Source organism: Eufriesea mexicana, unplaced genomic scaffold (assembly GCF_001483705.2).
Source record: "Eufriesea mexicana isolate 0111107269 unplaced genomic scaffold, ASM148370v2 scaffold6047, whole genome shotgun sequence".
In the NCBI taxonomy this organism is placed as follows: Eukaryota; Metazoa; Arthropoda; class Insecta; order Hymenoptera; family Apidae; genus Eufriesea; species Eufriesea mexicana.
Window position 1 is genome coordinate 186,162 of NW_016913935.1, and position 72,089 is coordinate 258,250.

Below are 72,089 nucleotides of genomic sequence, written 5' to 3' on the forward strand. Positions count from 1 at the left end.
CTCGATACGCGCAGAATATCCTTGGATCATCTGCAGACTACTCGGGTAATGTCTCTCTCGATCCACGATAGTCGCTGTATCGATGAGACGTCGAATTCGTGGTTTGAGTCGTGCATGGATGTACTATATAAAAGTACTGCGCGTTGCTGAAAAGAAGTCATCCCGTTCAGTTGCGGGCAAGAGGGGTATTCCACTAGGACCGCTTATATTCTCGTTAGTGATACCCACTCTTCTATGACACTCCCAAAACTACTATCTCCAAGTTCGGTAACGCGATGCGTTAACATAGGCGTAAGATCCGCGAAAGAAATGTTATCTCAGAGTTAACTTACAACGAAGTGGAAGCACCCCTACGCCAGGCATTAAACGAAACGACACCGAATGATTGCAAAGAATTTTGTAAACATGTAGAAACACTGGAACACGAATATTGCGCGAAAGATGGAATGGTGGAGGGATTGAAGTCCCTCTGGTGTTGGAAATCTTCTTCAACACTGGAACTACCAAAAGGGTTCCATTTGTTTCGGATATTTTAGTTTTACAATTTCCGAGAACGCGTAAACTGCTTTTGACAAAATTTCTGTCTACTTTCGTTCAGATCGAAATATAATTGTTTATAGTTATTCATGTTCCTCGCACTACTATAATTATCTTCATTATTGTAAAATATATGTAGGTACTTAACCCTTTGCACTCGAGAGGCGTCTCTCAGTCGCCATTTAAACAGATTCTAACGATGGATATTAATTAATAAATCAAATTTACAATTATCCAACGATGCGTGGAATATCGATGTAAAATAATTCTACGTCTCAATTTGCATACGATTTCTTATTTACCGATTTAAAAACATCGTCGTCATTATGGCAGAAAATCTTCAAACTGCTATTTTTCTGGAATGAAAAAATCACCGAGTGCAAAGGGTTAATATATGTCCGTAGTTCTAATGTTAAAGTTAGAGTCTGCTATACCTTGATTTTGAGGACTGCGATACTATCATAACTACTATCATAAGTAAATTGCTATCGAATATGTAAATAATAATAAAATATCGGTACGTCATGCGAATTTAACATACCGTAAGAAATTATTCGTGAAACGAAGAAATACCTTACTTTTCGTAACATCAATATCGCGAGAATGAAACAGATTCCATTCAAGACCACAAATCCTTTCAGGTTGAAACTATTTTCTGCTAACAACGCAGTTTTCAAGATTATCTAGCAAGTGTGTAAGATCTCGAGGCTGGAAACATGTATATACCTTTTACTTTCGTTCCTTAGGATTGTTGGAAATGACCTCTTGCTAAAATGTAGCACGCTTCGAGCAGGAATACCTCAAGTGTACCTGAAAAATGAAATGCTAAATGACTTTTTCGAAGAATCTATCATTTTTACGACATTCAGAAAACTTTCAACTGCGTGATATATCTGTTTAAATGTTCTTTCTACTGTCTCAGTCGTTTAGAGAATTAAGAGCAAGGAAATTGCATTTATCAAACTGATTACAGTTACAAATTGAATTGTTCAATTGTGGAGGAGTGAAATTAATTTCGAAATTACACAACTTTTTAATACGAGTGTGCATTTCGAGAATAGAATCGATTGTATTCGCGTCGCAGTCTTTTATTTATAATATAATAAATAGTTAATGTCTTACCTTGCCATGAGTTTCGATGACCGTGCCATAATCAACAGCAACGTCGGACACGTTGAACCACCACTTCCTGTCAACTCGGCGAAGAATAACACGAAACGGAAACAGAAAGACACTGGTGAAAACAAACCATAATCTTTGATACATAAAATACAATTGTACAAACCACGGTTCTCACCCGTGATATTCGTATTTGGCCCGATATCTTTGCCACGAGTCTCGCTCGTGATATTCGTATTTGGCCCGATATCTTTACCACGAGTCTCGCTCGTGATACTCGTGTTTGACCCGATATCTTTACCACGAGTGTCACACGATATTACAGACGAAGGGGTTAACACGATAATTTTTACCATCGGAAAAGGGATAATAATATAAAAATATGAACGCTAACCTGCTCCATTGATGCAGCATCACCTTTTCCAATTCGAAACAAGAATGTCTAAGAATTTTAGCGAGAAAGCAACGAAAATATATCAAAAATTACTCGAAGAAATAATTCTTAACACGTTGACAGCCCTGTTAAAAGAAATGCTCTTCATTCGTACGTCCATATATTAGATCAATTATCGCGTTATAATTAACCCTCGCGACAAACTCTAATTTGGCATAGAAGAATAGCTGTGCACTTACTGTCTCCTGTCATAACAAATATAACGCTAATATACAGCAAAGTATACCCAAATAAAGGAAAGTCGATTTTGTAATCAAAGGAGGAAATAATTAAAGAACTATTAAATGACAAAGAAGAAATGAATTTACTGTTAACATCAAAATTTAACATCACTTTCTGTCACGGATAGAAGGAGCAACTAAAACAGGCAATGTGAGAAAACGTTGTAGATGTAATACAGATATTAGTGGATCGAAGAGGAGAATTGAAACTAAGATGAAGAAGATAAATACAAAATGCAAAATATGCAACAAAGCAACGTGCATTGACTGTTTTAGAAGAATGCACTCGTGAAAATATATTCTATAATGCTTCTTAAGGGGGCACACCAGTATGATATAACAACCTGAATCAAAACCTTTCTTTAGAAATTCATAGAAAATGATTGAAAGAAGGAAGCCGTGTAAATTTTCCACAGATTTTAATTTTAACCTGAAATTACCTGTAACAAAATTGAAATGAAAAATATCACAACAGAAATATCCAGAGAAAAATGTCGAATTAATTAACCCTTTGCACTCAAGAGGTGACTCTCGGTCACCATTTAATCAGATTCTAAAGATCGACGTTAATTAATATATGAAATCTAAAATTACCTAACGATGTGTGGAATGTCGAAGAAAAATAATTCTACGTCTTAATTTGCATATGATTTTTCATTTATCATTTTAAAAATATCGACTCTATGACAGAAAGTCTTTGAATTACTATTTTTCTGTAACGAAAAAGTGCAAAGGGTTAGAAAGACACTCATAATGCAATTGTCTGTAAAAAATTACTCGTAAGTTTCAAAAGCACCTGATCAATGGTTAGTTCTCGACACCTCGTACGAGTTGGAAGAACGCTGACCCATATATATGGATTATGGGACGTATTCATAATAATTATAGATAAAGAAAATCGTAACACGGGAAGGCGAAAACAATTAAAAATGACGAATTAAAATCAACGAGAATACGAAGTGGGGCGTTTTTAATATACTCTTCTAAAACCAAAATGTCAGAGATTCGCGTGGCAAGTGACAAAAAAAAACCCGACCTTCCTCAAAGCAAACGGCACAATTAAGCTCGAATGTCCCCGTCATCCTACGTGTTCTCGCGACCGACGCCAATATTAGTTTCCATCCGCAGAACTGCCTAATATCCCTTCGCCCGAAGGTGAAAAACAGGGCGAAGAGGGAAGATTGAAAGGTTCGGGGCCGGTGGAGTGTTTGCCGAGTAACGCGAGACCTCAAACGACCACCATCCGTTTGCCGCGGCACCCCTGATTTTTCAAACCCTTATTGATATAATGTAATATTAATGCTCGAAACGCTAGTCCCGGCACGCTTACGCTCGATAAATATTGGAGAGTATCCGCGGCAAGGAAAATAGCGGGTTACCAGCCGGGAAAATTGTATCCCTCGAGCTGGCAAAACAACTCGATGCAACTTTTTCGGGGATCTCATAGACGTGTGACTCGAATAGGTTACTGCGTTATAATCGTCCTGATCTTTCGTGTATTAAATTTATAATTCGCGTGATAATGAAATGCATATCTTTACAGAATATCGAATTTCGAATATTTAAAAGGTTTATTTAATTATTTATTTAATTAGCTAATATCGAATTTGCTAGCTGAGGAATTCTTGAGAAGAAAGCTATCTCTCGAAATAAATCAATCGATGTTTATCCAATTGCCTCAATTTTATGAACTATTCTTTATTATACTCTTATCCTATTTTACCCTATTTAATAGCACCACTTGCAATCTTTTCCTGCATCTGTATACAACTTTGCGAAAAATTGATACTGAAATTTGATTGCACTTGGCAATTCTAGATTCGTAGAACAAGAAAATTTCACACAGCGTTCAAATCAGATGTTATTAGGAATTATTTGCAACTCGCATTTGTTACACTTATCGATAACTTGGCTTACGTGTTTGAAAAAGCTCGAGATATTTCATTGAATTTTATCGACATTCGCGATATCAACTGGACATTAAATGATATACGGTTTTGGCGATCCTCTGGCTTTATTTCGATGATATTTATATCGAGATACGCGAATAAACTTATCTACAGCTGCACAGTGGCCAAGGGTGCATCAAACTTTACGATCGCAGATAAAATCCGAAAATCGACAATTCAACGCGTGATTCGTAGGAAAAATGCTCGAGTAAACCGGTTACGTTTATCTTCGTCTGCATAATCTCAACTGCGAGAAATTAAAATGCGTTTTTGTCAAGTACCTCTACAAACGCAATAAAGATCAAAGTCACCGGACATCAACACGCAGAAACAAATTCTGCCTCGCGAACTAACATAAAACGTTACAAAATAGCTCTTACACCGTGTCGCGAAGGAAAACAGCGAGCCGAGCATCGTGGCATAAAAATAATAGCGCAGAAAATAGTGGCGCAAAACGATTGACGAAAAGTGAAAGCGATAAAAGAGGTATGAAATTTTATAGCAGAAGAAAGGCTAGCATCCATAAAAGAAAATTACAGCCAATGTACAAAACCTGCCATGAAACGAATGCAAGGACGAGCAATCGAACGTTCTTATTTATTCAGAAAGTTCACTGCCGTTCGATTTCATTTTCCTTCGTGAAAATTCAGAAGGGTGCCTCTGCTGCCCCTATCGGGAAAGATTGTTAAGTTTCTTATGCAAAAGCGGATCGCGTTCACCCCCTATGACTTAATGGGCTGGAAAATTATTACGATGAAATCTCAGCTGGCCCAACCCTCTCGTGTAACCGAGCCGAGTTAACCCCCAACCCACGACCACGTTCCAAAGGGGTTGTCCTCGATCGGCCTGCTTCCACTCTTACGCAACTTCTTACGACGCGTATTAAGCTCCTCCGAGGTAAGGGTACAACGAAATTATGGCGATTTTATTTGCATCGTAACGCTGGAATATAGGAAATTGCGCAAGTTTTCTCCTGGCCTGGTACACGGAAGAATGAAATAATTTCCCTTTCTTTCCTTTTACGTTTTCTTTCCCAATTTGACTTATTTCATTTTATCACCGATAATTTATCACCAATTTCTGCGTCCTTTCCAACTGAATTAATCGCGAGAAAAATGAAAATTTAGTTATGCAATATAATCCAGAAGAAATGGCTAATAAGTATGATTTTCTGAGAGTAATAAAATATTTGGAAATGCTACGAATATTCTAATACGAGGTGATGACGAATTATGGATTAAATAGGAATCACATTTTCAAAAAGCCAATCAGCGTCGTATTTCACTGTCGCAAAAGTGTCACATAAAAGTCGCATCTATCTCTCCAAACAGAATACATTTCCACACTGACAGACTTCCCCTAAAGAAAAGCACGATTTCTTGCCATACATAGTGATTCTCAACCACGGCATATCAAATCTCGAAACGGTAAGAAAAGATTCCATCCGTTCGCGTTGTACAGTGTGCAACATTAAGAAAAATATCACCAAAGAATTCCTTTATTGATGATCTGGGTGTTACAATTCCTCTTAGTCTCTCATGGAGACTAAAATTTATCATAATTCATCAGGAAGAGTTACGTTCACCACATATTTACTAACCTAGCCAAAAACAATAACGTAAAAATATGATTTATCCAAACTAGGATAATGTTTGCAAAATAGCAATTTTGGAAAACATCGGATTTGAGAAAGTCATTTACAGGATACGTATAAAGAAATAAGAGACTGATACCAAAGATTCATGAAAAAGTCGATATTCATCCAACAAACTTGCTGCATCATTATGCAAATTATCGTATCAATATGACAATTAAAGCAAACCATAGTCTCGACTTTTAAAATAACTAATTATCGACCATTGATTCTCTAAAATACACATATCACCTGTGAAAATGAATTATTTCCACTTTTCATCGTCGATAAGCAACGCTAACCACCTTCCTCTATGGATACTTAAATCACCGTAATCGAACAGCCATTGAACAGCCACCTAACCCCATATCCAACAAACCCGTGACACTTTTCACGAGCAACTTACATCGCGTTCAGTGGAACACTCGGAACGACGCTTTACGGGAACGTCTGCGAAGCTGTAACCTCGGGAACTCGCCTATTTCCGACATTCGTCCTTCGCTGGTCGAACGAGCCCAGGCGAGAGGCAAGAGACGTAATCGTCAGGAGACATCCATGAAAGCGTTAGGAGACGTGAATGCGGGGCGACGCGATCGAAAATGCGGCTGCCGTGAAAGCCGCGCGATTTCTGGCGGCGCTGCTAGGCTAGGCGCGGTGCGCCGCGACGCGCGTATATTTCCGTGTGCGGCGGTGTGTATAGAGACGCGTGTGTGGCGGCTACAGACAGGGTGAGCCGGGTTGCGCGATGAATTACGACCGCTGGGCCGCCGAGCTAGCTGCACCACTAAAATCCCGACTGATATATTATTACGTATTATTGCTCCTGTTCGGTTATTTATACCCATATAACATAATGCCACGCGAGATTCCGGGAAGTCGGCGATACGTTACCGCTCGCGGTTCCCTCGGGATCGGGACCTCATTTTCCGCATCGGTCATAACTTAGAATCGAGCGGCCTGCCACTGTCGAATATCATCCGCGAGCCTCCTCCTAACCCTTCTCCTCAGCAACCAGGATCAAGCCAAAGGTCTCTATGCTTATTTATCGCTACCAGTGATAACAGGTGATACAAGTCTATGCTTTTCTGCGTCTTTCTATGTCTTTCTATGTCTCCCTACGTCTTTCGATCAGTCAAATCGTAAAAATGAGTTTGAAATGAAAATGATTCAAGCATAGTTCTATAGATTAGTTTCCTCATGCAGGAGCTGTTCACACGTGACCATGGACCGTGTTATTTTTACATTCCCGATGTGATACGAGCAATTCCAGAATATCGACTCAATTTTAATTTTGCAGATATCTAAAAATAAAGGACGTTCGCCAAAATGGCGAACTCGGTAGATCGCGTCGGGAGATTTGATTCTAACAAAGTCCATGGACAGACGATTCGTTAAGCACCTATAAATGCACTCCGTCATTCGACTGTCGATTGTCAAATGAAATGCGATCGAGAGATTCGTAGCTTGTAAATGAAACTCTCCTCGAATGAAGTATTAAAATGAGACCAATGGAATATTATCGAAACTCTTTGCTAAATGATATATCTCGAGCTCCTAGCTCCGTAATAACTTTAATATCAACTCGAGAATAACCTTTATATCAACTTTATAACATATACATTCGATCCTCTGCCGAATCATGCAGTTTTCATAGCGCGGTTATGAATTCATTCGGAAATTGCAACGAATAAGTCCCAACTCGATTAAACGCAGATCTAAATGAGAAGATCCTAATCTCGGCATGATAAGATCGATAAAATCGATGCCCCTAAAAGCGTCGGACCAGAGAACGTTGATTATCTGCCAGGGAGAGGAAAAGAAAGAAGAAGAAAATGGAAGGAACGTCTAATTTACAAGATGAATCCTCCGGGCACGGAATCCTCTACTGGGCAACTTTATTACACAAATCGTGTGCACGCGTGTGAAGAAAGGAATGGTGGTTTACGCGGGCCACGCTTATACACCGTGTAAAAACAAACGCGCATCCGTGAATAACTCTAACCACTTCATAGGCAATTTTTCGGATCCGTATCGTCGCTACTTCAGGTATGCAGAGCTAAACAAAACACCATCGAAAGAAACTTCATTTGCTCCAGGAATAGACGTAAGCGATGATAAAACATCAAACATCGCCCTACCATCTCGAAATTCGATCGCGACCCGATCGTACGAACCCTACCGACCCGGTGCCTTTATCCATTAGCAGAGAATCAGCAGAGTGCGAGAGCAAAGAGCGAAAAGAGCGCGAGTAGAGAGCGCCACCGTCTACACCGATGAGCACGAGTTAACAATGGCCGATCGCGTTCGTTGGAAGTCGGTCGCGAAATATAATCACGAGACGTGGAAAGATCTCGTGTGCCATCCAAGGAAGGGAGAAGAGCCAATGGATTCAAATGGAACGCCGAGGGATTTCGTAGGAGGCCGGGAGAACGCACACGTCGATCCCGCGGTTTTTATGAGGAGAGGATCTCCGGCGTTACGACTCGAGATCTTCAAATATTTACTCGAAACGCGGACGTCCTTCCGTCGTCGAGTAGAGGCCCGATAAACGTCGAGGTCTGGCCGCCTCCAGACGACTTCTGGGTTTGTTTTGTGACTTCGTTTTAACCGCACGTGCTATGGAATTTCGTCATCTGGCAACGGGCTGCCAGGCCTTTTTCCACAAGAATGGCCGGTTTCTTGCCGGCTGCTGCCACGGTGTCTTTATCGTCCACATCCAGCGAGAACTTGAATTCTCCGTGGAACGGATTTTTATCGATACAGATTTTCTTTCTTGCCTCTTGTCTTTCTTTCTTCTCTACCTTTTTCTCTCTTTCTTTTCCCTCCGTTTCTTTTTCCTCCGCCGTTCGCGCTCAGATCGGTCGATGATTTGCGCGATTTATCGAAATACCGATACTCGGAGGTCCTCGTACAGTGAAATACGATTACGTATATTACACGTGAGCCTTAACACTTTGATTGTCACGGTGGTCATTGGGCACCCGAGCGTTTGAATTGCTTATAATTGTAAAAATCGAATGAAAATTGACAGTCAGCGAATTGTCAGCCGTTACCAAAGCGCCACAGTGGTTATCCAATGAGTAAGAATGTTGTCTTATATCTTCAATTTATTATTATTTTGCCATTATATGCTTCGAATAATAAAAATGGCGTCCTGTCGTGGCGTCCTGAGCGAAACATGTGATTTCAGCGTGGCAGTCGAAGAGTTAAGAAGTAGAACTCGGGAAAGAAATGATCGAGAAATGAATTTCTCGTTTCGGGATACTGGAATACATGCCCGATGTATCTGTTGATACCAATGCACGTGATCGGTTCGATTCGGTGATTACTAATTAATCGCACTGACGCAGTCGTGTTTTTCGTTTTGCGCCGCTCGATAACGAGACTTGGAAAGGCAAGTGAAACGCCATTAGATAAGATAAAAACATTCCTGATGAAAAGAACATGCAGTTCATAGATAAGGATAGCTAGTAAAAGGAACGAGTTAAACTCGACGAAAAAATGTCAGATTCAGAATTCTTTGTTTCAGGAACTAGAGCAATTAAGAGATATTACTTGTCAGTGAGATGATAACGCGTTTCTTGACCAATCGTATAGCTGAAACAAAGTATCACGCTTGTATGGCTGTTCAAAATTGCTCTAGTTTTTCTCGCATTAACACTAGAACTACCGATCTTTAATGGGTACCAAACTATAACGTGCACAGGTTACAGTAATTTCAGCGGTACGATGAATACGAGTTCTTTCTTAATACGAGTTGATACCAATTTTATTCTTAAAGCAGGTGTATGTGTTCGGTGATTGCAAAAAGGACAATTCTGGGACCAGTCATTTTGATTAGGTTGGTAGTTCTAATGTTAATTCTGCTTCGTATTCGACTCGATGGAACTATGATATAAAACAGAAATAACCGAATTGTCTTTCCTCGAAACAGCCTGATTCAGACGCCCGATACGAAATGAAAGATCCGTTTCACAAACACCGGAATCGTGGATAGAAATAGACAATATCTGGTAAAAGATCAATATCGTCTACGTTAACAATTAACATGTTAGTACATTTAGATAAAAATATTTAAATAACGAAAACAACTGGGAATAAACTATTTTAAATTAAAAATTGACTGACACTTTCTACAAAATTCTTCTCTGTCTCTCGTTCACTTTTATTAATCGTTACATACCGATGTTTCCTCTTTAACGATTCTCACGTAAGTGTTTCATTCTGGCTTTTATTCTTCTAAACACTTTTTCAATCATTCAAACTAGACTGCACTCGCACGTATAATATTATATTTATCACTTATTCAACCTCACTCGCATTCACACGTATAAAATCAACACTCACAGGAATAAATAATCGAATGATACTAATATAAACTAATGTAATCCAAATATTCCACGATTCCATGGATAAATCAATTTTTACCGTATCGTTTCTTCCGAAATATTCGCTGAATAATAGAAATCCTTCGATACGGAGATCGTAATTGACGTTCCGAGCAAGGAGAATCTGAAACGCAGCGAAAATGGCGGACGAATTGTTGGAAGGAAATTTCGGCCGCCGATCGGGCGGATCGGGTCTTGGTTCGAACTTTCGAAGGGAAATCCGTGCTGGAAAGGGATTAAGTCGCGGCCGAATTCGCGATGGAGCGAGGGGGAAAAAAGGAGAAGGATCGGTGGAATCTCGCGCATAATCGTTTTCTGCAATTCAAAGACGCGCCGCGATGAATAATGATAATCCCCGGTCGGTGCTTCGCGAACTATTTAAGCGTCCCGAAGTAGAATCTAATTCTACCCGGCCACAATTTGCATTAACTACGCCCGGCCGTAACATTGTTCTCATTTCCCCGGGAACGCATAATTTATACATCGGCTATTTTTGAGCGGCCGTGTCGCGGACCGTGTCGATGAACTTGTTCCAAGTCCAACCGGGGAGAATCGGCCACGAGAAATTCATTGCGTGACGAGTTTCCTCTTTTTCCACGCGCCTAGACCGTGCTCTATCCTCGTAACTAGCCGTTACACGCGCTTTTATAATATCATTGACCGCCATTAATCGCATCTTCGACTTTTTCGCGCGACCAGAGTGCCGAGCGTGACGATTTATCGCGACAGCCGAGTTATTTTCGCGCCATTATTTCCCGACGTTTCCACGATAAAATTGCCCACACTTTCAAACAGATTTTGGTATCCGATGTTATCCACTAATTGCTTAATACACCAGCGTTGGATCACTGGGTTATACCTCCGAGGAGGCACACTGTGTTCGCGTGGTATCACGCAGATTTCTTACAGTGCTCGACCAGACAAGCTTCGGAAAGTGTGAAAATCGATGGAATGTAGAATAATAAAAGGTTTCTTACCTGCAAAAACCTTTTTGCACAATTACATGCGAACGACAAATTTCACGGTTTAATGAATAAACGAGTCATTTGAGATACTTAACGTTACGTTAATCGAAATGAACTTGGATTTTGCTCCATCCTCGAAATGAGCATGGAGAAATGAGAATAATTAGACGTCGAATTTCAAAACCAGAATAAACTTTGCAAACGCGTGTTTCTTCTTCGTGGATTCTAACGATCCAAGTAGATTATCATATGAAATGGTGTTTTTGCATATCTGTTTGGTATATCGATCTAAGGTTACTTAATTATTACTGGATTTGTAATATTTATATAATAAATTGTCTATAACGGAAGGAAAAATTATATCCTTCTTTCTATAATTAACTGTAAATCGAACTGGGAGCAGTTTCGAAGATTTAGTATTCTTGGAAGAAAATAACGAATACGTGGATTTGATATATGTGATATTTTAAGAGCAGACGCTCTTGTCACCAATTTCTAGTACAAGGCAAGCTCCTCACGTGTCTGTGCGTAATTAAAATTAGCAGATATACCGCATTCTGCATCCATCTTCTTCATTGAAAATGGAAAAACACAAACGGACATTTGGAGAAAGCAAAAGCTGACCAAGTACCTCTAAATCGTTTGGCTTCAAAACTAATTGAAAAATACAAAATATAAACAAGAAAGGTATAACTATTAGCCAAATTAAATTTGATTCGTCTCTAACTGTACATTGAAAACTAGATATTATTCTAATTATTCTACTACGTTACGTGCACGTACTATTATTACAGGTACCCTGGTAATTATTTTACCATTACGAACATAACTGTCTCACTACTAAAAAAAAGCACTCACGTGCATTTATTGTAATCAAAATTTGTCTATCTCGTACGATATCACGTACGATATACTTTAAAAATTGAAATCTATGCGATAAATAAAAGAAACTACATTTTTGTAGAAAAATTCGTTCCACTAATTTCCCTATCTTTACCATCGAAGAAAGACAAAGAAGAAAGAGGAAAGGCGCCTAAAAATAGGTAATTGTAATTTTTCCGAAAAAACAGGCAGACATACACCGAATGCAAAGTTTCGTCGATCACGAAGGATGTTTTTCCAGGGTAAAATGAACGTCCTCGACTGTGGAAAAAAATACTGCCACGATTCCGGGCGTATTGTGCGATCTTTATGGTCGATTTTCGTCAAAACTTTCGGCCGGTAATCCATCCGATCGTAAAATCCTGCGACGCATGTCACAACAGAACTGTAATCGCAGGTAGTTCCATTTTCAGTTTACTTTCCCCGCGACATCCGTGAATTACAGTCATACTTTCGTTTCGGGCATGTTTCTTACAACGACACACTCACAATTTCGCGTTACAATTAATTACACTTTCATTCCGCTATTATTGCAAGAAAACACCCCCAATTCCGATCGAATATCGTTCAAAGGACAACGGAACCATGCTACCACCTAAATTTATAATAAATCACGAACAGAAATTTAATATCTCGTAAATATTTCAACAATGAATTACCACTTATGCGTACCTTTATCTTTCGTTTCCGTTTATTATAAAATTATTAGAAATTTTAGAGACAAGAAATCCGTGTTAACGAAACCAAGGATTAATTTCGAATTTTTATAGAATCGGAATTAAAAATTACACGATTCGATGAAAACGTCGAAACCGAGGAAAATTTACGAATAGAAATAGGCGTGGAAAAATTACAAGTGCAATAACAGATTCGATGAGCAGTTAAACTAGAGAGTCATCAAGCGTGAGGACTTTGCACGGAGAATAGTTACGAAAAAGCATTCTAACTTTCGGTAAGCGAATGTTTTTTATTCCAACAAATGGGACCGTCAATTCTTGTCGCAATTAACGCCACACTCTTTACGAGTTGGTAAAAAAGCAGAAAAAGCCCGCCACCGGCTTGGAGCATTTTTTCTTCGCGGTCAACCCCCTTCGAGCTCGCCAGTCTGGGATATTTACATCGGTATATTTAGTCCGACGCCCACGTTCATAACAGTTTATGTCCGCTATCGCCACGCTTTTGTCGCGAGGAAAAAAGTGCGCGCGCGTAAAAAGGGCGACGCTGACAAGGGGACCGATTTTCCGCGATTTTCAGCCGATTCCAGAAATTTAACGCTAAACGTATCGGTCTTTACACACACCTAGCCTTACCATGAAGGCTCAAATGACCCCTTGTGAAATAAACGTTGATTTTTAGACAAAAAATTCGTAATTTATTAAGGAAAGTAATTCGCAACGTAACTATTGATTTGTAATAAAATAATCAAACACGTATTATTATCTTTGCAAATAAAATATTTCATTCATTGCTCCGCGACTCCGTTTGTCTAAATAATAATGGGAATTAAATGAAAATTTGTCATATGACGGATCCGATAAGTCTCTTGAAAATGAATTAATTCCTGCATCTGAATTTTGTAAATTTTCGTGACCCCTTCCCTCTTCTCGTGTTTCGTTCAGTCTTCCAGAGTATTTCAGAACTTTAAATTCAATAATGCAGCAATATTCTACGATATATCCACGGAAAATCCTTGAATGAATCATTTTAGTCTGAGAAACTGCAAATTTTCTATGCATACGTCTGGAAGAATATATTTTTCACTAGCTTTCTGCAACTCTCGGCAGAAATTATTCCTAAAATAAAAATATCCATGTTTCAATGAACATAATATAGCTGCAGAGAGAATCGAGTACTACTTTAACCCATATTACGTAAGCTAATGTTACCTAATAACCTTATGACCTTACAACCTTATAACTAAACAGATTTTTATTTATACACGAAAGGCATAAAATCATGTTATTATACGATTCCTTAGTTCCATTCCCATTTAATGGAAATCCGAGTACTATTAGTTGCCTTCCTATCTAATGTTACGACCCACCAAAAAACGTAATGAAACCTAACAGCGAATTGATAAGCAAATAAAATGGAAAACGAAAAAATATATAACGCATATATATAACACATGTGTACACGTAACAATAAAATCACACAGCGTTACAGGTTGCTGACAATAAAGAACATGATATGAACTTATGAATTTAATTCCGTGAGAGAGACAAATTTGCAGATCCTTTCTGATATTTAAACAATTTCGAAAAATATCGCCGATGGCTTCATTTGGATGTCCGATATCTTACCCAGCGCGATTCGTATGTGATCAACTTGGAAAATTATTTGAAAATCATCCAACACTCGAGTGGTCAGCTTTTTCGATGAAGGAAATTCGAGGCATAAAGGTATTAATATAATACTAAGAAGAAGTAACTGTCTCAAACAAATAAGCATAATTCCAGTGCAGCTCGCGACGTACAACACCTGTCCGTGACCGGCATACGTACACCCGCAATTATCAGCCTCGGCTCAACCGTTTTATATCATGGGAAATCGCGTCACGTACATCCGCATCGTGTTACGTATTGCCGTCGGCCCAACGAGAAAGCGTCATTAGAGGCGATCATAAGCCCATAAGAATCATTAGGATGCATCTGCGACGAAATAATTATAAAAAAGAGAAAGAATTATTTATTCACTTGGGCCGAGGAGCAATGGCAGTGTGCGACAATGAAACTCCATCCGGCAGAGATTCTACGAGCAGCTGCGAGGAAAAATTTATTCATTCGTCGAAGAATTATTAAGAAATTCTTCTTAGACGTCCGTAACGTTTCCTTTTGTCGTTTGCGACCAAAAAAAGGATAATCACTCTTGGAAAAGTAATTACAAGCTACGTGTGAGGGAAATTTCTCGAATCATGGCGAAAGTATGGAAGCAATTTTAATTTTTACCATTCGTGAAAAGAAATAACAAAGTTATTTAACGAATTACGAAAGTTTCTTGCTTCGAGAAAAATTTCAATAAAGAAGACTACTACGATAGAGGGGATGAGTTTAAATTTTGTTTTATTACTTTTCAACGCGTTTATAATAATTTATCGAATATTTAATAAATTAAATATCAATTGGCATTTTTTAAAATAAAGAATCCGACACTTTTCAAAGTGGAATAAATGATTCGAAACTTTCGAACTTTCAAACTTTGGATGCGTAGGTTCCAATCTGATCAGTTCCCATGAATTAATCGAATTTCGACCGATATTCTCGCTGATTTTAAACCCCGATTTCTTAAATTCTTAAATTACTAATTATATTTCCTCTTCGATTGATCACTCGTCTGGAAAAAATTTTGTAAAATCAATGATGTCTTTATGCGATTAATTAATGCAATTATCGAAGCCTATATTGCTAATAACTGCAATTGATCATTTAATATATGCAAAATAATTGATTATACGAAGTGAGACTATGAAACTAACACGGAATATGTAACACCGAGATGCGATAACGCTGAAACGAGCGACTTTGCGCATAGTCGAACGAAGAACCATTGTTTCGGTTGTTCTCCTTTGTAAGCGTGTCTTACAACACTGTCGATGAGATTATCGACTTCCGCGAGACTTCCGGCGGACACCGATAACGCAATTATACCACGGTTGCACGGTGATTTTTCCGCGAACCGAATCTTTACACGATCTTCCCATTCAATGAAAATCTCCGACAGATTTATCTCGGGAAAAGCACGCCGCACTCTCTTCGCTTCCCTTTTCCGACACGCTTCCACTAATTTTAGCCGCGCTACGCTGGATAAGTGGACAAGGGTGGCAAGTGGTTCGGTACAAATGCACCAACACCGACCAATTTTTCAGTATTCCGAACAGCTTAAGCTGACAAGTAAATAAACCAAAGATTCTGCATTACATCGCGCGCTCTGCTTTTAGATGACAGATATTTGTTACAAGACTCGACAAAATTCTGCAACTTAACCCTTTGCGCTCGATGATTTTTTCGTTACAGGAAAATAATGATTCGAAGACTTTCTGCCATAAAGTCGACGATAATTTTAAAACGGTAGATAAGAAATGGTATAGAAATTAAGACGTAGAATTATTTTACTTCGATATTCCATGGATCATTGTAAATTTGATTTATTAATTAATATCCATCGTTAGAATCTGATTAAATGGCAACTGAGAGGCACCTCTCGAGTGCAAAGGGTGAACAGGCTCCATTCGAAACCTGGAATTTTGCAACTATGAAACTTTCTTCAAACAAACTTCTCACCTTCGAGTTAAATTTGATGTATTAATTAATATCCATCGTTAGAATCTGATTAAATGGCGACTGAGAGGCACCTCTCGAGTGCAAAGGGTGAATAGGCTTCATTCGAAACCTGGAATTTTGCAACTATGAAACTTTCTTCAAACAAACTTCTCACCTTCGAGTTGCGATGAAAGAATTATTCGAGGAAAAAAGAATTTTTGAGAAACGGGAGGTATTCCGATATAATGATATTCTTCTTTCGAATATACGAATAGTTAATCGTTTTTAAATATGAAAGTTGTAGAAAATTAAACGACTTTTGTCTAGTTCGTGAGATTAAAATTATAAATTTCAGAAAGGAGACCGAAGATAATGGTCTATAATTCTGTCTTAATAATATTCGAAGTAAAAGTAATAATATTCATGAGGGGATTTTATATAAAATCTCTGAATTAAAATTTAGACCATTGAGACATTTTATACCGAGGAATATGTCAAAGCTTCCAGTGTAATGGAAGTTAAATTCAATAATAATTTACACTTTACGATTTTATTTTCATTTTTTATTTCATTTTTTAGTACCGAGACATATTTCCGAAATTTTAAAAAGTTTATGATCAAATATATAACTCGTCAACACCTTTCCTTCGAATATTAGAAAATGACTAACGCGATTAGAATTTTGATCTCTTACCTAGTCACACGCTATTTTAAGGAATGAAAAAATGAGAAAAAAGGAGGAAATTGAAGAAAACGAGACAGTTCCCTTAAACCGCATATTCTTGGTCATTTAACACGAAGCGAACTGACTATTCCCGAGAACTGAAACATTTTGCTGCATTATCTCAAATTATTTTACCTCCGACTGTATATAAATTGCACATTAAATTTAAATCGAGCAATGGAAATCGGCTTTTTTCAAAACGATTGGACAATTTCCAATCTTAAACCAGTTGAACGATCATTATAAAAACTGCGTGTCCTTATACGAACCAGCGTTTGATCCTTGATATCCGTTCAGCTCCTAAAGGCGGATTAAGCATTCGCTGTTTTTGTACGCGCCATAAGTGGGCATCTGTTTTGTTTCCCTAAACGATTTATCCTCCTTCTTTCTTCCTTTTTTAAATTATAGACAAACTGCCAGTCGAAATTATGTACTCATTCGTGATTAATCACTGCGTAAATTCTGCGTGTGTGAAGCTTTCTAGAATTCAGACCGATTACCAAGGGAATGTTTGTTTCTTCTACGGGTCTACGAAAGCTAAATTATTCCAATATTACTAACATTGTCCATTAACGAGTTGAAAAATTTCCTACGATCAAACTAGGAAGTAACCCTTCATATTTTAGACACTGGTATGTTAAACACTTGGAGAATCAATGGATTTGCTCATGCTTGAATTGTAATTATTGATTAAAGAACTCTTATTTCTGAGAAAAAATTAATTCCGTAGAAGAATTAATTAATGTACCTTCCGAAACGAATTTTGTGGTCAACAAAAACCTTTTTCCGTTCGATTAATTTTTTGATCTATAAAAATTGGCGAAGAAAGAAAATTAGTATTTTATTTCCTGTTAATTTGTTCCGCGTTACGAGACCCTAACGTTAGACTAAAGCAACGCTGTACAGGTATCATTTTGCCACGAGAAACACAGAAAATATGGCAATTTATTATAATAGCGAATGATAGTATAATAGCATATCAGCAAGGTTAAAATGACAAATGACTGGCAGTGGAACGAGCGAACGCGGCGAAAAATAATTGCCCTGAGAACGATGAAAATTCAAACGAAGCCGCGTAATAATAGCTAAGACCCGTTGTTTCAACGACACGATTAAAAGCCAATTCACCATGTTTTATTACAAACGGTGGACCTCGGTGTAACAAGTTCCTAGAAATACCAGGAAAGGGAGTAGGGAATATTTTTCGTTCATCGAGACGCTGGGAAGGAAAAAGGAGGCAAAGCCCGTGTAAATGAGCCCGAGGCGCGTTACTCAAAAACCCATCAATTAAAGCTCCATAAAGTCTCGCGAGGCTTGGCGAGGCGGCGGTAAAACCGTGCAGCGGGGTCGCTGGAAAAATAAGTCAGCCCGTGAAAGCAATTCCACGAGCGACGAATCCTCTCGCTATTGATAGAACCCCATAGACAACGGGCGCGGCTGGTTTTTCCTGAAACATGTAAAAGTTCCACGCACCATCGACCGTCCAGAAATAGGCGCGCGCCACGGCCGAAAACGAGAGGCCCCGATTTTATTTATGGTCTCGTTACACCCCTGAAACCGAAGCGGCCACGCGCCACCCCCGATATCCGTCCCTCTTCTTTTTCGTGACCTCTGCCTCGCGGCAGTTTATGGAGCACCGTCCGCAGCCCCGCCACGAAAGGGCGAGCATTGGCGAATTTGATCCGTCCATAGGCTTTTGCTTCCAGACCGGCTTCCGTTGGGTCAATTGGCCCAACTCATTCTACCGGTGTTGCACTAATACCGGCGAGTATCCTTCGCGTCGTTCACTTACTATCGTTAAGGGGGTATTTCTTGTAATCCCGCTTGAAAAGCTCAATTCTAATTTCCAGAGGTGAAACGAGTTTTATCTTATCTGTAACGATTTATCACATTACTCCAACTTTCACCAACTGCTCTAAAAATTTCAGAGCTATCGGAGAAGAAACTACCCCTTATCAAATCGATGTACAAAACGCAAGAAAAATTCGAGATAAGGGCAAAAATAAGTTGGTATCTAGCGAAGGAGTAAGCCAGACATTTTTCAACATATTTTTCTGATACAACGCAGAAATAAACTTCTGCTAATATTTACAAACATGCTTACGCTTCAACGTATAATTATGCAATACTAACCTATACCTATTATCAGTGTAACTTAAGTTATCATAATGACAAGATACCGCTCAAGTAAAAGGAAAAATGGTAACGATATTCGAGCAATCTAAAACTGACCGAACGTTAACAGGAACTGACAATTGGAATTTATGAACGTGTAATTAGACTAGTAGAACTATATCTGTGGTTGCGAGCAAAAATTTTGCATGTCACGATTGAACAAAATTCTAATTTGGTCATTAATTGCATCGCGAAACGTACGGTTTATGCAAGGAAATAATTCAAACGATATTTAAATATGAAGACAAATTTTATCCACTGAAAAAGAATAACGCAATTCAGGGGGCTAGTAAGAAGTATGGATGTTCAAAATTGAACGACGATATCTCGAAAATTAAAATACGAGACGTAATATATCCGTGAGTAGGGTGAATAAAAAGAAGAGAATATTAAATGCATAAAAATTCATTGAATTATCCAAGAAACAAACGCGTTATTTCTTAACATGATGTGTCTACGCAAAACAGGATTAATTTAGCCACTCGGTTACAAGCGTAAACTGCAAGTACCCTGTATTATGGATTTTTCGACCGAACGCGAGCATCGAATTACAGGTGAATAACCAAACGTCTGAGGTTAGAACGTGCAAGGCAGAGTACCTATTCCTTCACTTTGCGCTTCTACCTGAGTGGCCATCCATCATACAGTCGACAAGCACAGGCAGAGAGCGTACTTGGTTTAAAATCGGACAAGTGAAACCATACAGAGTGAAATTTCAATATTATTTTCCTAGAAAATCCAATTTCGTACCAAGAATCTTCTAAAATTATAGCACGCTATTAAGAACATAAAATAAATTTCCCCCGAAAATTGTCTACGTTTGAAAATAGTAAAAGCTCAAAAGAAGGGGAAGTGAAATTCGTGTAAGAATAGTCGTAGCTCAAAAACATGTATCCAACTGTACAGCTTCTATAATAGCAGTCAGCTATAGACAGAATCTCGAATCTTATTATTAACAATAAAATAAATTACCACACTTCGTTTAACTTTCTTACTCTGAATTTCGTCGCGATCAAATCGTAAATCACGAATTTATCTACTTTTACACGCAAATCCCACGTTTTGTACGTAATTAATTTTTTAATGAAATTTATTAAAAAGATAATTGCAGTGATCGTATAAATAATTATAGATCGTGCAAACAAATATACCAACGAAACAGCAATAAAATCTCACTGTCGAGATGCTGTAACGTGTTCTTCGCGTGAGTGATTTAAATTTTGACGAACAGCGAGAAACTTGTGACACACAGCCCTTCGCGTTACGAAGCTAAGAGGGCATCTTAGCCCTCGCTTCGTAACGTAAACAGGGAAGAATCGGAGAAACGCAAACCCGCCAAGGGTCACTCATCAGCCGGGTTTATAAATAACTTTTCCCCGTGAAAACATTTAAAAATAATCGAGCGTAATCGAAAGCAAAACGCGGCTAAGGGGATCCCGGCCTGGGTGGCTGGAGGAAGTCGCGTGGCTGAATTTCGGGAACAGGAAAAACAGAGACGAGATGGCAGCTGCTACCCTTCTCACCCTCTTCGCTCACTTTCGGGGATAAACGCGCGGAAATGACGAGAAATCCTGCATGGCCTGTCTATTAGACCCGCTTGTGTTCTTCGACGTGGCGTGTTCGCGTCGATTCTTCTAACTGGGAAAGTGTGAGAGGAAGAATTTCGAAGCGTGGAAAATCCTTCTCAACTTCTAACACGGCTAAAAGAATTTGAGAAAAGAAACGTTTAATACCAACTGCACGGTTAACAGTTATTTCCCAACCTTTAATTTTTCCCTTCTGAAAACACGCTTGTTTGAAATCCACTCTAACTTATTCCATATATTTTTCAATAAGTAGAAACCTTTTATTTTTTCGGAAATGGAAAGAGATTCTAAGTGGATAGTAATAGTGTCCTGTTTTGAAAAACTTGAAAGTCTTGCAAGGAAAATTACATGAAACCGAAAACTTGAATCACTCAATGAATTCCCCAATGTGATAAAACGATTATACAAACATCACGATTCTCCTATTCATTCATATTTCTGCTGTCTTCGTTTCCTTAAACAATAACAATTAGAAAATTAATTACAATTTTTATATTTTATTTAAAAATATCAATCAAGAAATAAACTGAATATTTTGGAATATTTTCTTCTCCGTAGACATGACTATTATTCGACGAAATCACCGTACCTAATCGTATTTAACGATTAAAACGCACCTAAATAAACCACAAATTATTTCCTCGATATCTGTTATAAGAGTATACCTATAACAAAAATGTACATTTCTCAAGAGCCCTTCAAACATCTCACGGAACACGCGTATTCGCAAATACGGAAGCGTTAACGAATCTAATTCAAGCTCTAACGAAACTCGAAGGTCGCCGAACGTGTACAAAGCAGATAAGAATACGCGTTAAAGCTTTGTTAATCATCCCTCTGCGCCCTCCCTCTCTGTAGAAGTATTTACAATCGTCGCTAGCATTAAACCTCGAAACATGTTCGAAACAATGGCGTATTGTCACGAACGAGATGCTCCCTGACCGCGGACAAATTTCATCCATCATCCCTTTGCTCTCAAAGAACGAGTCGATGTACCCCCCGCGTAGAGTCCTTAGAATTTCCGTCCTCCTTGCATTTCGATTTCCAAAATGCAATCTGTCAAGCACGCGCTTTCCTTCGATGGTCATACAAGTAGAATAAACGAGGATAAATCGGCTTCGGCGATCAGGCAACGATTCCGAAGACTGTCGCGCCTATTTGGGACGCAGAATCGGTTGGACGCAGGATTGGTTCGATGCAGGATCGGCTGTATGCAGCCGCGGTTCATCACAATGCTGGAACCGGAGCACAGCTTGCGTGGGCGTTGATTAGCCCCGCAAAAGGGGACAGAGTCGTCCCGCTTCTCTCGGCCGATTATAAAATATTCCGCAGGTAGAGAGCAGGCAGCTAGCCGGGAATAATGGGGGATAATGGTGAAAGGAACGGAGGACTTTATCAATGGGAATTGGCGTGCTTCTAATGGGCACGAGTCTGGACAATGGTCCGGCCAGGGCGGATGGTCAACGTTGGCCTCGTGTCGCCCCCACTTTTTGTTTCTCATCCTGTCGATGGTCAGCTGCGAACACCCCCGCAGCTGCTCCGTTGTTCGACAATTTTCGGTGCCTGACCGGTTCTACTTTTACTCACGGCTACTCTTCTCCACAATTGCTCTCCAACGATACGTGCTCTCGAGCCATTAGCCACGGACCTGGGTTAAGAAAATTCTGCCCCGTGAAACGGTTATTGACGACGCGCCGTTCGCAGTACGGAAAGGTGACACGCGTTTCGGAATTAGGCGAAGGCATTAGGAAGGGCGAAAATAAGCTTGTCAGGGTACGGGCAGTAATACCATTTTCGTACACCATGGGTCACGAGGTTTAATAGGATGCTATATTGCAATGATAAATTATACGGTGTCTTAAAATGAATTTTCTGTAATTCTCTGAAATTAGAGTGTCACGAAAATCCGACGAATCGAGTTAATTATTCGAAGCTACTACTCGTACAGCTGGAATATAAGAAATTTTTGAACTGCGGAGTTAATTAATTTAGATTTTCAGAGATGGAAGGCAGCAGTAGGGCCATATTTCTCATTTTTAATTATTCCGCATTTTCGTGCCAATTTTATGCACGCGCAATTCTTCTGAAAGGATAAGAAATAATTTATATCAAATGTACCGGATTTAGAACCAATAATAGAACCGTCGATTGAAATGAGATAACAAGTCGTGATTGAAATCACCAGGTAAAGTACATTACAACGCTGAATAATTTAATCATTCGAAGAACGAAATTATTATGAACTAGTAATACCGAACTCCATGAGAAAATGTATCAGAATATACGATAAGAAATAATGTTCATGTGAAGATTTAATTACTATAGAAGAATTAATTAAAAAGAAGAATTAATTGTCACGATAGCGAGTGCTCTTATTGACTATTGGAAAAATTGCAAAATCTTGGAGAAATACAAGATTAGTATTATTATTGATAAATCATTAAATCGAAGAAGGGAGTACGTATTTTCAGCACCGCGAGTGGTTTTGCCCGAGGTATCGCATGAACGATGGAAAATTTGACGCAGACGACTCAATCGAATATTTCAAGCATCACGATTCTCGTGTCTAACAGCTTTTCAAGCGTAGTCCGTGCATTCGGAGAATTAATCACACCCTGGAGGAAGGGCTGGTCATCAAGGGGTGCGGGGACGAGGGAGTTGTACGGAGACAGATAGCCCTGGAGTTCCTCTTAGACCGCATCAACCCTTTGCATAATATCTGACTTGAATATCAGTTGGCTCAAAGTTAATTTTTAGAACCTTCCTTTGGTTTCGCGTGCAGGTTAGAAAACGACGTGAATTTCTAACTCGCTGCGATTTACCTATTTACCTATTAAGCATTCAGTCTAGGTTATCGCGATACCTAATTTCCCTCTAACTAAATATTTGGCCTCTGATAATACCGTTACCCTCTTCTTATTAATACCCCTAAAATTTTGGAAAATACCACCAATTATTAAATATACAAATATTTGCGATGAACTAAATTTTGATAAATTAAATTTCCAAGAAATTCAAAATCGAATTTTATACAGGTACCATCTTCGTTGAAACGTGTAACTAAGAAACTTGAACTTTTATAACGAGAAAATGAAACAATTGCACGAAAATTATAATTGCGAGTTTTTATACTAAATAAATTAATAATTAACCTTCTTGAAGCAAAATTATTAAAGTCAGAACGTTGGCTTTTACTCTTCTGAGAAAGATATGTAGACACACACGGTCATTAGGAATTAAAATTAAACAGCAGTAAAAATACTTTTAGAATCGTGCTCGAATTAAGAAGAAGCTGAACAAGAAGCTGAGACAATTTACTATCGACCTTTCCGATTAATCTCGTAGAACATTAATTCGCGTATTCTAAAATATGTATAAAAATAACCTGGTTTCGCTAAATCTGGATTCACCAAAATCTGGTTTCACTAAAGTTTGAAACGTACCAGATGCATTAGTTCAAAGACACAGATGTACTGCATAGACCCGAACACAATAGTAAGATGAATGAAAACCATGTTTCTGGTAAATGTTCAAAGCGATACCAAAACACGTCGAGAAAAATAACTATACAAAGTCTCAAAACGAACAAACAGTGCTCTCGAAATTACAAATATCCATTTCAAACAATAAATACGTACAAGAGTAATAAATGAACGTTAGACAACTTTCGTTATACCTTCAACGACGTATAAAAACGAGACTATTAACACCTGGAATTAAATTATTAGTAGGTTTAATTTATTACAACAAATTATTTTATTTTATTTTATAGTAGATTCGTGAAATATATGTTTGAAAAGTGGACAAATTAATCGTGGAATTTATAATACCACACCTGAGATATTTCTATGATAATTCAGCTGATGATCCTCGAGTTAAATAATCAAGAATTTACAAGTAACATCAGCGAAACAGTAATAACGCTGTTTCAAAAATGAAATATTTCAGCAATTAAGAAACGAGAGATGAACAACACTGACGAATATAATGGTCGAATCATTAACCGTCATTTTAGCCCGCGGAAACAATTTAATTGCCGTTCTTCAACCATCATAAAACGTACCCGAGGCTTCGGATGCAAATATGTACAAGGTGATTCAAAAATAGGTCCCACGACTTTTCGAACACGAGCTGCAAATTTCCAAGATTAGCGCTCGTAATTATCAAATTCTCCTGCTTTCGAGTTAATCACGCGATAAAATTACGCGACAAATACACGGTAATTTCGAATTGGTTGATATCGTTGCCATTTCCTGATCGAATGCCATCGTCGATTTACGGAAGAAGTTAGTAACGAATTCGGTGGATTTTACCTGCCGTTGCCAAATCTTAATGTCAGCGATTTTCATCTAACATTTATCTGTCATAGAGGTAATCGTGTACCATCTTGTCTAATCCAAATTTAACTTGCGCCTAGCGGTTCAAACCTGTAGCATTTGCATACGCGTTAAGCAAACATCGGTATATCTTCTTGTTTAGCGAGCTCTTCGTTTTCGACTGTATTTAACGAAAATGATTCAAAGTATAATCAGTTTATTACATATATTATATCTATTGTTACGAGTTTCCCATATCCACCCTGTACTCGGTCTAGCAACAAGAGCGAACTGTAACTTCCGGAAAATAGTAATCCGGCATCTTCTAGAATATTCGGACGGGAATTTGCAACTTCCGGAATAGTAATTCAGAACCTACTAAAATCTTTGAGCAAAGAACAATCGCGGCTGATCACTATAAAAAGGAGCTTCTTCCTCCCAAGTTCAGGGAGTTGAGCTGACAGCGTTTAGGGTTAATTTAATTCTACGTCGTGTACGTTTGGAATCTTTCGGCAATCTAGTGATCGAACTCATAGAAGAGAAGTTCCAAGTGCGATTTGTAAATATAATATTATAAATATTATACCCCGAGAACTTATTTAACATCGAGGAAATATTTCAAAACTTTCTTTTCGTTTCGAGCCATATTAACCCTTTGCACTCGAGAGGTGCCTGTAGGTCATGATTTGATAAAATTTCGAAGCTCGATATTAATTAATATATCAAATTTAAAATAACGTAACAGTGTGCGAGGTATCGAAATTGAATAATTCTACGTGTTAATTATTATACGATTTCTTATTTACTACTCAAAAAATATCATCGGCCTTACGGAAGAAAATTTTTCAACTCGTACCCCTCTTTAGCCAAAAAATCATCGAGCGCAAAGGGTTAAGAAGAACACGAACAGGGAGTATTTAAGGAACCATTTATAACTCGTACTTCGTTCTGTTCACGAATTATTTCACACGAATCTTTCTAGAAAAATTATAGCGAGCATTTAAACCAGGCTGTAAATAGAAGATAGCGATCCAACGACTTGGAAATAAGCACTTTCCTGTGACAATCATCGAGAAAGCAGTTCTATAGTCTTTCACGAGGCATTTTTTCCTCGATCTCGAGTTCGTGTGGGATATTTCAGAATCACCATGTATATCGTAGCACGTAAAGTAATGGCTTTCTGTTCCGATGGCTGTGCGTCGATAACAGTAAATCTCTTAGTGCAGCTGGTAGTGAGACATCGTCGTGAAATTCGCTTTGCATTGCATCGTGAAATTAATATCATTCCGTCTCCTCCACTTTTCCTTTATTCTCGGCGAGGAAATGGCGAGCTATGGAAATATCGAACCTGAATTCCTAAAATCCTGACACATCGGCTGGGACCGTGTTGCCGATTTAAGGTTAAAAAGCACAGCGCAATTTCTATGCAACGTGGGTCTATTTTATTATTCGAAATCCTGTACCGCAAAGAGTTACGACAAAAGCGACAATGTATAACGTTGTCTTTCAACAAACCATTTCGTTTCCTCCGTTTTCGATCAACCTGCTATCGTTCCGTGTTGTCGTCGTTTAGAACGACGCGAATGAAACTGAACAAAGCAAACGGGACGTTCAACGACGAAAAAAGAATGGAATTACGGGAATTTTCGCGATTCGAAATCGGTTGCGCGAATATGAATCATCGAGGGGGTCCGATCCCAATGACGTCCGAGAATTCTGTTCACGAGCATAATTCAGTTTTCAAACGGTGAGTTAAAGCCAATGGCAATTATCGCGAACCTACTAAACGAGTGGCATTAATCGTTGCTCATTGGACATTGCCAATCGAGCGGATAAAACTTGGCCTGGTCAAAGCGTAAATCTTACTAATGGCGCGGATGCACGCGCCTCTATGAAAGAGCCCCGGAAAACCTACCGTTAATTCGTCCTTTATTTAATGGAACAGTGATTCGAATATTTACGAAGAGTCGCGAGTGTTCATTGATATTCGCAGACCAGACTCCCGTGTACCAGAAATTCTGCACTTGCTGCATTTGCTTCGATGTTAGGCTCATTTCACCGAGGTCAGTGTCTCTCGATGATTTTTATCTGCCTATAAATTTCCTTATTATTTGCCTTCTTTAAATTTCCAGTCATATACGCGATAAATAATTGCACTTTTGTAATTCCCTAGATTGCAATTTTAGGTGATCAAAAATTTTCCAACGTTTTCCACGTTTTTCCGTGAAAGACATAAACTGACGAATAAGGACGAGGAGAAATATTTGCCAATGTCTTCTGCATTTCTATATATGCAACATTTCCTGGAGAATAAAATTCTTTCCCTCGGGAACGGAAAACACAGTGACCTTTCTCATATGATATGAAACCTTTGTCGAAATAGATTTGTAACGTGATTCTAGAGACACCTTGTAATATATATGGTTAATAAACGTCAACTCCATTTTGTAATTACGAAATTAATTTACGCTAATTCTAGAAGTACGGTAGAAATAAACTGAGGGGTAATAAATTTTCTTAATCAACTAAATCTGAAATCTTACACTTGGTGCAAGCATTAATTACGCACATACGTGTAACATGCCTCCAGTCATATACCTAATAATAAAACAGTCCACTTATTGTCTCACTGTGACATTCGACTCGTATTTTATGGCTTATCATAATGCTCGATGATTAAAGCGAGAAATAATAGCACTTAGATGCAGCGAAACAAAACGTCGAGCTAACAAGGAGAACTAACAAGTCCTTCGAGTCATTGATTTCATCGAAGCTTCGCAAATGAACGAGATTAAAAGAAAAGAGATGACTAATTTTAATTTTTCTAAGAAAAATAATAGAAGCACATAATATATTGGAATATTTTATGCACGACGATGATTGCCGAATTAAAAAAGAACTAAAAGTACACGAGTACCAAGATACTCGCTGTTTCCTCAGTCACTTAACTGAAGATTTATTTGAAAAATCCCGCGCTAACGAGTCATTAGCAGAGCGAAGGAAGATATCAAAATATCTCGCGCATACTGGAGATACTTAAATCGTACACCACACGGGGATAATAATCTGAAACATTCTCGACTGGCGAAAATTTTTTCTTCCACTTGGTAAACGACAACTCAAACCGTAGGTACATCCTCTCTATGTGCTCATTTCCGTCCGGCAAATGGCTACTATTGAAAAAGAAAGGGGAAAAAAGGACATCTCGTTTGGCTGTTACACGGTCTCAAAATGGAGGAACGACGGAATAACTTGGGTTCGTTAATACACGAGCTGCTCATCGGGCATTGAATTAATACGGGCCGTATGATATTCTGGAAATATCGAATAACCTGCCGATCGGCTGGTTCGGACAAGTGCTCCGATTTTTCAACGAAAGCGTTTAGACCGGTTTTCCATGGAACAGCGCCCGGTCCGTTTTCTCGCCTCTCGCGTCGTTTAGCAGGACGCGAGTCGGAGAGACGAGGAAGGAGGGGGATACTTAATTACCGTGTATCGTTGTAAAATCGCGAACCGTCTACATGATCGTTCAGTGAAGCCGGAATCGGAGCCGTAGCCGGGTCCATAGCTGAAAGGAGCGAAGGGCGAGACGTTCGCGTGGACGTGCGAGTCACAATCTTATCCGTACACCTCGTAAATACCGGCCAATAGGAAAAGGAAACGATCCTCCGGCGTTCTGCTATAACTTTGCCCGGTCTGTTACAGAGGTATGAGTGCATTAGTGCACCGGTAAATTGCGCTCGGAACAATGTTCACATGCGCTGCCACGCAATCATCCACTCACGAGCGTCCGTCACCCCGCGCACAGCTTCGACCCGACGCCTCCTTAGGGGGTTATACCACCCTGGACGAAGATTAGGTTAACTAAATGGTTCAGTTATAGGTTTGTAAGCTGCGTGACCGATCGGTACGTTGCAAATCTTAACTCTCTGCTCAAGTTCGTTTCCACGGTTAAGCCGCTGTCACGACTTCTTGGCCTTTCACGACACCCCGCTGGGCTCCATTTCTCGGACATCCGATTTTTCTCTCTCGTTAGCTCACTCTTGTTAGCTAGCAACGAGATTGCCTACAGTCGATTTATTTCTAACCAGTTTCTAATTTAACGCGTTTTCCTCTCTTCCGTTCGATCGTTCGACGAATGGAGATTAACTTGGCCGATCCTAGGGAATATCGAACTGCTGCGATAAATTTCTTTCCGGTTTACGTTACAACCGTGAAAATGTTCCAATATACGAAGATATACATCGTTTACGAAGATGTCTTATGGTATTGTAATCTCGAAATACATTCGCGTATACTAAAATACCCTGAGATACTAAAATAATACATAAAAATAACGGAAAATCGATTCTTCGTTACTCTGCACAATGCTATGCACGATAAGAACAGCGAGGCGAACAGGATTGAAAGTAACGATATTATTAATGTCATACTTTGTTATTCGATGAGCACGATTTTTCAGACATTTACAAATTCGTCTAAATTCTGTTGGCGAAATTTCTTCGAAACGATTCGAGACTCTACACGTTCCACGATATCTCGACAACACGCGGGTCCCAAAACTTTCATTCAAAATCCACTCGGTTCGTAAAAAAGTTGTGCCAAAAAGTGGCCAACACTTTGCATGTGAGCAAAAAGGGTTAGCTCTCTTCTTCCACAGTCCATATCGTTCGACCGGGCCCCTGAGAGCATTTAAATAATAATCCGTCGTAAAAGGGACCCGTCTTGATCCTAACGCGAGCACGCACGCTAGCAGTTTAGCACGCACGCCCCCTTTCTTCGTGTTCCTCACGTGCCACGCCTTTTGCTCGTTATTGCCGCGATGATTATTACGATTATTACGCCTTCGTTTGCGGTTGCCGTCGGAACAGCTCCAAACCAAGCACGATGACAACGGGGTGCCCTCGGAGATAGTTGTGTTCTAAACTTGGCGTATAAGAAATATCGAAATACGAAAATACAAAGTGTACATCGCGTTTGGAATTTTCTACTTTGAACGTTTCGTATGCAATCGAAAATTTATAATTCTAGAATTATCAACCCTTGTTAAATCAGACTTAAAAAAATGTCCAAATGTATTAAGAACGTAAATATTCCTTATTCGAGTTACATATCGAGAATGTAACTTGTCATGAGAATGTTGACTGTCGTTATTCGTTAACGTAACGCGAATAGAAGCGCATGTATCCTCCGTTTAATTCGACACGAACTGAAATATCGAAAGCTTAGCATCTCGTGGAATTCGCGACGCTAGTTTACTCCGAATCGTAAAATACCAAAGATTCCTCTCGACTTGGTTCGTAACCAAAATATCGAACTCGACCGAAGCAGAAGATGTTCCTCTAACTCGTTTACCCGTTTACTACTCGCTACACGAGCAGACTTGGAAAGGAAATTCGACAGGAAGGATCGTTTAATTCGAAACAAGTCTTCTCCTGCTCGCGAGGCACAACGCTCCAAGTCGCGCCACGGTGATCGAAGAGCAAAGTACCCTCGTGGTTAGGATTAGATCAGAATTGATTCCTCCTCTTGGCAGATAAACCGAGCGTTAACCAGCGATCCGTGGCGCGTGTACGTCGATATCTAGGGATTTTTCGCGCGGTTCTTCCGGCGAGCACACGGGTCCACGGGCCGCGTTCTGTTCGACAGGGGAAAGAGAGAAGTCCCGATCGCGAGGAATACAAAGGGAGTACGCCCCGAAGGGCGCGGAGGGCCGCCGAAAGGCGAACCGCCAAGAAACTCGACCGGCCGCGATTACAAATAACGATAAATTCCCGGTCCGAGCAGCGGTAACATTAAAACCCTCTCACACTCCGTGTTGCGGCCGTGAATTGGTGTAGCTGGCTGTCCCACGGGGAAGTTGGCGCGAGGAACGATCATGATTTCGCCCGGACGAGATAAGGGTTTCGCGTATGACATGCCCAGACCTGGCCTCATCCCCCCTGCGCGCAGCCCTGCCGACTTCTACTTCTAGATTGGAATCCATAGCGACTTGTAGCGTTGCGGCTCCGGTCCGCGAGCATCGATCGGCCTTCTTTATTCATTTGCAAACGAATAAATAAGCGCGCACACCGAGGGACGGTGTACGCGGCTGGTCGATAAGATAGAGCCCTGTAAATCTGCTGGTTACTTAACAGGTCGCCGAACGATCTTCGCCCCCTCTCCTCCAACCCCGTGCTTCCCACCCCTTCGCGACCGCCGCCACCTTCTACTCCACCCCCACCATCACCACCACCTCCTCCTCCACCTCCTTTTCCTCCTCCTCCTCCCCCTCCTCCTACTCGCGTCTGTGTTTCTCTGCACTCGGCAGACGGTGTTTTTGTTTCTGAGCTGCCTTCGTTCAAAGATAACAAAGCCTGGACACGGTTAACGCGTTACTGATCGCCTAACAAACACGCGGATTGCAATAACTCCTGCAACGACTCGCACGATGAAAATGTTCGAGATTTGAGTTGGGGCAGAGGGGACGGCCAGTTCTTCAGCAGATCGTGGAGCAAGTGTCGGAATACCAAACAAGTCCAACACGAACGTTGCTCCGCCAACAGCTTCGCGGAGAGATACTCGAATCGAAAGACGGGATTCGTCATTCTTGGAGCATCGACGTGTCATGGGATTCTAAGCGTTTTCTATACTGCGCTACTTTTATCGTTCACAGTTATACCGATAAATAGGGATTGGTTAGGGTTGATCGCGATGTTGGACGATAGTTAGCAACTCGGCTTTATCCAATTTCAGCGTCCTTGGAGGAAACGTAATTCGAGTAATCGCGGTAATTGCAAAAATATTTTCGCGCTAAATATTTTTAAACGAGGATTAACGCGTAAACGTATTCGAGAATATCGCAGGTTATATCTCTAGTAGGGATGATTTCGAAAGCTAATTTTTGCGCGACGTTACATTTATGGTAATTCTATATGAAAGTCTAATAGGAACGTAAATAACGTTTCTTTTCCTCTTTTTGTTTCCGTTTTCGAATAATTTATTTCCCGAATTCGAAAAATTGAATAACAATAATAGCTACGACAAGATGTTAGATATCTTCTGGGGCTACATCCACGAATTCGTAGCCGTTACTTTCTATCGTGATGTTTTTGGGACCCACGTGTTACATGATTTACGATGACCCAAGAGTTCCGTGAATGGCCTTCGTCTTTTAAAGCTCGGAGAGGCCTGCAACCCGGGTCTCTTTATTCCAACGACCAGATTTCTTTATGAACTCTGCAAAACTCTGCCTAATCGATGAAACGACTGTTACGTTTTTAAGAATATTTACGACTGCTTTCGACGATAAATAATCACTTCGAAAAAGTAACGCGAGGCGTGATAAACGTGAGAAAAATTTCGTGAAAATTTTTCTCGGAAAACAGTCTGATCTCACAGAGTCGAGTAAGCTCTCTGCTTTGCATATCACGAGACGACCTTGTAGAATTTTAAACACTGCTATTGGTACCTGTTAGCAACGACAATTTCTCGTTTTATTAAGCAAAATAGAATTTCACTTGTAACGTAATAACGCTAAAGATCTCACGTGCACTGAAATATTCAAATTCCCAATCCTGGTCACGAATTCAGGGCAGTATGGAGTAACTAGCAACTATCCAACGCTTTTTCCTCTCTAATTACAAGCTACTTTCGGAGCAATAGTGAACAGATGGCAGCAGCAGTCGATACAATAACGATGCTACGCGAATGAAACTGGTATTAAATACTTTCCATGGACCACATTTGATATTTCGATGCATCTATTGCCAGCTTTCTCTTAAATCGCGAGAAATATTTTCAGATTAAAAGGAAACGATATTTATATTATTGGTTATGCGAATGTATAACGATTTAAACGTCAGCACGTTTCGAATCTCGCAGCCATTACTCGAACTCGAGCACTTGCTACCCTTCTACGACATTTATTGTCCAAGAAGGGAGAAATATTTCCGTAACGAATAAAGATTATTCGAAGAAAATTTCCTCTTGACAGATTAGCACGGATCATTTTGCGAGACAACGCGAGTTATCTCGAAAGAAGAGCGTAGAAGAATTTCAACGATTAATCGAAGCGTGACGTGGTCGAAGAATCCGTGCGACGACCTGTAATATCGCTATTACCCCGAAACGTACGTACCCCCATTGGACGACACCCCTCGGTACACCACGGAAGCACGTCGAAAAAGTAGGAAAAACGCGTAGCGCGAGTGGAGCGAGGATTGGAAAAGGAAACGATTGCCATTTAACAGTGAAACGATCGACGGAATCGGCACTCGTGGTCACGGTAAAATACGCCTTCTCCCCACGCCTCGTCGCATCGTATCCCATTCCAGAGAGCGAGCCCCCAGCGAAGAAGAAAAACGATCCGCCCGTAACTCATCGAGCCGACAGCAGTCACTCGCGAACAAAGGGAACCCGGTCGCGAAGATCGCGAGCGGGGTGTTGAACGGGGGCCTCGGAGTTGCAAATATGGCAATCGTAATGGAAGGAGACTTCCATCTTGCGCTTTAGTGTCTACCCGGAGATAGATTAACCGTGTGCAACCGCGGCTATGCCTGGCAGCCGCCCCCACCGTCCCCGCGCGGCCCGTACAAAAGTATAATATGTACTATCGTCTGTCCTTTCCTCGCCGAGAGAACCTTCCGTACCCCTCCACTTTGTTCCGGTACCCCACTCCCGCCGGGCGACTGCGACGGATCAGTGGCGGAGTGGGAGGCGGAGGAGGCAAGCCGGGCGGTGGTGGTTCATTACACGGCACGAACACCTTGGCCCGGTGAGAAAGTGTGCATCCACATGCACGCGGTGCAAGCAGCCGCGTATGCAACGAGTAAGAAAGCGTATTAGGTACGCAGGCATGCGATCCCGGCTAAAGGAGGGCGGTCCGAGGAGACAGGTGCGAGCCAATCGCGGCCCGCCACGTGCAATTTCCCTCGGCGTCTCTCTTTCCCCGTTCATTTCTCATTCCTCCTCTATCTCTCCCTGCCTCCCTCTGTCTTGCCTCCGCGCTCGTCGCCGCGCCACACCGCGCCACACCGCGCCGAACCGCGCTGCTAACTTATTTAAACGAGACTCGACCCCGTCACTACGAGTACGAATCCCTTTCGTATTCGGCACCGATGCGCCGTGACTCGAGAGAGCAACGACCCCCGCAACGATTCTTCGGCCGCTGCTTTTATCGATCGGCCTCCTTTGTCCCGCGACCTTGTACTCCACGGGATGCACCAACCCCTCTGCCTCCTGGAAAAACCTCCTCTCTTTGCTAATCGCCAATCCCTCCCGATCATCTCTGTCGTCGTCGTCGTCGTCGTCGTCGTCGTCGTCGTCGGTGCTGCCTGCTTTTCTTCCACGGTGGCTACCACCGTCTCCGTCTCCGCGTATACAGCCAGGGATCCTCTCCATCCGATTACCTTTCGATCGCTCTCCGGTTCGATCGGTTTCCAAGATTTTGCGGAAACTCGGGGAACACCGTGGCTGGATATCCATCTAACGTCGAGCGTTTCGTGTATTGGGAAAATTAGCCACGCGACGACGACTCGTGCAGCAGGGCGTGTGTACCGGTGCCCGTAAATTTCGAGCAAGCTCGTCAGCCAAGATCGAAGATTCCCCGACAGGAAGCGTGTCCTTCCAAGCTGCGAGGCGTTAGCTCTCCAGGCCCGTGAAAGTCCAAGAGGAACACGGTCTATCGGCGTGTTCCTCCTGGCAAATTCGTAGTTTCTTCCAAGTGAAATGTTTATACTCCTCGGAGCAGGAAGCAGGCTAGCTCTGCTGCTGCTGCTGCTCCTCGGACGTGAATTATGACTTCCGACCCATTTTCGCATTGTCGCGGAGCTCGAGGGCTCGTTAACCTCCGCTGGAGCGCGGCTTTCCTTCGGTTTATGATTTACTGCCGGATATAAATCATCCACGGGAGCCCAAGGCTCTGCCTTGGACAAAAGTCGCTCGGTTGCTTGTGCCACGGGCCGGGACAGTTGGCCAGAACGTTGCGCAACCGACCACCCGATGCCTGCACGAGCTTCTGACCTGCAGGAAGTTGAAGGGACCACGCCGGATTATTGCCCCGTGCCTAAACCCCTGCTGCAACCACCTGCGAGCTGCTTTCCGTCTTATTCCCTATTTATACGAATAAATTCTACCATTTCTTTCTGCTATTGTCCACGCTTCTGGCTCGTGACGAAAGAGTTCCAGTCGATATCCTCTCACGATTTTGCTCCTAGCGACGATCATAGCGACGAAAATCGATTTTCCCGGCAAATCCTGTCATCGACTATGGTAATCACAGTTGCGACAGTTTTTTCATTAAGAGGACAGACATTTGCAAAGCGCGTTAATTTCCGAGGTGATGAAATATTCATTTTAACGAGTTTCATAATTCGGGGAAGAGTTGGTCGCTGGTTGAAGGGAAATTCTTTTCAAGATGCCAAAGTTTTACGCGTCTGTCCTAAGGCAAGCTGGGTAGTCTTGAAGAGGTCGAAAGCTGATCACGAAGCCATACGAAATACCCATGTTCGCGCCCGATAACACGTAATCGAATTAAAGCTATTTTATGCCCAGTATAGATAATCCGGTAAGGTTCTATTCAGCTGCTAGGATCGACACGCCCAGCTGTTTCTTTGTTCGAAAAGCTAGCGTTCTAGCCAGTGCTGTATTCGTCACTTGCGAAACCTGTTACCTGCCTATTAATTAACGTCCAATTAAAAAGTTCCCTTACTCCCCGAAGCAAACGTCCGTACTTCATTTATCGCGATTGCGTAATAAATTTTGAATCGTTACTCTTCGCCAATTTTTACATGATGAAACATTTTTATTTTATACGATGAAACAAATGAATCTAAAACCACGATAAAACAAAATGTTGGAAACAGGAAATGGAAACATTGGTTAGTTTCAAAATCTGAGACAGATGTTCAGCTATATTCGTATAGACCCTGCTTTTTCGAAGAATGCCGTGCCGACTTAAAGTGAAAGCACGCAAGCCTAATGGCAGTTATCTTTCCATAATGTTTCCGCTTCAAGGACAGAGCGTTGGTGAAAGCTTCTATTCTAAATTTCATGCAAGGGTGTAGGGAAAATAAATGCGTAATTCTCAAGTTCGTTAAAAGGTTACGCGCCATTAATTTTTTAGATAATCTCGTTTGCGATATTAACGAAATAACAACATACATCGTGTTCCACAAACGCACAGATCCACGTAATATCCTGGCAAAGTCATCCTTATCGAAGAAAATTTAACAAAACAACGTCAAACTGATATATTAATATCGGGTTAGAATTCAGCTGAATACAGATATTGTTTTCAAAAATGAAAATCAATAAGGTACACCAATGTTAGATGAACGTAGAAATCGTTTCATAATAATAAACTTCATCGAATAACAGAACTGTAATATCCTCTATCGCGTTACTATCGCATTACTCACCTAAACAAAAAGTGGGAAATATTTGGTCGTCCTGCTGCATTCTAAGGGAGACATATAATACCAAACCGTTTGATAAAAGCGCTAATAAATTGTTTCAAAGATCTGTAAAACGATTGTATCGAAAATTGACAAAATTCGACGAGGAATTACCCTAAAGATGGTAAATAATACAGAAACGACGAACGCGACGAAGAAAGTTATCTCTTCGTTATTTTAAACGTTTCTGTCTGACGGCACTTGCACTGGCAAAGTATACGTAGCAGCTCCTCTTATACGTCGTCAGATTCTTAAATCTTCATTCTCGTTTACGAATCGAGGATTCCCGGTAAAAAAAGAAAAAAGAAAAAAGAAAAAAGAAAAAAGAAAAAAGAAAAAAGAAAAAAGGAGAAGAAAAAGAAAAGGAAAAAGAAAAAGGAGAGAGAGAGAGAGAGAGACGTCTAGACACATTCCAGAAGACCAAAGGGACTCTCTATCGGGCGCCTCGAATTCACACTTTGCTGCCGCCCCCCAAGGCAAGAAGCCCGAGCAAGGAAGAAAATCGAAAGCGGGTCGCGTGGAGCGTATCGCTCGGTGGCCGGTTCGCACGCAGCGCCGTGGATCCGGAAGTTGCGCGGCGTAGGTGGAACCAAGGAGAGGGGTTCCCTCTGTATAATAATTAATAACCGGCCGCTGAGTGGTTCGCGCAAGCCCCGCCCCTTACCCCCTGATTTATGAACCGCGCCGCCTTCCTTGTCATAACCGTGTGTACAGGCTTGCGCGCGGGAGAGGGAGGTTGTTTGGTGGGGGGCGGCGGGGCGGTGTGGTGGGGGAAAGGGTGACGCGTGACGTTGCGCGACGGTACCTACGCCCAGGCCGGCTCTTTACCAAGCGATCAGTCGGTTCTCGTCCTTGCCGGATGACACCGGTCGACACGCGGACGTCCGGCAGAAACGCAGCGCAGCTTTCACGCGCCTCCGCAAGTCGGCGCCACGCACGAGCCTCGTCCGCGGACCCGTGGAGACATGCAGCTCATGAGATGGAGCATCACGCGTCGCCTCGAGTGCCGGGGGATCAAACAGGGCACCTGCAGGTCCTCCAGACTCTCGTGCCCCCGATTTTCCGGTACGCAACGCTGACCTTGAACGCATCGCCACGCGTCACACTTCCCGCGAATTCTCTCCCTCTCTCTCTCCCCCTCTCTCTCTCACTCTCTCTCTCTCTCGCTCTTTCTCTCTCTGTCGCACGCGTTTCCCCGTTCGAGAGAAAACGTCTTACTACGGTACCAGCAGCGATGGAAGAAGCTCTTTGGAGGTTGACTCGAATTTTCTAGTGGATCAGTGGCGAGGTCACCACGGGTGACGAGTGAAACGTTAACTGGTGCGGTTCGAACGGGTCTGACTGGCCCGCCGGGAATAGTAATTGCGCGATTTCCATTTTTCATTGGCCCCGGTGCGCGTATTAAAAGTTTCCAGCGGTACGGGTTTCACGCGCCGTGTCGCGGAATACTAATCGCCGCGCGCCGCCGCTTCTTATCATTGACACGAATGTGCGCACAGTCCTCTCGGGGGCCTTTGTCAACGCCTGCTCTGACACGCTTTTTTACCACCAGTTTGTTATATTTTTGTGTCGTCGTGCATAGTCGCGAGTGTCGACGGTCGCCGTTTACCAAGGAATTATCGGCACGTACGTTTCGTGATCGGTGTCGACGGTGCCTGGGTGGTAAATAAAATCGGACCGATTCCGATTAGCAATTCTGCCTCGGTTTCACCGCGACACTGTACATTTTAACTATTACGCGCCGACCTGCCAAGCGTCCGCCCCGTTCCAGCCTTGGCGACTGCTTTAATCGTGAAGCGAAACCTTATGAGCTTTCATCTTCGCGCGTTAAACTGTTCACCGGAATCACCTTCTCTTCCAACCTTTTTGCTCTCCACCGTCTTACTCTTCTTCCATCTCTTATCAGACATCTTGCAAATCTGTACTCTCTCCTTCTCTTTTTTCCTCTGTGAAATATTAAATTAGAGCTACGTCAAGAGCACGCGACGGTTTCATCCGTTGGAAGGTCGATGTACCTATCGAAATATACAAAGGATTCATCGTTTCCAGCGAATATATTCCACTGCTTTTGCCACTACGAGTTTCCAATTGGGAATTCAAGAAATACGAACAGTATGAAACTACTAGAGAGTATAGATGGGGTTAGACGTTGTTTATATAATTTCCCATAATTTCCTCGGATTAATTACTATCCTAATTGCTTGCTGTAATTCTTCTTCGAAATAAACTCGTAATTCAACGTTAGGTTCGAGTATCGATAGTATCGGCATCTTCGAATGTATTTTCATTGGCCACGGATCATAACAAAGTCGACTGAATTTCTTGTTCGATTCTAGACGATCAATTCGCGAGTCGTTCGTCATATTCGTCACGTACGAATAATAGAACGCCTTGCTTGGTCTAACGCGTTCTCACATTCCAACTGCAATGTATCAAGAACCAGGTCTTGGACATGGTCTCCGGCAACGATTTTTCATCTCTTGGATCTACTCGATGAAAATACTGCCTGTCTCGTTTCACGAAAACGAATGTCCTTGGATTCGCAGTAATTCAGAAGTGCACCAACGCCGTTATTCGATAATAATCTGTCGTCGATTTATCACAAGTTATACGTGATTAATTTCGTAATCTTGGTATCTTTGAAAGTATAATAGGAATTAATTTTACGCGAAATAGTATTTCCAGTTTGCGGAACGTCTTTGGAAATTTGGTATCTCTGGTACGTGGTGAGATCTTTCGAACCTGCGATTCGATTTAGGATAACGAAGGAGAATAGCGAATATCCGCACGGTGTGTCCAAGCGTGCCATTTACACCTCTTAATATGTAAAGTTTGTTCGCCAAATGCTTCTTGTTGCATCGACAACATGATCAACTGTTTGAAATTCATAGAACATACGGTATCTCAAACGAGCGACGTTTTTTATAGATTTTTTTTTTTTCGTCATTAGTGTGATACATACAAATGATTTAAACGTTGAATACAGATGAAACTGGCATGGCTTCCTCGCATAGATGTTGTCCTCGCCATACAGGAAGCAGCGCATAGCTCGAACAGGCTTCTATATCTCTCTCACTCGCGATTACAGATAGAAAAAAAAAAATTGAATAATTTAATAAGATTCAAATTTGTCAGTCTTCACTCGGCGAACACGATCGTGTACCCTCCTATAAACGAATACTATAAAATGCTCGCAGAAGCGATGGAATTTCGAAATTGTATTCCGGTATAATTTGAATCTAAATTTTGTGAAATCGTCGGAATAAGTCGTAACGTAAAGTAGCGATGATAATATAATCCAGCAATCGATCCTTTGCTTCGGAAAATTCGAACAATCGAAACGGTATTCGCGAAATACGCAAAACCCTCGACGCGTTGACTGTGACGGTGGGCACCGGTGTCCGGCGATACTAATTTTTTCAATTTATATTCGTTTTATTCCAACCATTTTCCGAAAATTTGAACAACGCGAATAAATAGACAACTCTGAATGAAAAACATTAATAATTTCGACCGTTTTCTTTTTCCTAAGAATAGTGGAAGCTATATCGTGGCCCACCGAGCGTACCGCGTAAAAAGGTGCATGGCAGTCGAAGCGTTTCGAGAGGAGACAAAGAATTGCGCAAGAGAGGGGGCGAAAATAGGAAAAAGGGAAATTAATTTTAAAGATAGAAAGCTCGAAACTAGAGTGGAGGATGGAAACTGTGGTTAATCGCGACAATAATTGAATGTTGCAGGAGAGGAAAATGACTTTACGTCGGATGGGGAAGAGAGCGGTGGTGGAGGAGCCGGTGGAGACGAAGCCGTGGACCTCACAGCGTCCAGGTCTCATCATGGCGACGAAGACGACAAGGATCAGGAAGACGCTTTGGAGGAGGACGAAGAGGAAGGCGTGGACGAGCAGGACGATCAAGAAGACGACGAGGAAGGATCGCGCAAGCAAATGCATCACAGACAGGATGCGGAAAATAACAACAACTTTGTGGAAGGTGGCACGCCTGCCAGTCTATTCCCGCCAGCTGGAACTAGTCACGTCACTCTGGAAGCCCTTCAGAACACGAAAGTGGCAGTCGCTCAGTTCGCAGCGACAGCCTTGGCCGGTGGCGCGGACAGCGAGGCGGCTCTGCAGGACTTGGCAATGTTGCAGAGTACTCTGTACACGCTGCAACATCAACAAGTGTTCCAGCTTCAGTTGATCAGTCAACTTCAACAACAACTGTCGATCACGCACAGCCAAACGGTACAACAGCAAGGCCCCGGCGAGCCGTCGGATAACAAGGAAATATCACCGTCTCCGATCATCCAGCCTAAACCTCTGTTGAGCTTAACGTCGCCTCCGTCGTCGCGTCCACCGAGTCACCAGCAAACCTCGCCAGCTCCTATCACGCCTAACCTGGCTCAAGAACGACCGACGCCGAGCAGCAGCGCGTCTCCGTTGAATCTTCCGTTAGCTTCGTCGAACACGACCGGGACGACCGCGACGACGAGCAGCAGCGGTAGTCAGGTGCCGATGTCTCATCAAATACCACCTCTCTGCTCGATCAGTTCTTCCCTAGCTTCGTCGATAATAACCAACCCCGATCCGCCACCGTTGCACGAGCCGAACACTCTGGAGATGCTGCAGAAGAGAGCCCAGGAGGTGTTGGACAACGCTAGCCAGGGTCTGCTGGCGAACAACCTGGCCGACGAGCTGGCGTTCAGAGGCGGAAAAGGCTCCCGCCTCTCACCGTACGATTCAAAGTCCGGTAGCGGTCGCGGAGAGCCTTTCTTCAAGCATCGATGCCGCTATTGCGGCAAGGTGTTTGGCAGCGACTCGGCGCTTCAGATCCACATACGATCGCACACAGGTGAGCGACCCTTTAAATGCAACGTCTGCGGCAGCCGCTTCACCACGAAAGGGAACCTCAAGGTCCACTTCCAGAGGCATACGGCCAAGTTTCCACATGTTAAGATGAACCCGAATCCCGTTCCGGAACACCTGGACAAGTACCATCCACCCTTGCTACAGCAAATCGCCTCTGGTCAGAGACCGATGCCGTCCCCGCCGCCGCCACCGCCTTCTCACCATTCCTCTTATCACCCGGTGGCGGCGCACGGTTTTTTACCTCCTCAACCGCCCCTGCCACTCGGTTTAGCCCTTCCCGGTATGCAACCCCTGTACAGATCGCCGGTTGTCGCTCATCGAGACGATCAGGACGTGCCGGAGAACCTGAGTAAACCCGTTACCACTGCCCCGACCACGTCCCCACATTCCCCCGCGATTGTGTCCACCAACTCTCGTCATTCCTTTCACGACAATCACCAACAACAAAAGCAGCAGCTCGAGCAGAGAGACGAGATCAAGCTCGAACAGCGGTCGCCTATGCAGGAGCAGTATCATCATCATCATCATCATCAACATCAACATCAACACCAACGGCCTACGAGCCGAGAAGCAACCGAGAGGATAACGCCTAAGAAAGAGCCGGAGGAGGCGGAGGAACCGACCGAGGAAGAGAGCGAAGATTTCGAGGAAACCACTAGACGGTATTTGAATTCACCCCAATCCTCTGTCAATCCACCCTCTCAACCGCAAACTTACGAAGACTGTAGCATGGACAGTAAGATGAGCGGACGACTGGAAGGAGACGGCGACATGGAAGTGGACGAGGAGATGGAGGAACAACCCGAGAACTTGTCCGGTCGGGGAACCATGAATCGTCTGCCACAGCACATCGTAGCGTACCCTGGTGCCTCCCCAGCCAGCAGTAGCGCCAGCAGCGGAAGCCTTCAAACCTCGTTCGCGGGAATTCTCTTTCCTGGACCACCCGCGCATCATCAAATACCCCATCACGCCCCTCCTGCCGCTGTAAACCCGCCTGCCGTCTCGGCCAACGAGATGATCGACCCTGCCAAGGATCCGGCTATCTATTCCAGCCTGCTACCGCGACCAGGTAGCAACGATAACTCCTGGGAAAGTTTGATCGAGATAACCAAGACCTCGGAAACGTCCAAGTTGCAGCAATTAGTCGACAACATCGAGCACAAACTCACCGATCCTAACCAGTGCGTCATCTGCCACAGAGTGTTGTCTTGCAAGAGCGCGTTGCAGATGCATTACAGGACCCACACGGGCGAACGCCCGTTCAAGTGCAAGATCTGTGGTCGAGCGTTCACCACGAAGGGTAACTTGAAGACTCACATGGGCGTTCACAGGGCGAAACCGCCGCTCAGAGCGGTGCACCAGTGCCCCGTCTGCCACAAGAAATTCACCAACGCGCTGGTGCTGCAGCAACACATACGACTGCACACCGGGGAACCGACGGAGCTGAGTCCGGAGCAGATTCAAGCCGGCGAGGTGAACGAGTTCCCACCGGGTTATCCGCATCACCCATTGGCATCGTTCCTCCCGCAAGGCTTTCCACCGCTTCACCCCGCTGGAGCCGGCTTTCCGTTGAGCTTCCCTCCGACTCGGCAGCAGATACTGGAAAGGCAAGCTCATGAAAACGACCTGGACGTGGACGTGAAGGACGTACATCACCAACAACAACAACAACAGCAGCAACAGCAGCAGCAGCAACAACAAAGGTATACCGAGGAGCACAGCGAGGAAGCGGAGGATCAGGACGACGATGAGGAGGATCGTAGAGAAGAGGACGAGAGATGCAACGTGAATCGCGATGGTCGCGCGGACGTGGAGGACGAACAGGATCGCGAGAGCGAGGAAAACGAGCACAAAGACATGGCCTTACCGAGCTTTTCTACTTCCCTCGCCGCTCTGGAGAATCAAGTGCGAACGATCACTACGACGGCCACGTCGACGGTAGGGAACATTGCCAGGTCGCCGCCGTTTCATCGTTACAACGGCAGCGAAAAGAGCAACAGTCCGCCAAACTCTGGCGCTCCGTTAGACTTGACGCCTCGGGCATCTTCCACTCCGGCCTCAGTGGCGTCTGTACCAACGCCACCTCCGCAAACCGCGACCCACCATCCGCATCCGTTCGGCATGTTCGCAGGCCTGCTGCAAGCGGTCTCTTCGTCGCCGTCTACCAGCAGCATCGGTTCGTCGAGCATAAACAGCGTGAGCTCGATGAACGCCGTGACTCCTGGAAGCGGCGCCGCCGGACCCTTGGCTTCCCTGACCACGTCAGCCGTGTTGGCTGCGACTTCGACCTACAACCCGCTCGGCCTGGCTGTCGGAGGGCCAGCAGGTAGGCGCTGCTAGCATCGGGGCGAGCTGCAGTTCCTGCTACACCTCCCGATCGATCTGACACGATTCACTGATCCTCACCGCCAGTCTGACTGATTCGTCCACCTTATCCAAGCTGTATATCGACGTATCCTGTTTGTGGTGTAGCCGGACCTAGCACTCCTACCCTCCCGCTTGACTCTTTTTATTATCTGTTTGAACACCTTTGTTTCGGTATTTCTCTGTCTTTGTCTCTCTCTCTCTCTCTCTCTATCTCTCTGTCTCTCTGTCTCTCTCTCTCTCTCTCTTTGTATCTTTATCTCTCTTTCTCTCTGTTTCTTTCTCTCTCTCTCTTTCTCTCTATGCCTCTGTCATTCTTGACTTTTTCTATCTCAGTTCGAGTCACTGTTCGACGTAGAAAAGAAAAGAAATGAAATGAAAGGAAAAGAAAAAAAAAAAGAAAAAGAACAAAAGTACGGATAGACACAGAGTTTGCGTGCACAGATATTAGTTTTGTATTCCTTTTTTGCGCAAGGAGGAAGGAAAGAACGAAACTATGGATATTTGATAAATAAATAAATTTCTTTGCAAAACGGATTGTTGCCTGTACGATTCATTTCACACCTTCCGTTAAAACTACCAAAACAGACCAAGTGACTCTCTGACACGTTGTTCTCGAGCCAGGCCACCGCGGATAACGATCGGCTTCGGGTTCCGGAGGTTCGCGTTGCCAACGTCGTCTAGCCGGCGTCCGTGCGTTTGACGATTAGATTAGACCGTTTTCTCGCATTCGTGACGGATAGTTTACCGGTCGAATCGCGGTTACAAATTGCTTTCACGGACGGTAGAAGCGTGTGAAAGTGTCGGGAAGCAATTGTAAAGAAGTACGATCTGTTACAGTGCGTGGAAACACCACATGTAATATCTGCTACAAGACATTTGCGTGCAACTCCGCGCTGGAGATACATTACCGGAGCCACACGAAGGAGCGACCTTTCAAATGCAGCATATGCGACAGAGGCTTTTCCACTAAGGTAACGTAACTTTCATGCATTAGACGGATCGGAAGGATCGAATTGGACGCGTTCATTCTGAGAATTGTTTGCTGCTCACCAAACGAATTCGAGAGAAATCGTGCAGCGACTGGATTGATAGCGGTTTGCGATATTTACGAGGCTGGTGGAAACGTTCACGCGGATTTCCATGTAATTAAACCGACTGATTCGCAAAGATATATTTCGGAATATTCCACAGCTTACAAACGCAATTAGCCTTTCACGATGTCGTTCACCGTTTCCTGATTTAAAAACCGATCGCTTTACTCTCGGAAACGCGTAAACCCTCGAGTTTCTCGTTCAAATTTTTATTCCTCTCTATCATTGCCATACTCTCGAAATCGTCTCAGCGATTATTTTTACTACGTTCGCGTAATTGCTCCGCGAAACGAACATTAAACATTACGGACGTTTACAATACGATTCTCGCTTTTAAAACGAACCAAGTTTCACCCGGTGACGATCGTTTCCAGCACTCGGATTCAAGTCTCGAGAAAATTGAGAAATTTCTGACAAATTCTACTTTTTACTTTCCCACTTGTCTCACTTGTCCTCGGAAAAATCGCGAAAAGCTATCGTCTATAGGTGGAAATGGAGTTAATAAATTGCCACGATCGAAACGAATCTACCAAAGTTTCGTTGGAACTCGCGTGTCGAACGACTCGTTATACTTGACAAATTCAATGCTAACGCTGTATTTCACGTTTAATAACACGGTATTTCTGAAAATACATATATCAATCCAGTCATTACAGGATTCCTTTCGTGCAACCTTCAAGATGAACATTTATGCTCCGTTGCTTTTAGAAAGGGGAACTTATTCAACTAGAACAGTATACCAATGCAAAGTAGCAATTCATAAGTTTGGAAAATTGATCGGGAAAGATTCTATTCGCTTAACTCGCAATCGATCCCCAAGTTCGACACGCGTTGCTCGTTTATCGGTTAAGGAGAAAATGAAAATGAAAATGAAAATGAAAATGAAAATGAAAATGAAAATGAAAATGAAAATGAAAGAGAGAAAGTAAAGAATCAATGATCACGATCCAATGCCTGGTTCGGTTTAGGTTTGTTCAGTTCTGTACCTTTGTTTTTTCTACGATACTTTCAGAACGATGGTTCCGGGCAGCAAGCATGCGTCTGTGCGTCTCAACCGTTGCCCGCTAACAGTTCGATCACTTCACCCGATCCTCAATTCGGATCAGCGTGCGCCAGTAGTCGAGAAAAAGCGAAACGCAGGCGGCGGCGGCGACCTGAGGAACGGAAGAACCGGGGGCGGAAAGGAGCCGGAGGGGGGCGGGGGCTAACGCCTGTCTATCCTGCCATCCGCCTACCCCCGCTGATGTCGCCCGCCCTCGGACTTCTACCCTCGGCGCACGGCCTCCTGGTAAGAGCCTGCTGCATTTTGACAATGAAACAAAAACTATGATAACACCACTATGTATTCTTGTTCGAGTTTACGCCATTTTCGGTACCATTCGATCGGCATATATTCGATCGGCACTGTTCCATCTATCAGACGATCGAAAGCACTCCGTTGCAGTAGCACGAGCTACTTTTCCTTTCATTCTTTCTACATTTTGCACGCGTAGTAGTTAACAGGTCGTGTTAGTCCGAGCATCTATAGCGAAAAATCTATAGACGGGAAAACACTGACAGATTCGTACACGTTTAAATCAGTAATTGTGCAGAGTGGTGTAATCGACGAAGTGGTTGAACTCGAGGCTGTAGGATGATGATTGTAATGTAATCAAGGCATATTTTCTATCTCGTAGGGGAACATGAAGCAGCATATGCTAACCCACAAGATTCGCGACATGCCGCCGCATTTGTTCGGTGACTCGAAACAACACCAACAGCAATCTCAGGAGCACGAAACCTCGAGAAGTCCAATGTGCGCAGAAGATTCCAGCTTACCGCCACCTCCACCGCCTCCGCCGCCTCCTCCACCGATGCCACCGACCTCGATGGAGCAAAATCTCGCGGTGAAGAGATCCCCGTCAGAGGGGGAGCTGCCAGCGCCAAAGAGACCAGCCAGTAAGTAGCGGAATACCAGTTGAAAAGCGTCTGTTCAGTCTGCTTCTTCATCGAGCACAATTCGAACGGTCCAAGGCTTGGCTTGGCGCAGCAGGTTGAACTGTTTCGCTAAACAGAGATCGCATCCGAGCTTCAGTCGGAGCGCGAGTTCGGCAGCGAGTGTTGTTTACATCTAGCTTCGCTTACTTGTGCACGCCTGTGCTTTTCTATGCAACCACGCTCTTTCTTTTCACGCGCTCTCTCCTTGGTGGCAGGTTTGCTCCTTCTTTCACCTTTCTCTCACGTTTCTCTCGTCTTTCGTCCGACGATCGCGCGGACTCTCTCTCTCTCTTTCTCTCTTTCTCTCTCTCTCTCTCTCTCTCTCTCTGTCTCGAGGTCTTCGTAACGAGCTACCCTTGGTCCACCCCGGCCACGGAAGCCGACCACACTTTCCCTCCCTCGAAGAAAAGAGACAAGCTTGAGAACCTTCGCTAAACTTGCGTGTCAGGGTCTGTTCAGCGAAACTGTGTGTGTGTATTTGCAGGCGTGCCGAGCAAACACTTGTGCCAGATTTGCAATAAGAATTTCTCCTCGTCTTCGGCGCTCCAGATCCATATGAGAACTCACACAGGCGACAAACCGTTCCGATGCACCGTCTGCCAGAAGGCCTTCACCACCAAGGGCAATCTCAAGGTATACACATCATTTTTCCCCACTCTCTTTCTCTCTCTTTCTCTCTCTCTCTCTCACTCTCACTCTTTCTTTATCTATGTATTTATCTCTTTTTCTCTATCTCTATCACCCTCGTTCTGTTTCTCTCAGTCTTTCCCCATTTGTCTGTCTGTTTCTCTCTCTCTCTCTCTCTCTCTCTCTCTCTCTCTCTTCGTCCATCCCGCTGTCCCCGTGTCTCTGGATTCTTCGAGTTTATTCACTAACACCAGCTAGCTGCTACCGCTTGTACTAACGCTATAACGCGTAACGTACAAAACGTAATGGAAAGAACCAAAATGCAAGCTCGATGAAAGATCAGCGACACATTGCAACATCCCCCGCAGACAGACGCGTTTTGACCAGGCGCACCGATCTTTCTGACCGCAGGTGCACATGGGCACTCATATGTGGACCAACGGAGCCTCTCGACGAGGTCGTCGAATGTCCCTGGATCTGCCTCCCCTACCCATCACCCCCAAGGACTCGGAGTTCCTCCAGCGACGGCCGGATCTTTTCTACCCGTATCTACCCGCGCCATTCCTTAACGGCGTGCAGCAAAAAGTAAGCGATTATCCAAATTTCCCTCCTCTCTCCTTACCCAAGCTCTCCCATCGCCGATTAATTATTCCACTCGAGTAATTTGTTTATTACCGGATGTCACGGTCGGTATGACGAGACGTTGGACAAATTTCGCGTTTAATGGGGCATTCTGGTGAGAATATCGCGTGTTTTGTTTCGGTATAAAGGTAAACGTTGTTTATAGCGGTCTCCAAGCATACGGGTAGACGATTTGCAAAGATACAGCATAAGCGAGTCGATGTACTGGGTGTTCCGAAATTCAAGCAAGATTTTCATTTCTTTTTTGGGAAAACCAAGTTCGAAATTGAGGAAGAAACTGTTTAGAACATCGAGGGAACCAAGTTCCTTCCTGCCAGGACATGTGAAATATAACCTCGTTATAGAATCGAATATCGATAGAGAAACTTATAATTACATAGTAACGCGATAAGAATGTAAGATAGAAATTCCCCTAATTCGAAGATTATAAATATTTGTAAAATGTAAATAAATTTGACAGGAAGAGTACGATTACAAGCCTAGCTAGTTACACCGAAATTGTCTGAAAGATGAAAAACAATTCCATTTACCTAACTCAGTTCCGAATTATTTTCTAAATCGTTCAATGTGACTACAAATCTGATGTATAAATCCTAAAGAAACGAATAAATCGATCACCGAGGAATCGAAAAGATCGCAACGACATCGACAACATCGACGAGCAGCGTACGAAAGATGAATATTCCTTGTAACCCCTGAGTCATTAACGATCATTATTTTCTTCGTGATCGCGTTCGAGTAAAGCTAACCAGTGGCCGTGCCTTACTTACAGCTGAACGAGATCTCGGTGATCCAAAGTAACAACGGGTTACCGAGTCACTCGGTGGCCGCTGGGAAATACGCGGGATTATTCGGCTCGGTGTACGCGGCCGGGGCCGGATTCCCTCTGGACAAGCAAGCGATGGCAGCGACCAGCAACGGGCCACTGCTCGACGGGAAGTCCTCGATTCCGTCTGGGTCCATGCTCTTCCAGACACCGTCACCCACCCACTCACCCGGCACGCCGGGCTCGAATGGCAGCAATCAGAACAGCGCGACCGTGTCCTCGTGGACAGGGGACGCTCTTACGGCCAGGTCGGAGAGCAACTCCACTCCACCCACGGCTCGACTTCCACCGCCACCGGCTGCCAGGGGCGAAGGATTGGCCACGTGAACCTCGATCGACGACACGTATCCATCCTCTTCGAGGCTTCACGTTTTCGGTGACTGAACTCCGTCCTGGCTGTTACACAGGCATAGGCAGACAGAGAATGAAAGAGAGAAGAAGAAAAGACGTTGAAAGAGAGAGGCAACGGTAGTAGTGTTTCAGTGCATTTCGCGAGCCGAATGACTCGGGAGCCGAACGTCCGACGACATATCCTTCTTGATTCCCAGAGCCAGAGCAGATACCATGTTCCTATTGTCACACTAGTCTTAAACGCGTTCGAGAGGACTCGCGGGGTACGGCGGCTGGTCTGTCCCGTGTGAGTCAGTCGTCGGCCACGTAACCCGGTCTCTCGTCAGAACTCTCTCCCCGCGACACGTGCTTTCGCACGAGGGACCGACGGACGTGGCGCCTAGACTGAGCCGTTCGGCCGCAAGACACGTGGCGCCGCGACGTCCTGGCCCTCCATACTCTGACCGTCCATGCGCGACAGTGATGGTCACCTCACTTTAGGGTTATCGTACGTTATTATTAGAAATGAATCCTTACGGGGTATACCGCGTGATCGGTGTCCGATATGATCCCGAACGCGAGATCGACTCTCTGCTCCTCGTATTTCGAAATTTTAACCTCGACCACGGAGAAACCGTGTGCTTCGACCACGCGCGGCATTATTCGCCAATTCGTCTCACAGCGTTTGTACCTCGCGTTCCACGGCGGAAAGGAGAATACTCGAGAGGTACGTCGCTTTCTTTTTTTCCAAGAGACGTCGTTTTTAGAAGTTTCGAAGCGGGCCCGGCAGCGCCCTCGCTGTGATATGAGAGGAGCAGCCTGCAATCATATAAACCAATGTACTTATACTTTGTATCATAGTATTATTATTTACACTCGATGTACAGCACGCACCGCAACGTGTCCCGTCGTTCTTTTATACGGAAAGACAGCCGACGTCGATTTGTGTTCCCCGGTACCCATCGATCTCGAGTCTTTTCCTAGGTGGAGCCTCGTTAAACTGCCCTTTAGTCGAATTTCGATTCCTTTCTAACCAGCATCGCATCGCGATACGTTATCCGATGCTGCGTTATCGAAAACGCTGAATCAAGCGTGTCTCTATACGACAGCCGAAGAAATTTTTCCCAATCTTTCCCAAGTTTTCCCAATTTTTATTCCTTTCCTGACCATCTTCTCTTCCACTGCACGGTGAAATAGCGAGATCGTGACAACCCCCGTTTTTTCGTTTTACTCCGAACCCTACGACCAGTTTATCGAGCAACGATTGATCGGTAATCGCTTTTTCAACGCAAAAAACGATCGCGAAATTTGAAGAACACGACGAACGTGTAGCACACGATTCAAATTTTCATCTCGAAATTTTCGGATAATTTTACGCATACGAGTTATCGTCGACGAGTATTATTCGTTTCTCGCTAATCGTAATAATGAAAAATAGATTCTGCGATTCATCGATGACCAAAGGGAGGAATTATTTAGTCATATCAGAACTTACGTTGGATCGTAATACGTGCAAATTTTCGAAAATTATAATTCCCATCTATTTCGATTAATATCGAAGCTAAGAAGTACGAAGTACCTCGTATCGAGAATTTCTCATGCGACACGGAAAAAATATCTCAACGAAAACTAAATCGGGGGTGTCGTTCCACTCGTGCCGTTATGCGAAATTCAACTCGCTAACGAATTATTTCGCATAAATAACGTCCATTCGCTTAAAGGTTGATTTACCGCGAATCGTCGAGATCCAAATCAAAATTACACGTTATCGCGAATGCTATCCGAGCTGATTCGTAGCAGACGAACACGTAACCCCGTCGAACAAACGCGTAACCCCGTTTACATAATAAAAGAAGAAAAAAAAAAAGAGTCTGAAAGGAATGATTTGAATCGTATTATCGCTGTCGCGCGAATCTCTCGAGTCTGAGAACATGATCGAAGGTGCGCGTGCAATCGATCACGATTCGTTCGTACTCGAAAAGTAATACTCGTGTATAATGGCTTTCCTGTATGTTCTCACGTTTAACCATGAAATGCGATGAAAGGATAAATAAATAAATAAAAACTACTAATAATAGACGAGATACGATACGCATGTAAAAACGTGTAAAAAGTAACGATAGCAGCATACGTGTTGTCCAGTAAGCACTTTACGTAATTTATCTGATTTTTAACTAGCTTAGGGGTAACTTGTTAAGAGCTCCGTCGATTCGAACACTCTCGCGCGAAACGCGAGATCAACAGGAGCCACGGTGTTTCCTGTCTCGACGGTGGCTATACGTCAATCAAAAATTACCGAACACCACTTGTCACGGTCCAAGACGTCGGATACGAGACCTGTTCTCTCAAACGGAAGCTTCGAAAGCATCGAGTAACAGTTTCCATCGCGTTTAACCGATAATTTAACCCTTTGCACTCGAGAGTTCACTCTCAGTCATCGTTTAACCTCAAAATGATGACCTACTGTAGACACTGTAATGACTCCGTATTGAAACAATAACAGTGACTTGACACGAAATTGACTCCGTATCGCTACTAGAGCAGTGTTAAGTTGAGTTAAATTCACTCCTAATATCAATGATGATGTACGTCGGATAGACTCGGTATCGTTACAATGGCAGCGACTCGATGTCAAACTGACTCGGTATCGATACTGTAGCAGTGATTCGACGTCGCGTTGACTACGTATCAATTGAGGTGACTCGTGAAATTGACTCGGTATCTAGATCCGAGTATCTGGAAGTATACTTACGAGATCTATAGTCCTTTCAACGACTGCACGTAGCGAGTGCGTGATCAGACTAGGTGGACTTCGCAATACCCAATGACTGGATCCCTGAAGGAGTTCTGGAATTGTGGAATGAAGAGAGTTATGGAATTAGGCCCTAGTTGGGTCTGAAGAAAATAGACTAATAGCTACAGACCACTTGACTGATCACGCAGGTGTTAATGTAAACAGTGAAATCTCGTCTCTTTGGATGGACTATAGGTATCCCTCACTATACGTCAAATTGACGTCATGTCACCACTAACGATACCAAGTCAATTTGACCTAGAGTCACCACTGTCGTTACCACTAGTACTAGAAAAACAGCGGTCACCGCTAGAAAATTAACCCTTCGACTACGGCAGACTTTGAAACGCACCGGTCGTACCACACAGGTAGGAATTCGTTTACAATGTCCACCGAGAACGGTAAAATTTTGGATATAGATGCGCCCTCCGTGTCAGAAAAGCAAACTGTGTTGAGCGCTTATATGCGCCTTCCGTGTCGCAGAAGCAAAAGCACGGTAGCCAAGGGGTTAATAGAATTTCGAAAACCGATATTAATAAATTAAATGTGAGACAACGTAACGATATGCGAGGCACTGAAATGAAATAATTATCATCCACGTATTAATTATAGCACAATTTTTCATTTACTATTCGAAACGATATCGTCGCCTTCGTTGTAGAGAAAACGTCATCGAGTGCAAATGCTTAAATAATCCGAAAGCTTTTACTTACCACGGAGAAAATATTACAATAATATTAGCGATGCAAAAATAAATATTAATTTGAAATTAATCGGAAGAAATTTATCTTTGGCGATCTTTCGATACCGATTCGTAAATTCGATAGAATTTCGATCCACCCTTATTTCGTAGCCAGTTGCACAAAAGAACACGAGAAAGGTACGCGCGAACGGATAAAGAGGATACAAAATGGCGGAAGCTTCTCGAGCTTGCGGGAGCGGCGTCTTTGATCGCGACAAATAAAATAAACAGTTTTGTACGCGGAGAGTGTAGAACTGGATGATATACTCACGAATAGACGATGTTTTTAAACGTTCTTACGAAATACCTTGAAAATACGAGAATAAAGTTCACAGCCGATCGCGATGGCGATCCGAGTGATCCTGAATCTACTCCTCTCGCGGTATTTTGCTTTCTCGATTCTTTTCTCTTCTTTTCTACGATCCAATTCGTTCGAAGGCATATCGATAAACATATATCTGTACGGTGGTTATGCGTTCATTTTGTAAAAGCAATCATTAGGTAAGATTTGCCCAGGAATAATAATAATAATAAAAGGATATATATACATACACATATATATATAGTCGCGACAATTACGAATCTTTTCGAAGACGAAACACTCTGTTCGATATAATTTTTGATTGGAAATCTAGAGAAAGGGAAATAAAGGAAACGAAAGAGCGACGAATCGAAACGGTGTATAAACGAAAGGTGGAATAGAGGAGAGAAACACGACAGAGTTAGGTGGAAATGAATAGAACGGCGAGAGAGCGTTGGAGAGTCTGAAAGGTAGTTTTAGGAAGAAAATCAAAAGTCTCCTTCGAGAGCGACGGTCGTATACATATATATATATAAATATTGTTGTAAATAACAAACACGCGATGAGTATAAAGGAGGAAGGTTAGAGAAGTGGATGTAAATCGTGAGTGTGCTATTCAAAATGTCTGGTAAGTTAAGTGGGGAACGTTTACACGTTCGGAGATGTGCAGATGTCTCGCGTGCTTGCACAACGTGGTCGTTTTTAACCGAGGAACAGACGAGGAACAGAGGAGAAAGATACGAAAAAGATGGGGAAAAGGGGGCACGGAAAGGCTGGCAGAGTTATTCCCCGATTGCAAGTCCTGTGAAGTTGTCCAAAACAAAGTATTGCTTGTACGATCTTAGGTTTTCTGTACATATTGTATAATCCATGTATAAACACGATTCTTGCTAGTTGCGAAACCTGTCTCATTGTAGTTAAATTACGTTACGGATCATTATATCTATATCACTTCAACAATAAACAATTATTATGAGGATGAGTTGCATTCGCTCCTTTTATCATTTGTTTCGACGGGAAATTCGTGCAGAAATCGGGCGTGTCCACGCGTTCAGCTTGCACTCCAATGCGAATTCCAAATGTTCTTACCCGTAATGACTACCGATGATGACTTATGGTACTTATAATGATTCGCGTCGTGAGCCGAGAGGGGATTTTGAATGGATTGCAAATTTATAATTAAAAGAATGAAGTCTTCCATTGTCTATGTGTACATTCCTGATCCCTCAAAGTGATATCGTGCTTACCAAACGAATCCTGGATTACGTGAAATACGATAACGTAAACCGAGGTCGTCGATTTTATTCAACGCAATTTAGCCATTACGAAATATAAATATCAATAGCTTTCATTTTCTTCCTTCCTCCTCGATTATTGCAATATTTCTTTCATAGTGGAAAGGGATTTAAACTATATGAAAACCAATTAGGAAAACTTTTAAGGATGATCGTTCAACTAATTTGTCGATGTTGATTAACAGGCGGGAAATAAATTTGAAGAAATCTAAACAAATTCGCCACGATTAATAAACTAGTTTATCACGAACAGAAGCAATTTGAATATAAATAAGGAATTAGTATTTCAAGCTTTACTTTATTTCGATCGTAGAAGATCGTACGTCTCGTATAAGTATATACAATATTTAAATCGATCCTTTATTTAGAATTTTGCAAATTTAAAATTTAATCCCGCATAGATAAATGTTCGTCTCATCGTCAATTAAAGTTCCATAGCATTTTCATTCGCTGTACTATAGAATTATCTTAAACGCGCTCGCTACATTAACATCTTAATGTTGCAAACTACATTATCTTCCTAAAATCGCTTAGTTACTACATTACCATCCTAGGATCCATTACTTGTTACATTAGTATCGTATGAACAAATATATACTACATTACCATCCTAAAATAGATAACTTTCCACATTAATATCGTAGGATCATGAACTTGGTACATTACCATCCTAGGATACAAAACTTCCTACATAGCCGTCCTAAGATCGCAAACAAACTACATTATCATCCTCAGTTAGTTAACTTCCTACATTACCATCGTAGGAATGAAAACATCCTGCATTACCATCGTAAGACCGCAAACTTCCTACATTGTCATTCAAAGATCATAAACTTGCTACCTTACCATCCTAAAATCGGAAACTCGCTACATTACCATCATAAGATCGGTTACTTATAGCATTACAATTACATTAGTATCGTAAGAACAAATATATACTTCATTACCATCCTAAGATAGATAACTTTCCACATTAATATCGTAAGATCATGAACTTGGTACATTACCATCCTAAGATAGAAAACTTCCTACATTACCATACTAAGATCGCAAACAAACTACATTATCATCCTCAGATAGTTAACTTCCTATATTACCATCGTAAGAATGTAAACATCCTACATTACCATCGTAACAACGCGAACTTCCTACATTACCATCCTAAGATTGTAAACTTCCTACATTACCATTCAAAGATCATAAACTTGCTACCTTACCATACCAACATCGTGAACTTGCTACATTACCATCCTAAAATCGGAAACTCGCTACATTACCATCATAAGATCGGTTACTTATAGCATTACCACCCTAGGATCACTTACTCAGTACAGTATTCTACAATTACTTAATACATTGCAAAATCAGAGCTCGATAATAATACCCACTACAAACTAATATCATCTGTAAATTCTAATGCTTAACTTAATACATGATTCGTGACCTGACAGTTGCAAATATCTTACCGACACAACGTTGAATAACAATCGACTTCAATTGAACTTAAGAATCCAATTAATTAAAATAATCGGGCTTAACGAAGACAAAAATTTGTACTTTTGATTCTTCACACATGAAACATAATATATTTTTGTAACATTTATATTGCATTTTGAAATAACCAAGACCAAGAAAAGAATACAAAACCTTTATCAACCAATGCCTACCTCGAATAGAAACAGAACAGAAAAGATATTAGGATTAGATGTAAGCATGAGACTGCAGAATTACTTACAAATAACTGTTAAAAAAAAAAAAAAAAGATTCTTCAATGACTATATCAATAAAACGCCTATTTTAATAGCACTACACATAGCAAATTGAAAAAAGGGTTACTCAGAATGAGAATTCAGAATTGAAATCTCAAATACATCATTGTAACCCATTAAAAATATACTGAAATTATTAAAAGAGACCCAACACTACCACAAACTACGACTACTGCAAACAAAGGAATCGATACAAATAATACGGAAAAGAAAAGAGGAAAAGAAAGTGAAAAAAGGAAAAACCCGACATTTACACCCACAGTAATAACACAGCCTTAACCAAATATTGCCTTATCATTACCGAAACAAACCAAAAATAAAAAAGGATGTTCAAAAAAGGCCGGGTGATGACGGTCGACTATGATCGATAAAACTCATTTTCACATACAGTGAGTCAAAGAAGTAAAAGCAAATATAATTGCACAGGCATCAAAGATATCGGTATATTATACTTTGTTCAATGAGAACTGATAGGAAATTATGATCTATTAGAAAAGAAGTTAGACTCACATTATAAGGGACTCGAAAAGAGTCCTCCTTTATTATTGGTCTTCGGACATCGACGTTTGGCATTCACTCAGCTGCTGCCATAGTTATATACTATGCCATCAAAGCACGTTGTAGATTTCTTCTTATTCCGCTCGATTTGAGTGACGTCCACCTTCGACTGCAATACCTCTAGCTGATAACAGATAACAATTAGTAATTCCTGAAATAGTGCGTCCCTCGACAATGTTCGTGTCACGGACCCAAGTCAGCAAACATTAACGAGGGAGCATAGTACCAAAAATTTTGCACTATATCGGGAACTATTAAAATACCCGAAAATAATATTTCATATTTCGGATGAAACATTAATCCACCTCCTCCGTTCATGAAGAGGACTAAACTTCCACAGTCCCAGTGGAAGAATTTTGGGCATTATGTATTCGCAACACTACTCGGAAAAACGCGATCATATGTATTTTAACGCAACGCTAACTACAAATGCGAAAAATAATTCTGTGCAATTTAATGTTAAACAAATAAATAATAATTCATATAAAAATATACTAAAAATAAACGCGTTCTTATAATTCGCAACACTAAACTGAACGCGATCGTTATTTTATTGCAACTCTAATTCAAACCGAAATTAGCACGTGTTCGTAACTCTAATTACAATCGCGAAATCTGGTCTACTTCGAAATACTAATTCAAACCGTAATTAATTACTCGCAACACTAATTACAAAAATCGCGATTTGCCCAAGACAGGATGATGGACCGATATACATCGGCCAGTAAACAAACTACTACTACTACTACTACTACTACTACTACTACTACTACTACTACTACTACTAGATAAGAGCATAGTGACTAAGTAGTAACAGGAATGACTTCCCTTCCAAGGAATAGGAAGCCATTCCTAGGTACCCTTCTTGCGACAGTTTGTCGGGTACCTAATAGCCTCTTCTTCTTTCTTCGGGCGCCATGCCCGCTGAAACTTATATCTAGGCTCGAGATTCTCTAAAAGGAAAAAAAAAAAAAAAAAAACGAACCGCGAAGCTAATCGAGACTCGCATGGACCAGCAACGATCGGAGTGATCGTTGTTCGTGCACACGTGCAGAAACTCGAGCACACACGTTCGTTTCGGACACCACCAACACGACCACGACCGCGAAAATTTGAAAAAATCGATAGGCAAAGCTAGTGACGAATGGCAACACCCAAACGTGCCAGCTTCACCGTCGACTATTCAAATTATATTTCCTGAAACAGGTTGTGCACGCGAAAACGCGCCTACCCGATCAAAGACTGTGCCAACCTGCCCGGCCCTACCTACTTAAAATTAGCAGACACACCAGAATATACTACCTACCTAACTCCCCCTATATTTACAAAATGGCAAAAATCAAGCATTCCAACACACCACACTCCACGGTTCTCACACATACCACCCGGGCGCAAAGATCCTACACTACAGTAAGCGTCCCGGGACGCCCCCGACACCCGAGTTTGGCGTACTACATACACACTCTAACTTTACGTACCATATCCTGAAATCGGCTGACAACGGCTAGTGACCTTTGCGTAAAGCGCCACATTAATCTTTCGCGTTTATGCTATAATAATCTGCTGTAGTTGATAGCAGATTATTATGTTCTTTTATTGCATTTAATATATATAAATTTTCCGAATGTTTTAAGGTAAAGTGAACGAAATAAATGTACAAACGACGCAATTCCACATCCTAACCACAGACAAACAATGTGGGAAATACGTCGTGCACGATACACTAACGCGTCGTCAGCCGCTAAGAAATTGTTATAAGCTTATCAACTACGGTCATCATGCCCATCGCCATTCACCCACTCAAGTAGCACCTGGGCACGTGAATGAGTTCCTGGCAATGAACACGGAAGGGGTTAAACCTGAAAATCCTGAGCTAGAAAACTGATTAGCGTATACATATTTTATTTAACGGACTAACGTTCTTTCCTATTGTATTTTCTCATTCCATTTGCAATGACGTTACTTTACAAATTTAACATATTATTAAAATTTCAGTATTGAAAGAAAATATTCCTATCAATAAGAAAACTATTTATCAAAAAGAACAAAAAAAATGGAAGACTAGGACTCGACGTGATGAAATAATTGACTTTAATTTATATAACGATGGAAATATAATAAAACCTCAGATGATTCTTTCACCAAAGTACATCATATTCGAAAGCACAAAAGTATAAAAGTTATTACTTTGGTTCCAAAATCTATCTGTCGCGAAATGTTTTCTTACACTTAATGTCCAATGCATTTTAGCATCAACGGAATATAACAGTGACACTGCTATATTTTTAATTCGACTCAGATGTATCGCATACGAGTCAAAGAATTAAATATCTCAATACTATCAAAAGACAGAGAATGGCATTGGCACTGGTTTATTAAAGGAACAATGAATAGCAATACATAATCATTGTTCCAATATATTCATTATAATTTTCATAATAACGAAGTCGATGGGCATTCGACTTCTCCACTACAAAATAATCAAATATTCGTGTCTATTATTTACAGATAACCATACTAAATATACTTTGATTTTAAAACTGGCTATTATAAGAAGGAACTAATAATCAATATTATATTATTTATGCCACTATTATTATATGTGCCAATGTACCCATACTAATTATTCATATTTCTCTTATTACTGTTCAAAAACGCGAAGTGCAAGAAAACCTATCCTAAGCTGATAAATAAAAATACAAAAGAAATTTTCTCACTACTCTCGAGTACAATAAATACTCGAGGTCACTATGCTCACAAGAAATTCTACGTAATACAACCAGTCATCCGTGTCGATTCGGACCTTTCGTCCTACGACATGATTGAATGACCAGAGGAACCAAAATGCATGCGACTCACCGATGATGCGAAGAACGATGCTGTACTGGCCCAGAGGATGTCATCGTGAAGACCGTCGTTGTAGAAAACCTATAACAACGTACTGAATATAATAACTCTCCAGGAGGCATTTCTAATTATTTAATGACAGTAAAATAGAAAAATAAAAATGATTTTAATAACAATGATGATTAAAAATTTACCAAACACCATTGTTATTAAAAAATGATATATAAAGTTCATATTATAGGTTAAGATTAATTAAGTTACAATATGCAAACGTACTTACATTTTTGGCTTTTGTTGCACCGCTGGGTCCTTTCCAGGGTAGCACTGACTCTAATCCCGGCAACGAATATCACCGAGAAAGAAAAACATGTATGCATAAAAGAAGAAAAATACTAGATTATTAACGCGACCGTTTCAATTTCAATCGGCGAACAAACACTGACTCAAGATTCGCGTGTGAATAATGTGATTATTTTTAGTTAGAGGTACTGGGCTCTTGAAAAAAATCTAGGTACGTAAAACAACACTGATTCTAATCGTGATGACATCGCGCACTGCCCCGAAGATTCCTGAAACAAGAACAATAGTAGCAAGTTAGATATGGAGTCGAGTTCTTCTCGGCGTCGAACATATGTTAAGGAAATACTGTTTTACTTATGATATTGTAACTAACCATTATTCCTTTTATTGATGATACAAGTCAGAAATAGAACATGTATACGAAACATATATGAATAAGAGTAAAGTATTATCGGTACTGCAAAAAACTTTTTGAATTTGTAAAACAATTAAACACGTCGTTAATATAATACGACTAAATTTGAAATATGTCTACGCGATCTGACTGCGCAATCGGTCTGCGCACACGGTCTGCGCACACAGACTGCGCAGTCGGTATGCGCACACGACCTGCGCACACGGCTGCGAAATTACGCTACGCAATAACCGTTTTTCAATTTGCGTTTGATAATTGAATGATTATCAAACGCAACTGAAATTACGATTCATGCGTAAGAATAATGAAAATAATTATTTAACGATTAACCTTTGCCAAATTATGACGACGTTGATAAAACATTCGTAGCCAAAATACAGTAAAATGTGAAATATTTCGACCTCTTATTCAAATATAACAATATCTATTGAATCAACGTTTAATTCAATACTAAGATATTATTACGCAGTATAAAATAATGCATCAAACAAATTATCGCAATTCAATAAATAGAAATACTTATGAATATGTATTACGTTAGTCTTAGGTGTAGTAAGTTCAACATTACCGTGTCATCTTTACGAAAGCTCGGCATATTTGAAGACGAATTATCATGGCGTCCAACTTGCGTTCTTCAATACGTTCGTTGGCGTCCTATACGTTCTACGTCGTCTTTGCAATGAACCAAGAAATTGCACAAACGAAAATTATAAATTTAACACAAATATGTTAAACTATCGCAAATTATATTAAAATAGGAGAATAATCGTACTCGAATTTCAATTAGAATCTAATATTTCTTTAGTACGGGCTATTAGTAAAGCCAACGGACAAATTGAAAAATGGAATCCCGAAAAAATTTGTAAAACTATTTGCAAAATGATATTCCATATACGAAAATTAAACAAATAAAGTTAACATTCGTATATAAATGATAAAAGAATAGAAATGAAAATTCTCCGCAAAAATAAATAAAAAGGATATCTGAATTCTGTCTCACGTCCAGTTGCCGCGACTTTCATCCGTAGACTGACCCCACCCCATCATGGCGTCGCCTAGCCGCCACCGGATTGGTCGAGAGTATACCTCTTCCACCTTTTCCAAAGCCCGCGACAGCACGAAGATTTGAACTTCGTAGAAGCTGTTACAGCTGGCGAATCACGTGACTATGAGGTAATACCGTGAAAACCAGTATAACATGCTACAAAATTTATATTTTACGATTTAATCGTGACAAACAAAATAGTTTAACGAGTGCAAAATATAATTGGAAGGAGCACGAAATAAAATTATATATCTCTGGGAAATCATACATGTAGGTTACAAATTCTTTCGTATAATTATTTTTATTAATTATTATTCACATATAACGTTAATTCACTGAAATTAAGTACTGTTTTTCAAAATCATTCCGAATATTTGAAAATCCTAGCAACTAAATAGATTTATTGTTGCAGTTTATATGACCATTTTGAACAACGTTCAATTCACTAACCGAATAATGCAAATTGTGAAAGTTACTCGAATCTTTTATTTAAATATTGAAACATCCAATGAATTAACTTCAAGTTATATGTAAATTATTAAGCCACCTGTGAAATGACTTATTTAAGAACTGATTTGATACAAAATTATGAGAACGCAAACATTTAACTTAACAATCTAACTTCTTTCTAATTTTATAGAAATGTTCCTAAAAAATTATGGAATGATTTAATATTTTGTATCAAATGTCAGTAATGATACATCAAAAATAGGTTTTAATGAAGAACTGCAAAGTCGGTCGTTTGTCAAGATGCCGTCCATTTTTTGAACCTTTAACGCTTTGAGGCCATTTCCATCATCAGAGATTAATCTGTATAGAAGAAAACGTACAATATTAATGAAATGGTCAAAGCTAAATTCAGTTATGTTAATAAGAGGTTATAGGCGATCACAAATTCTGTTATAAGCAGCCAATATTATCTTAATACTGAAATACATTAATATATTACAAATACGATGAAATAAAGAAATTGACAAAAAATCTTACAACATTCTCTGATATTTTACAATAAGGAGTAACATCGAAGTAACAATAATCGAATGAAATGAAGGTACAAACGCATATTAAGTCTATTTTCGTAACATAATTAATGTTCGCCATTACCAAATTTCTACATAGATTTGACGAATGTGGTTACAAACCATCATGGCGTTTATTGCTTGTCCTCAAATACGTTCGTTGGCGTTTCCAATACGTTCTACGTGATCCTTGGAATCAAGTAATAAACTGCCAAAATAAAAATCATAAATTTAGCATGAATATCTACAACCATCACAAATTATATTAAAACTGGAGCATAATCGTACTCGAATTTCAATTTAAAAACTAATATTTCTCTCGTGAAAGCTATTAGTAAAGCCAACAACCAAATAAAAAAAATTGAAATTTCAGAAAACTTGTAAAACTATTTGCTTTCGCCAAAATCATGTTCAAAAAGTTATTGCATAATCAGATTTTAAACAAATGAAGTTAGCAATCGTATATAAATGGTGAAAGGAGAGAAATGAAAGTTCTTCGCAACAATAAATGAAAGAATACCTGAATACGATCTCACATCCAGTTGCTGTGACTTTCAAAAGTAGACTAATCCACACTGTCTTAGCGTGGCCTAGCCGCCAGAGAGATGGTTGAGAGTCCTAGCTGTTCCCGCTATTTTCAAAGCGCGCAACAATTCGAAGATTTGAGCTTCGTAAAGCTTTTACAGTTGACGAATCGCGTGTCTGTGAATAGTTTATAGAGTAAATCAGAATAACATATGGCGAGCTTAATATTCGATAATTTAATTTAGGCAAACAAAATCGTCTTTTGGCTGAACAAAGGTAATAATGTTGTACAGATAGTATCAAAACAGCCGTGAAAGTATTGCAATGTATGCAATACATATAAAGATATGTCCTCTTACTATGATTTCCAGCGGCACAATGCTACCCAGCATTGTGAGTTAGCAAGACTGTTCCTTGCAATTATCGGCTAGTGGTGTGCAGGGGGACAGAGAGGCAACGAATGCTCCTCGGTCGAGGACAAATTTCAAGCAGATTGAAATTTTTATACGCAGTCTACAGTTTTGTTCGTTGAACTATAGTAGTCAGGCGATCAGAAGAAACTTCAAATAGCTACCATTTTGTTGAATTCAGTATTCTGTACCAGGACTAGAATCGTTTGATGAGCTTATTTCTTAGCAAAGTCCAGTATTCTAGAAAATATTATCACAGTCAAAGATCGTATATTTCAAATGTAAACATGAACCACAGGAATAATTACTTACATGTAATTCTTACATTGGAGGAAATGAGATTGACCCTTGTGACTGAAAAATAAGTAAAAAAAATAGTCAATAACAACATTTTAGATTCAGATAATACTGTGTTCTTGATATGAATTTATTAATATGTGTTATATGTATTTCTATTCCGTTGAAAAATATTAATACGGAAATCGTTGGTACACTTCAACGATCACTTGCATTTCCGTAATAATTTTTTACAAACGGATAATCAAAATCGAAAAGAAATTATCAAACCAATTATAGAAGACCATATTCTATCGAAGTAAATCGAAAAATCCTAATCAAAAGTTGAAGTCTCGAAAAGTTAAACGATAAGAGATAACTTCGCAGAATGACACGTCACACACTTTCACTTTCAGCACTATATTTCGAAAAAAAAAACGGCGAGAATCGGAAAAAACCATTGATTCTATTAGAGAAGGGATGGATCTATAAAGTGATATCAAAAAATCCAAATGAAAAATCGAAATTTCGAAGAGCTAAGCCACAGCAGATAACGACGCAGTACGACCTGCCACGCCCTTCCACATTCGGCACTGTATTTCGAAAAAAAATGTCGAAAATCGAAAAAGAACTACTGATTCTATTAGAGAAGGTTTCGTTCTATCGAGTGATTATAAAAAATCCGGATCCAAAATCAAAATTTCAAAGACTTAAGCCACGAGAGATAACGACGTAGTACGACCTGTCACACACTTACACTTTCGGCACTCTATTTCGAAAAAAAACGGCGAGAATAAAAAAAAAACCACTGATTCTATTAGAGAAGGTTTCGCTCTATCGAGTGATCATTAAAAATCCGCAACCAAAATCGAAATTTCGAAGAGCTAAGCCCCGAAAGATAACGACGCACTACGACCTGCCACGCCCTTTCACATTCGGTACTATATTTCGAAAAAAAATGTCGAAAATCGAAAGAGAACCACTGATTCCATTAGAGAGGAGTGAGATCTATCGAGTGATATAAAAAAATTGAAATCAAAAGTCGAAATTTCGAAGAACTAAGCCACGAAATATAACGACGCACTACGACCTGCCACGCCCTTCCACATTGGGCACTGTATTTCGAAAAAAAACGTCGAAAATCGAAAGAGAACCACTGATTCTATTAGAGAGGAGTGAGATCTTCCGAGTGATATCAAAAAATTCAAATCAAAAGTCGAAATTTCGAAGAACTAAGCCCCGAAAGATAACGACGCACTACGACCTGCCACGCCCTTCCACATTCGGCACTGTATTTCGAAAAAAAATGTCGAAAATCGAAAAAGAACCACTGATTCTATTAGAGAAGTGATCGATCTATAGAGTGATATAAAAAAATCCAAATCAAAAATCGAAATTTCAAAGATTTAAGCCCCGAAAGATAACGACGTAGTACGATCTGTCATACGCTACCACTTTCGGCACTGTATTTAGGAAAAGAACGGCGTGAATCGAAAAAAGACCACTGATTCTATTAGAGGAGGTTTCGTTCTATCGAGTAATCATAAAAAATCTGGATCCAAAATCGAAATTTCGTAGAGCTAAGGCCCGAAACGTAACGACGCGGTACGACTTGCCACGCCCTTCCACATTCGGCACTGTATTTCGCAAAAAAATGTCGAAAATCGAAAGAGAACCACTGATTCTATTAGAGAGGAGTGAGATCTACCGAGTGATATAAAAAAATTGATATCAAAAGTCGTAATTTCGAAGAGCTAAGCCCCGAAAGATAACGACGCAGTACGACCTGCCACGCCCTTCCATATTCGGCACTCTATTTCGAAAAAAAATGTTGAAAATCGAAAGAGAACCACTGATTCTATTAGAGAGGAGTGAGATCCATCGAGTGATATAAAAGAATTGAAATCAAAAGTCGAAATTTCGAAGAGCTAAGCCCCGGAAGATAACGACGCAGTACGACCTGCCACGCCCTTCCATATTCGGCACTGTATTTTGAAAAAAAATGTCGAAAATCGAAAAAAAAACACTGATTCTATTAGAGAGGAGTGAGATCCATCGAGTGATATAAAAGAATTGAAATCAAAAGTCGAAATTTCGAAGAGCTAAGCCCCGAAAGATAACGACGCAGTACGACCTGCCACGCCCTTCCATATTCGGCACTGTATTTTGAAAAAAAATGTCGAAAATCGAAAAAAAAACACTGATTCTATTAGAGAGAAATGAGATCTATCGAGTGATATAAAAAAATTCAAAAAAAAGGTCGCAATTTCGAAGAACTAAGCCCCGAAAGATAACGACGCAGTACGACCTGTCATACGCTACCACTTTCGGCACTATATTCTAAGAAAGAACGGCGAAAATCTGAAGGAGCAGTCTATTCTATCGAGAGATAACGAAAAAATTAAAAGCCGAAGTTTCGGAAGGGTAAGCGATAAGGCGTAACTAACCAGCACGACGGGATACACTCTTTTATTTCCGTCACTTTATTTCACATATATACCATCAAAATCGAAGAAAAATTGTTAAATCTATTTAGAAACTGCCTATCCCGAGCAATGATGACAAAAATATCCCAATCGACAATCGGTTATAAGTGACTATGCTGTTTTATTGTACGATTCACACTCACACTACTTCACTTTGCACATATATCGTTATACGATTTGGACATAAATTTCTGCCACGTCATTAAACTCGTGTCGTGGCACATTCGTAAGTATTATAACTATGTTGCAAAGATTACCCAGGGTTACATTGTTACGTACTAATATCCGATTCCGTATAAAAAAGGTATATAAATGGTAAAAAGACAGACATGAAAGTTCTTCGCAACAGAAAATGAAAAGATTACCTGAATTCGATTTCAGGTCCTGTTTTCGCGACTTTCAACAGTGAACTGAACACAGCGTCATGGCGTCGCCTAGCAGTCAGCGGATTGGTCAACAGACTAAGCTCTTCCTGCCATTTTCAAAGCACGCGGCAACACGTAGATTTGAACTTCGTAGATGTTGTAATGGCTAACGAATCACGTAACTACGGCATATATACCGTGAAAACTAGGATATCATACTGAAAAATTTATATTCGGCAATTTAATTATGGCAAATAAAATAGTTTATGAAGTACAAAATAATACTGGGTGAATTGTTGCTTTTAGCATGAAATAAAATTATATCGTTTTGGAAAATAATATATATACGTGAAAGTTTCTTTCATATGATTATTATTATTCATAAATACTATTGATTCACAATAATTAAATACTATTATTGAAAATGATTCCGAATACTTAAAACTCTTAGCAGCGAAAAGGATTTGTTGATACAATTTATATGATCATTTTGAACGACGTAGTCTTCACAAACCAAATAAAGTAAATTGTGAAAGTTACTTGAATGACTTATTTCAGCCATTTCAAACTAAAAAATGATTTGATACAGAATTCTCGAAAGACGATTTAATTTAACAATTTAACTTTTTTCTAGTTTCATCGAAAAGTTCCTAAGAAATTATGGAATCACTTAATATTTTGTATCGAATATCAATAATCATATCAATATCAATAAACACAAATATCTAAATCTTTTACGTTTATTGTATGATAATACATTAGGCATTACCAGCTTTCAATGAAAAGCTGTAAAGTCAACCATTTGTCAATATGCCATTCATTCTTTGAACCTTTTACGCTTTCAGGTCATTCCAGTCATCAGAGATTAATCTGTACAGAAGAAACCAATTTAACAAATTACTAAAGTTTGAAAATTAAAAGGAAATATTGATAATAGACAAAGAATTTACTTTTAAAAAACCATTTGTCAATATGCCATTCATTCTTTGAACCTTTTACGCTTTCAGGTCATTCCAGTCATCAGAGATTAATCTGTACAGAAGAAACCAATTTAACAAATTACTAAAGTTTGAAAATTAAAAGGAAATATTGATAATAGACAAAGAATTTACTTTTAAAACAGAAAATATACTGAAATTAAATGTAATATGAAATTATTGACTCTAATTTAAATATTAATGGAAATAGCCTCAGACAATTTCTTCATCAAAGCACATGCGCACAATGTTGTCATCATTGCTACAGTAACCCAGGGAAAGTCATCGCAAAACAACTGTTGAATCTCTTGGAAGATACAGCAATTCTGATTGACCTATAACAAATTATGACATATTACAATTTGTTCTTTAAAAAACAGCGCTAATTATTCAATAAAATTGGGAGAAATTTATTATTTTATTTTATTATTATTTATTATTTAAATGTTCCATTAAATTTAAAAGTGAAAATTTTTGAAGACTACCAACAGTTTGATTTACAAGATTAATAACAATGGTAAGAAATATAGAATCTTAAGATTTAACAATATCTAAATTATATTTACAGCAAATTATATATAATTACTTTTCTCTTAATGTCACAATTGTAAGTTATTCAAGACTTTATTCCCTTAAGATAAGAAAAATATAAAGTTTAATATTTCAAAAATATTAATAATTAAAATTTGATAGCAGGGATAAAATAAATTAAAATACATTGTACAATGATACTTACTCTTTTCAGTCCTGAAGCAATGCTACATCCTTATAAAGCAGGCACTGACTGAAAATAAATACTTGAAGTGAAATATAAATGTGTAAATAAAAAAAAAAGTAAGAAAGTATTGGCGTAATCGTTAAATTACAATTAATGAACAAACATTGACTTCATTCTCACATATTAACATTATAATAAGACTGCAAAAGTTGTTATACTTTCAAAAAAATATTACCAAAAATATTACCAAAACTATTACGTAACAAGCACTGATTCTACCAATTGCGTTGCGCGTAATCCCATAGTGGTGTCTAGACGTTAATCTCGGTATCAGTAGAAAAGGATGCCATAGAACATGAATATAATTTGTTTCCTTCTTTCTCCTGAAAATATTATTTTTAAATATTGTAAAACATTTCTTAATAATATTCATATTTGAATGCCCGAATTTTATTTATAGAAATACAATGTAACTAATTTGCAAAGATAACACCATTCATAACAGTATGCATTATTAGAATTTGAAAAATGCCTGTATAATATTATTTCGGAATTTTTCTTGTAATTTTATGACCAAATTGAAGCAATATCTATTAAATCCGTATAAAGTTACCGTTCTTTTTTGGAAAATTTTATTTTATAATAGAAATTGTGACAGTGAAATGATTTGTTTTTAATTTTTGCCAAATCAAAAAGTGCTTTAATGTATTAGAAGTAAGACGGTGATTCTTTTGCAACTTTTTGTTCCATTTTAACATTTTATGTAAACTATAGAATTATAGGTAATCAGTTACACTACATATTAATTATAAATTTCATATTGCGAATAATATATACATTGCATACTAATCGTCATCAATAATTCGACAAAACGATAATTTAAATATATAATTATGTCTATCGCTATTACAATTACCTTCAACATTTCGAGATTTTCATGAAACGCCATTAAATCCAATGGTATCGTTGTTTGAATCTTCTATTGCTACCATGCAATCGCAGCAGTCAACGAATAATAACACAAAGGCAAACCAAAGACTTGAAACAAACCTACAAATTTATGTATATTAGAACCAATTGTATGATAATGATTCAATAAATGAAATAATATTTTGTTTCAAAAACTAATAATACGAACTATCCATAACTTTAACCGCCAAATTCATGATAGGGATAAAGAATTTAAAAAATCTGAAGAAACAATGTAATTTGTTGAAACAATTTTCAACAAATTATTAAATGACTATGTACTAATCAAACAAAATTAATGGTAGATTAATAACAGAAACACAGATTACCTACCGGTATCAATAAGTTACGCACTTCGAGAATCAACACATCTTTTCACCACGACTTTCAACTGCAGAATAACGTCCCGTGCCGCGGTTTCGTCCAGAAATTTCCAATTAGGAGGGGTGGGGTAATCTTCGAACCACTAAAGGCCAGAGTCAAACTGAAATTTAATACTTCGTAGAAATTTTCTTTGTCTACAAACTGTGGTGAGCTCGGACCATATTAAGAATAACAGTTGAATGTTTTCGCTTTTTTCCTTGAAACACGTTAGGTTTGTTCAAACAGGTCTGTCTCTGAAATAGTTTTGAAATAACAATAAGAAATGTAGATATGTGCGTTGTAGTAAACATGCATTGTTTTAATTTAAACAATGTTTAATAAATTGTTAATGATCAATTATGTTAATGATTATTTGTTAATGAACAATTAACATTACCAATTAATGATCAACATATACAATTTTCCAACAAATTTATGCAGGATATCAAATATTTAATTTTCCCGCGACTTTGAGTGGATGAACTGACTGTTCAACCCAACTTGATTTCAAATGGCTTGCCGCCAAACAGAGGCACGTGGTATCATTGTGCTATCGAAAGTCGTGGCGAAGCACGTATGACTTCTCAAGGTGCGTAACCTATCTATTTGTGTATATTAGTCACTATCATTTGCTGCCATTAATTAATACGAGTTTATTTAGTAATGTAATGAACATACTTATAGTGAAATTAAGTAGTTTAAAGTTTTAAGTTCTTTTTCATAGTTTTGTGTTGTTCAATTATCGGTTAGAATGACAGATAGTGCGTACTATTAACTTTCGAAACAAAATTTTATTTCCATTATTGCTTTATTCTAATATAATTGCTTTTAGTATATAGACATTCTTAAATGCATTTAAAACTTTTGTCCTTTTATATGCAGGTATTGGTCAATTATTGATATCAGATGACTTGAATAAAAAATTCGTTTAAGAACGCCATGATGGATAATATTTACAATATTATTTTGTTGGAAAATCTGAATATACCTATGGTATGATAATGAAAGACGTCAATTCAATTCTCATCCTTTTAACAATTGATGTTGGTTGGTAAATACTACATATTACATAAGTGAATAATAATTCATAATTAATATATGATACAAAAGTGGTCGATCAGTTCAACCAAGTTTACATGTGCGCAAATGAATTCTCGCCAATAGGGTGACTTTTTTTTCTTCCAGGAATTGGCTAGAGCATTATATCATAAAGAACGAGAAGCGATGTAATGAGAAGAAGCGAGATAGATACAATACGTCGAACAGCGACAGTTGAAATCTGATTCTTTAAAGGATCATAAGCACTGGTTTAACGAATTTGCAACAGAGGGAATTATATGTTTCTTAATTTTTATATTATCTTTGTAAAAGTAGTGCCAATGCATTGTTAGATTTCTTCTGATTAAAATGAGTTGAAACACGATATAGATCAGACTAATTTTAATTATAATAATCGACTCGATGTCAGTAGCAAAATGATAAATAATAACATAAAATAGTCTGATTGAAGTAGTGTTTGGACTCATTTTAATCAGAAAGATTCCCGCAACACATGGGTATTATTTTCAGAAAGGTAAGATGAAAATTACGGTAAGTAAAATTTTCTTTACTGCATAATTACTCTCTTAAAGAACAGCGTTTCTTCGCACCACATCTGTCTTGTCTTTCCGGTTTGCCCATTCTCTCTCGTTACAAGCTGCATTAGGTTTTGCTAAACTTGAGATATGAATTGGTAAGAAAAGCGTGAGGATGACCTATGTAAATGTAATCGAGTACATTTTGGTTGAATTCAACCAAGCACTACTGTGTAACTAATAATTGTAAGTAATTCTGAAATTTATTCATAACTTCGAGATAAATAAAGAAATGATTCAAGCAATTACTTTTTTTTTCTTAATGTAGTATATCATTTCTTTATTTTAAGCAGAATAATTTTAATTATTTTGATCTGTATAAAATAGACTTCAAATAGTTTAACATATAAAGATGTATTTTAAATAAATTTAATAATGACAAAATAATGAATCTTAATGACTCTTCGTTTCTTTTTCTTCTTAATCTTTTAATATTCAATTGTTTTATATTTTCAGGTCAATAAACATATAATGTATTGCTGTACCAACGAAACATCATCTTCTATCTTTTATTTTTCTAATTATCGGTTATTATATTTTTTATGCCAATGACAATGTGCAATATTGATAAATTGTAGATTAATAAGATCTCACATGATTTATCTCTTTTTTCCATGTTTAATTTGTCTTTTACTTCCAGGTTTAATTTATCTTTTATTTCTAGGTTTAAATTATCTTCTACTTCTAGGTTTGATGTTTCTTTTATTTCTTCGGGTCGTGGTTAGGGTCGATTTCCGTATTAATAGTTTACAACAGAACAATGTAAATACACATAACACCTAATAACAAATTCACATTAAGAACATTGTATTATTTGACCCTAAAATATTGTTATCAACTATCTATTTGCCTTATTTTTTAATCGCAACATTCAATATCATTTCCTCAAATCGAATAAATATATGTAAGTAATT

At 40.4% G+C, this 72,089-nt stretch overlaps 1 protein-coding gene across 1 annotated transcript; it reads left to right on the plus strand.

Annotated features, from left to right (window-relative positions):
- Positions 1-37,561: 37,561 nt before the first annotated feature.
- Positions 37,562-49,058, plus strand: salm (spalt major). Its single transcript, XM_017906745.1, is given in 9 exon segments — positions 37,562-37,708; positions 40,381-43,833; positions 44,712-44,845; positions 45,978-46,253; positions 46,642-46,903; positions 47,427-47,575; positions 47,981-48,068; positions 48,071-48,154; positions 48,984-49,058. Coding segments are annotated over 8 exon segments (4,530 nt in total). The 5' UTR covers positions 37,562-37,608; the 3' UTR covers positions 48,139-48,154; positions 48,984-49,058.
- Positions 49,059-72,089: the final 23,031 nt, after the last annotated feature.